The 72089-nt window shown below is 40.8% G+C and overlaps 4 protein-coding genes and 1 long non-coding RNA gene across 6 annotated transcripts in view; 4 read left to right on the top strand and 1 right to left on the bottom strand.

Annotated features, from left to right (window-relative positions):
- The first annotated feature begins 1367 nt into the window (after positions 1–1367).
- LOC134089341 (uncharacterized) lies at positions 1368–2424 on the top strand. The gene is made up of 3 exons (XR_009940046.1): positions 1368–1448; positions 1605–1701; positions 2266–2424. It is a non-coding gene; the product is annotated as an uncharacterized LOC134089341 (long non-coding RNA).
- A 25942-nt stretch (positions 2425–28366) lies between these two features.
- On the bottom strand, positions 28367–31565 carry LOC134089717 (uncharacterized). The gene is made up of 2 exons (XM_062544161.1): positions 30729–31565; positions 28367–30090 (listed from the first exon to the last, which is right to left on the bottom strand). Exons 1-2 carry the CDS (start codon positions 31563–31565, stop codon positions 28480–28482), a joined length of 2448 nt encoding a protein of 815 aa, XP_062400145.1. The 3' UTR covers positions 28367–28479.
- An 11138-nt stretch (positions 31566–42703) lies between these two features.
- On the top strand, positions 42704–46125 carry LOC134089716 (uncharacterized). Its single transcript, XM_062544159.1, has 4 exons — positions 42704–43524; positions 43682–43778; positions 44341–44463; positions 45875–46125. Exons 1-4 carry the CDS (start codon positions 42748–42750, stop codon positions 46123–46125), a joined length of 1248 nt encoding a protein of 415 aa, XP_062400143.1. The 5' UTR covers positions 42704–42747.
- Positions 46126–47232: 1107 nt separating this feature from the next.
- On the top strand, positions 47233–67286 carry LOC134089091 (uncharacterized). Of its 2 annotated transcripts, XM_062543400.1 has the most exons (9): positions 47233–47316; positions 53031–53120; positions 59211–59297; positions 61312–61398; positions 62709–62810; positions 63715–64153; positions 64317–64444; positions 65030–65188; positions 65335–67286. In XM_062543400.1, the coding sequence occupies exons 2-9, from the start codon at positions 53032–53034 to the stop codon at positions 65405–65407; spliced, it is 1164 nt and encodes a 387-aa protein (XP_062399384.1). In that variant the 5' UTR covers positions 47233–47316; position 53031; the 3' UTR covers positions 65408–67286. The 2 variants fall into 2 exon arrangements, 1 of the variants encoding a protein (XP_062399384.1); XR_009940020.1 differs by lacking the exons at positions 53031–53120; positions 59211–59297; positions 61312–61398; ... (3 more) ...; positions 65030–65188; positions 65335–67286 and adding exons at positions 48122–48192; positions 49182–49347; positions 49554–50088 and having other exon boundaries at positions 47261–47316.
- Positions 67287–67867: 581 nt separating this feature from the next.
- The window catches only part of LOC134089086 (disintegrin and metalloproteinase domain-containing protein 9-like), a 16302-nt gene continuing 12080 nt past the window's right edge, over positions 67868–72089 (top strand). The window contains exons 1-8 of the mRNA XM_062543397.1: positions 67868–67984; positions 68876–68979; positions 69177–69235; positions 70508–70586; positions 71126–71202; positions 71400–71622; positions 71767–71832; positions 72010–72078. Coding sequence (XP_062399381.1) covers positions 67915–67984; positions 68876–68979; positions 69177–69235; positions 70508–70586; positions 71126–71202; positions 71400–71622; positions 71767–71832; positions 72010–72078 — 747 coding nt within the window. The 5' untranslated portion in view covers positions 67868–67914. The remainder of the gene's footprint in view (positions 67985–68875; positions 68980–69176; positions 69236–70507; positions 70587–71125; positions 71203–71399; positions 71623–71766; positions 71833–72009; positions 72079–72089) is intronic.

Raw genomic sequence — 72089 nt, 5'->3', positions numbered from 1 at the left:
ACAGTATCCACTCCCAACTGGAAAGTACACTGAGCTCCAGCTCATCCTCATCATATTATGTGCCTGAAAAAACTCTGTGTGAACACATTCTTTGTGGGCGCAACTGTCATTCTAAACAGAGTAGTGAAAGTAGCTGGAGTTCTTCAGAGGCCTTTAGTCTGCCCTCAGAGAGCATTAAGAAGCTCTCCAGTGAGGAATTTCAAGTGAAAGCCAATGAACTGGTGAATGAGGTACTTCATGAAAGACTGGAACATTCTTCCATTGCATCTACCTCATCTCATTTGACCTCATCTTTGACCTCGTCTATGGACCAGACCACTAGTGTTACAATAACAGTCATTGATACACTAAAGACACTCCTGTGTTGCAAACCACCATTTCTAAGAAGAACTGGGACCGTGTCAGGAGTGAGTTTGGACCAGAGTGAAACCTCAGGTAGTGATGACCTCTCTGGGTATTATGCGGAAAATGAGCAAACTTGTGTGCCATCTTTGTTGAAGGAAGTACAAGGAAGGATAATGGAGTTTTTCGCTCTATACAAAAAGTCACCATTCATATCCGTGTCCAGTACATCAGAAGCGGATGGGGGATCTACCATTACTGGGACAGCAGAGCCTGGAGCAGGATATGATACATCCATATCAAAGCAGAGGTCCTCCAGCAAAAATGCAATGTCTGATGGTAGAGCATGTCAGTTATGTCAGGCCACAACCTTAGACTCTGCCTCAGATACAGAACAGATAGATGAAGTCCAAGCTGTGACACGTTTGGATAGGCTCATGTCTAGTGGTGAAGTAGAGACCTTCGCATGTGACCTCGCATATAAGTTGGTCCATCTGCTGAAAACGAACACTTGCCAGGGACTAAGCCTGCCTACTGATCTAGGTCCTCCATTATTGTGTCGAGAAAATGATGAGACAGACAAAAGTGTGTCTCTTAAGGATCCCTACACGTTTGTTGAGGAGTCTGTGAAGTGTTTCTTGCATCAGCTGCTGTTTCCATCATGCCCAAGCAAAGCGGTTGGACCAGAGGACTTCATCCAGGGAACACCAAGCTCCAGCGGCTGTATGGCGAAGACTGCATATGAAAGCTGCTCTGGAGACTCTACCTGTTCGTCTCAGACTCTGAGTGAAACAGTGGACTTGTTGAGAAACCGAGTGGTGAACCAGGTGATGGAAGCAGTTTCATCAGTTGCAGATGGTGAAAACCAAGTTGTAAAGACCACAAGGTCTTCAACTGCCGAGAGCATCCAAGCCGTTGGTGGATCCTCAGAGTATGGTGCGAATCGTTCTGTCAAGGATGTCGCCTGCTCCACCAGTTCTTTGGGGTTGATCATTGGCTTACACACTGATTCAGCAAATAGACTAGGAGAGCCAAAGAGCAAAGTAAAAACAGAAGTGAAGATCTGCATCAAACCCAAAATAAAGACTCTGAGGGTCAACAAGAAGGTACAGTGAAGTTACTGCAAAACTGTTTTCAACATTACTGAAAAAATAACAAGAAATGTGTATTTGTTTTGTTGGCCATTTCATTATGCTGCTATTGTGTAAAAGGAAGTTCTGTCTTGAATGAATCCAGTCAAAATGATCTGTTTGTGATTTCAGTATATATCTAAGACAAATGTAGTGGGTCCAGTGAAGTTTGAGGCCAATGCAAGTGCAAGGAAGCTGCAAGGAAATGATATACGGCAGGGGACAGCAGGTAAGGCCTCAGTCAACTAAATAGCTTGTTCCACGGAGCAGAGAATGCACAGTGCCATACCGACAGATATACAGTATGGCACCGTATGTACTTGGTATGATGCCAATCTATTTCCATTGCAAATATTCTAGACTGTATATGGAATATAGATTGTATTATATTGAAATTAAACAAATTAGATATTTGCTCATGTCAGAGACAGCTCAATAAGTTGTGTGTCTATATGGAGACAGTGATTAATTGTAAATGATTTCATTGAATTGATTAATTGTGTCCAGTTTAGAGAAATATCAATCGGTTTCCATAAACATATAGGGTTGTCTTCCACTAAGAATATTGCTTACACCTATGCCCCAATAGCTCACGAGTTTAAATGAAGAAAAAAAACATCTTTTCACCTGCAGGTGTGTCACACTTTTCAGGAAAAGAGGAAAACCTCTGATAGCAGCCTCTTGAGATTCCGATAATGCGTTTCAAGTATATAGTCACTGTAACTCTGTTGTGTATTATTTTCCATAAACATTGACAAGCTTTCATTTCGAAACACTTCCTGCTCCATTGTAGGTCAGAGCAGCGAGGCACAAACGTCCACATCCCAGACAGAAAAGGGCTCTGAGGGGAAATCCAAGAAACGGAACATTTTTGCCAGATTCTTTTCATCCATCTCCAAGTCTGTGCGGAAATGCTGTGTGTGCAGCAGAACCTAATTTTTCATTTTCTATTTTATTTGATTACATTTCATTTCACTTTATTATCATTATTATTTTAACATTTAATGAAACAAATAAACCATAATATGCTTTGGATGTTTTTTTTTTTTTTTTTTTTTAATGAAATGTAGCACAGATGCATTATAGAAAATGACCACATAGGGGCGCCATTTCACAATGAAAGGTTACATTCACACCCTCAGTCTTTCCTCCCAAAATCAAGTGACATAATCTATACATAAGCAGTTCTTATGACATAATATGGGTTCATGGGTTCTATTTTCATGCACATTTAAACATGTGAATTATTGATGCTAACCGGCATATTGGTAGGTATGGAATTACTACTAAGACCATGACAATACAGACCCATTTGGTTTTCTTTTCATCAATAGCATTTGATTTGTACATGTTACAGTTTTTTTCAATCGCTAACAAGTGTTTGTCCATTCATTTGACACATTTTCAAAACTCTAAACACAGACTCTCACCTACAAAACACAATTGGCCAAATTGATAATTTTCCTCTCAAAAGCACATCCCATGTTCTTACACCACATTTTGTTACATATACACTAACTCGTCATTTCTCTGCACACACTAACTTTACCAAAACACTGGAAACCTGACTCAAAATGAAGTTATTTTGTCAAAGAATGAAACTTATTTTCACTTCACAAGATACATGCAGTCAATCAGAGTACACTAGCTTTCAAAATACTGGCTACTGTTCACATGACAAAAACTGCATAGACTTTTATGTTTCAGTTTTACAGGTATTTGCATGCAAAACATGCAATCCAGTATTTTTACACATCATGTCTTGGTTGGGAACTGTATGTCTAGATGTAATGTTCACATTCAAATGCATTCCAGTAAAAAGCAATTTTTTTTTTTTTTTTTTTTACTGTTCACTAGGCCTACAGGAGGTGCAGTATAAATACTGTTTACAGTAGACTATGATAGAACAGAAAAAGTTTTACAGCATTGCAGTGAACAAAATATCCTTGAAACACAAGAGCATTCTGAACAAAGAAACAACAGCAAAAAGCCCAGATAAAAAGGGGGTGAACAAAAAAAAGCACAATATTACTGTGTCTAATCTCTGCACCTGCTCCTCTCAGTGCTCCTGCACCTCTCACTGCATCTCTCACTCGGCCTGCTCTTCTCCCTGGGCCCCTTACTCTTACTCTTCAGACATTACAGTATTTGTCTTTTTTTGTTTCTGCTTCCAAAAACATCACCTCCTCTTTTTACTGTGTAAGTTTCAATGTAATAGAGAGAAATAACCCCTGCCACTGAGTCTACGATAGACTGCATTAGCTGTGGCTGGCCCAATTTACCCAACATAAATCATCTGTGTGTCAATTATTCGATTGTTTGTTTATTATCAGCTGAGATATATTGCTTTGAATTGACAACATTGCAGAAGCAGAGGTTTTTATACTGTATCTAAGGTTTGGAATATTGTTTTAACTATTGTGGGATGTTGTGTGTTAACATTCGAAAATAATACAAAAACGATCCATTGTTTTGTTGGGAGGTATAGTTTGTCTGTTAAGAAAATGTAAGCATTGTGAAAATGTATTCACTGACTGCATACTGTGTGAAAACAACATGAAATGTGTGAATGGTATGGCCACAAAAGACCGATGCTGTGCTAACTGTGTTTAGAGTTTTGAAAATGTGTCAACTGAATGGACAAACGCTTGTTAGCGATTGAAAAAAACTGTAATATACTTCATAGCATTATGCTGATTATTATAAAAAAGTTCCTCAAAAGGACAACTGAATGGAAGGCCTTCAGCACAATTGGCCTTTGTGTAGGCCTACAGCCAGCCCAAATGTTATCCAGGCAGGCAGACTGACTGACAAATACACAGAATTCATTCATCCTGGAACAGTATTTTAGAGCATTTATGCATAATATAATCTATCAAATGTATTCTAGATGACAATGATGAAAGAAACAAAGACTGCTGGAATTGACACCTGCATGTTAAATGTGTGAGCAATGCCTGTGTCCTTGGTCTCGTGTTTCATACATGTGCAGACCCAAAACAATGGCTGTTCTGGTAGAGGAATCTGAACCAGTAATCACATAATTGGTAATTTAATTAAAATAAAAATCTAATTATATGTTATTGACTTACCAGACGAGTCATGTAGGCCTACAACCATGCTGTACCCATGTAGAGAACAGTTCAGCCAATTCATTATAAATCTTTCCATCATTTGTTCCCTAACTGTTTCCAAAGACACAACGCTCAGCCTGAGGCATATGGTTGGTTTGTTTTCCCTCCTTTCCGCCTGGTATAACTTGAGAGCCCATTAGGCCACGGTAGATAACAGTGACTGGCTGGAGCTGGGTACAGTAGCATGACTCATGGCGTTAGTTTAGGTTAAAAAGAAATTGAGGATCATGTCTGAAAATCCATTGTGCTGGCATGAACCATATAGAATATATACTTTTTTGATCCCGTGAGGGAAATTAGTTTCTCTGCATTTAACCCAATTTAACCGAATTAGTGAACACACACAGCACACACACAGTGAGGTGAATCACACACTAACCCAGAGCTGCCTGCCCAACCAGCGGCGCATACCATATAGTAGCATACAGACATTAACATGCTTGGTAACATGGTTCTTTAAATCTCTGGATGGTTCCACGGAGAGTCAAAACTTCTGTGTTGAACCATTACATCAGGTGAAAGGCTGCCTCGATGGTTCTTTCAAGCACTGAAAAAGGTTCTTCTGCTCTGAAGAACCGATACTGGCCCATTTACAGTATGAGTGTATGATTTCCCCTTTCTTGAGGACTCAACATTTGGAGGCAGATGAGTGAGGTTTTTTTTTTTTCCTTTTAACAGTTACTTTATTTAATTCATCTATACAAAGTAGAAAAAGTGTATCTCAATAATATAATAATGCACTTAAATTTACTTTCATGGCCCTGGGGAAACAATTTCATCAAAATGTCCTTTCATGTGGGCTGTTTGAATAGAACTAAAGGTGGGGAGAAATGCTCAGATATGTGTTTTGTTCAAGTAAGTGCACAGCACTTGTTGCACTCTATTTGTACCTAAGCATAGATAACAACAAAAGTAACACAATAGAGTGAGCCTGGAATTATTATTTTGTCATTAACACCCCTTTTAATTCCAGTGATCATCGTATAATGTCTCAAAAGATGTGAGAGGTAGGGAGGCACAGGCCAGGTGGCAGTCCACTCTTGTCCATGCTCGAGTGTGTTTGAAAGTAATCTTGGAAGTAGTTGCATCAGGTGTGTACTTGAACTCTGACAATGTATCTGCGCCAGCTGAGGTAAACCTTTTTGTCTTCCTCTAAACACAACTGCGAAGGCACCATGTCCGATCAAGTCTTTCCTGTTAAACTCGAACTTTCCAACAGTCTCCATGGTGTAGGACTCCAGACCGGGAATGAGTAAATAAATCCAGAGGAAAAATCAGGATGTGCATGCTTCCTTTGTAACAATTCGGTGCACGTCCACTTTCATAAAGAAGAAAACTTGCCCTCTTCCCTTGCGTTCCATGGGCTGACCCTCGCCAAAAGAGTACATTTTTATCATGATAAGTGCCGAGGTGTATATGGGGTTGTCCCCTTCAGTCTATTTTAAAAATTGAAAATGGCATTGTAATGCAATGAAGTTTAAGTTTTCTATGTAGTTGTTATCTGCGTTAGCAATCCCAAATGGCAGCCTGCCGGATTTCGATAATCTCAATCAAGTCCTATAAAACTGAGAAATGTATACTCTTTCATAAAGTTTGAAGACGCGATTAGTTAGGTAGCGGAGAGTCTTTAACCTGCGGAGGCATTCACTGTAAAGTATGGAAAGGTTGGGTAGACACTGTATGACCACAGTGTGCGCATGCGCGTTGCTTGTAATATCATGAGCGACTATGAGAACGGACATGTCACACACACCGAGTCATCAGGATAAAACTTCTTAGAATGCTTTATTGGGCTACTGAGTAGGCTATAGCTTCCATTCACAAGAATATTCTTACTGTCGGTAGACCATAATGGTCACACAACTTGGGAAAGACTTGAGCAATAGCGTTGCGCAGCTCAGAAAAAAAAAAAAACACCAATAACTTTATTGAGGCCAAAGTATTACCATAACCTACTCATATTAGGCTAAATACTCATAAGGATAGCCTGCTACAACAATGGGTTAAACATTTCCCATTTAATTTTTTTCCGTCGCCCAGGCTAACATGAAGTCTTTGTCAGTAGCTTTACCGGAGCCTATTTATGCAGGGACTGATCAACAGCGACATCTATTATAGCGGGCCACTAAACATGCACCACACAAGATAGCCTACTGACCATCAGGATAGAAGCAGATATTTGTAACCTATTGTCCAGCACCTGTCCAATTTGCATGGTGTCTTTCGTAAATCAATTTGCTTTTAGTAGCCTATAGGTCACCATTATGATTAAGATTTTCCCCACCTGACTTAACAACTGGAAAGGGCCATTCTTCATAGTGCACTATAGTAAAAGAGTTGGCAGGCTATAGGCTAAGCCTTGGATTTAGGCCAGCTGTTTTCTAAGTTGACCGTCCATGCGAGGCTTCATCAGTGATTTAAGCCTTTCTATTGAATTAACCTACGTTTTTAAACGAGTATTTACATTGAACCCTTGGGATTTTGCGATTATTGTACTGTGCATACGAAAATCAGAGAGGGTTAAAGCGGAGCTTCAGTAATGAAGGATCTTTGCTAAAATGTTTCTTGCAGGGAGAGCTTCCCAGTGCTGCTGATGTCGCGTGTAGGTATGGCGACGCCATTCATGACGTCCGTCGACAGGTCAGGATGCGCATACGTCATAAATGCAGAGCGCTCGACAGGGCTAGAATGATTCATTTACTTGTAGAGAGAGTTAAAGCGGATCGTTTCTTATACTAGGTTACTTTGAAAATGCAGAAAGGCAAGAACTTATCCCCGGATTGTCCAGCTGCCCGGCCCCTGCACAGAGGGCTAGTGAAGATCAAGAGGAGCAACTTGGTTCATCGCGATGTCATTGCTGTCATTGAGAACCTGAGTGATGGGTAGGCCTATGCTACGTTGTTTGTCTGTCTGCATAGTTCACCTTTTGTTATGTCTTTTCTTGTCAAAATTACTAACTGGTATTAATAATTAAACTGGTAGAATAATAATTTCATATCACCCAGTGGTTTCCAAATTTGACCTGTAGTTGGTTGTTTCTTGTTCTGTGTTTTCACCCGTGAATCTGCTACACCCTTGTTGTATACTGTACATAGTCCTACACCTTGGGAGCCACTGACAACATAGCCAATTTAATTTTTTTGTGTCATAAAAAATTGTAGAAGACACATTTATTCTTTCATGTCTGTTTTCTAACTAAACGATTCAATGTGTTGTTCTAGACAATGGGATGTCTTGACAGAGGGCATGCAAGATGTAAGTTGTAGCTGTTTACATGCATTTATTTACCCTCTGCAGTGCATAAACTCGGCTCTAACTGAAATCATTTTTCTGGTCCATATTAGATGACAAGACTGACATTTGTAGAAACATGCTTAGGCCTGATTCGTTACTTGTCGAGTCTACATTCAAGAGGTACTTCGGGATCGTTCAGATGTTCGATCAGAAGTCACCAGAGGCTCCTGTGTCACCTCAGGCCTCATCTAATAAGTAAGTGATGCAGTTTGAACAATTCTTGAACCGATACAACAATACAGAACAAAGTGCTTTACTGCTATTTGTTTTGTATTCAAATGATTAACTTTCCCTGGTTTTACAGGTCTCCTTTGGACACACCCTATAACCACTTCATCCTTGCTCAAATTATTGAAGAGGTGAAATTGTCCCTTTTTGTGGCTATTGAAAGGATCACTTCAAGCAAAGATTCAACTCAGTCTAGGAAAGGGACGATGCTAGAAATGGAAACGGTAAAGGCAATCTATGAAAGGTTAGACACATTGAACATTTTAGGCAATGTCCAAAACCATGAGGAAGTGATGCTAGATTCAGACGCAAGAGTCATGACTATGCAGACGGTGATATCGGTCTTAAATCTCATGGAGAGCTCCAATCTCAACAAGGAGCAGGCAGGAGAGATATCCAAAGTCTTTCATGACTTTGGTGCAAAGATCAAAATATTGGCCTCTCCAAAGACCTCAAAACAAAACTGTTCACCCGGTTCTCCTGCCAGCTGCCCTTTAAACAGGGAGCTGTACTTCAAGCTTTCCCCGGACTTTCCTGTTAAAGCTTCCCAGGCCGTCCTTGCGATGCTTCTCAGAGGTGAAAACAACTCAGAAGCAGTGGAGGACAGGACCTGCCACTCAAACTCCTTGCCGTCGACTACACCAAAGCATCGACCTGATTTATCCTACATTGTGACTGTTGATTCTATCGTATTCAACATAGTCATTACCATTCTTGCGAGCCTCGCTTTAATTCCTGGATTCAATGAAGAGATGATTTTGTCTTCTGCCACGGACATGTTCCATAAGATTCTAAATGAGGTCAAGCGGTTCATGACTTTATCAAAGCCCTCGGTAGGGAAAAGCAAAACCGATATGGCAAGTCCACAGTCATCCCAACATTCTTCAGAAGATGATGTCACCACTATGTACACTAAAAAGGTTGTCCTCAAGATTTACCAAGCATACCGGTCAAATTGGTCGAAAGTGGAACAGCACAAAACTGCACCAGGAAAGGAGTCAGAGGTTTCTGTTATTGACCATGTGATGATCCAGCTCAATAAGCTTGCTGACACTGGTAGATCATCTTCACAACAGCCCTTCCAGTGGTCTCCACAAAGTTTAGCTCTGCCTAACCTTGCTGGTTCTAATGAAAGCACCAAGAAAGAGTTGAGCCCAGATTTTCAGAGAATGGCTCACAGAATGGTGACTGAAGTGTTGTCTGAGTTGGATACCTTCAGAGAGGAGGCATCCTTAGGTCATGTTGATTCTTTTGCTGCGGAGATTGTGGATACAGTGATGGGATGTCTTCAAGATCTCTCACATATTATTGAAACTGTGAATTCTGCCTATGCTCATCACATCTACCAGAACATTGAGAGCAAGATCAGCGATTTCATTCCGAAACAAGGAAAGGATGCATATGCCCAGAAAACAACAGCGCCTGATCTACATCTCAAAGAACATACACCACAAGGAGTTGCTTGTTCATCACTTGCTTCAGTTGGAAAATTACACCCATTTGAATGTAACAGTGAAGCTACTGAGGCTGATGTCATCTCTTACACAGAAGAGGTCATAAGAGGGGTGGTAGCTCTCTTTGTCGTTGAGGAAATTAAAAGATTAAGATTAACATGGGTGGATCGAACTTTCACACCTTCAGAGATTGAAGGGGCCCTAGCTACAATTCTCTCCAACATTGAAGGCCCACAAGATGTAAACAGAATGCAGGGCTATATTAGGAGCGATGCTTCATTGTCAAAGAGTATGAAGATACTTACAAGTGAGGAGTTTGAACTTAAAGCCATCCGTGCCGTGAGCGATGTTCTTAGTGAGAGAGACAGGGCTGTCTCTGCAGAATCTGCCCAAACCTCTAATTTACCACCAACTATTGAAACCCATGTCTCTGGTATTGCAAAATCTGCAATCCGTCTCCTGCAGAAAATGGAGCTAAACCAAGGGGGCTATGCCAAGAATATTATACGTTATTCTTGTATGTTTCCAACTGTGCAAGATAAAGTGAAAGATTTTTTCATCTTGAAACAAGGACAGGTGTCCAAAGAGGAAAGCCACACAAAGCTTGGAAATCAGGTTGAACAACGAGCCGAGGTGCCTTCCTTTTCTGTCAAACCAGTACCACACCAAAGCTCGGATGATCTTGATTTGACCAATGAATTTGAAAGTAGACCTGCATCCCCACCAAGAGGTCTAAGTGAGAAGAATCCTCCTGATGAAGTTCAGGGTAACAAGATGGATGAGGATGAGGATGCTTGTTCATGTATGAAAGATGTGTTCAAGAAAGTGCTGACTTTGTACATACACGAGACAACGAAGAAGGAGAAGGAAGATGTACCGCCTGTGAATGATGACCTAATTGCTGAGTTTGTTAACAGTATCCACTCCCAACTGGAAAGTACACTGAGCTCCAGCTCATCCTCATCATATTATGTGCCTGAAAAAACTCTGTGTGAACACATTCTTTGTGGGCGCAACTGTCATTCTAAACAGAGTAGTGAAAGTAGCTGGAGTTCTTCAGAGGCCTTTAGTCTGCCCTCAGAGAGCATTAAGAAGCTCTCCAGTGAGGAATTTCAAGTGAAAGCCAATGAACTGGTGAATGAGGTACTTCATGAAAGACTGGAACATTCTTCCATTGCATCTACCTCATCTCATTTGACCTCATCTTTGACCTCGTCTATGGACCAGACCACTAGTGTTACAATAACAGTCATTGATACACTAAAGACACTCCTGTGTTGCAAACCACCATTTCTAAGAAGAACTGGGACCGTGTCAGGAGTGAGTTTGGACCAGAGTGAAACCTCAGGTAGTGATGACCTCTCTGGGTATTATGCGGAAAATGAGCAAACTTGTGTGCCATCTTTGTTGAAGGAAGTACAAGGAAGGATAATGGAGTTTTTCGCTCTATACAAAAAGTCACCATTCATATCCGTGTCTAGTACATCAGAAGCGGATGGGGGATCTACCATTACTGGGACAGCAGAGCCTGGAGCAGGATATGATACATCCATATCAAAGCAGAGGTCCTCCAGCAAAAATGCAATGTCTGATGGTAGAGCATGTCAGTTATGTCAGGCCACAACCTTAGACTCTGCCTCAGATACAGAACAGATAGATGAAGTCCAAGCTGTGACACGTTTGGATAGGCTCATGTCTAGTGGTGAAGTAGAGACCTTCGCATGTGACCTCGCATATAAGTTGGTCCATCTGCTGAAAACGAACACTTGCCAGGGACTAAGCCTGCCTACTGATCTAGGTCCTCCATTATTGTGTGGAGAAAATGATGAGACAGACAAAAGTGTGTCTCTTAAGGATCCCTACACGTTTGTTGAGGAGTCTGTGAAGTGTTTCTTGCATCAGCTGCTGTTTCCATCATGCCCAAGCAAAGCGGTTGGACCAGAGGACTTCATCCAGGGAACACCAAGCTCCAGCGGCTGTATGGCGAAGACTGCATATGAAAGCTGCTCTGGAGACTCTACCTGTTCGTCTCAGACTCTGAGTGAAACAGTGGACTTGTTGAGAAACCGAGTGGTGAACCAGGTGATGGAAGCAGTTTCATCAGTTGCAGATGGTGAAAACCAAGTTGTAAAGACCACAAGGTCTTCAACTGCCGAGAGCATCCAAGCCGTTGGTGTATCCTCAGAGTATGGTGCGAATCGTTCTGTCAAGGATGTCGCCTGCTCCACCAGTTCTTTGGGGTTGATCATTGGCTTACACACTGATTCAGCAAATAGACTAGGAGAGCCAAAGAGCAAAGTAAAAACAGAAGTGAAGATCTGCATCAAACCCAAAATAAAGACTCTGAGGGTCAACAAGAAGGTACAGTGAAGTTACTGCAAAACTGTTTTCAACATTACTGAAAAAATAACAAGAAATGTGTATTTGTTTTGTTGGCCATTTCATTATGCTGCTATTGTGTAAAAGGAAGTTCTGTCTTGAATGAATCCAGTCAAAATGATCTGTTTGTGATTTCAGTATATATCTAAGACAAATGTAGTGGGTCCAGTGAAGTTTGAGGCCAATGCAAGTGCAAGGAAGCTGCAAGGAAATGATATACGGCAGGGGACAGCAGGTAAGGCCTCAGTCAACTAAATAGCTTGTTCCACGGAGCAGAGAATGCACAGTGCCATACCGACAGATATACAGTATGGCACCGTATGTACTTGGTATGATGCCAATCTATTTCCATTGCAAATATTCTAGACTGTATATGGAATATAGATTGTATTATATTGAAATTAAACAAATTAGATATTTGCTCATGTCAGAGACAGCTCAATAAGTTGTGTGTCTATATGGAGACAGTGATTAATTGTAAATTACTTCATTGAATTGATTAATTGTGTCCAGTTTAGAGAAATATCAATCGGTTTCCATAAACATATAGGGTTGTCTTCCACTAAGAATATTGCTTACACCTATGCCCCAATAGCTCACGAGTTTAAATGAAGTAAAAAAACATCTTTTCACCTGCAGGTGTGTCACACTTTTCAGGAAAAGAGGAAAACCTCTGATAGCAGCCTCTTGAGATTCTGATAATGAGTTTCACGTATATAGTCACTGTAACTCTGTTGTGTATTATTTTCCATAAACATTGACAAGCTTTCATTTCGAAACACTTCCTGCTCCATTGTAGGTCAGAGCAGCGAGGCACAAACGTCCACATCCCAGACAGAAAAGGGCTCTGAGGGGAAATCCAAGAAACGGAACATTTTTGCCAGATTCTTTTCATCCGTCTCCAAGTCTGTGCGGAAATGCTGTGTGTGCAGCAGAACCTAATTTTTCATTTTCTATTTTATTTTATTACATTTCATTTCACTTTATTATCATTATTATTTTAACATTTAATAAAACAAATAAACCATAATATGCTTTGGATGTTTTTTTTTTTCTTTTTTAATGAAATGTAGCACAGATGCATTATAGAAAATGACCACATAGGGGCGCCATTTCACAATGAAAGGTTACATTCACACCCTCAGTCTTTCCTCCCAAAATCAAGTGACGTAATCTATACATAAGCAGTTCTTATGACATAATATGGGTTCATGGGTTCTATTTTCATGCACACTTAAACATGTGAATTATTGATGCTAACCGGCATATTGGTAGGTATGGAATTACTACTGAGACCATGACAATACAGACCCATTTGGTTTTCTTTTCATCAATAGCATTTGATTTGTACATGTTAATATACTTCATAGCATTATGCTGATTATTATAAAAAGTTCCTCAAAAGGACAACTGAATGGAAGGCCTTCAGCACAACTGGCCTTTGTGTAGGCCTACAGCCAGCCCAAATATTATCCAGGCAGGCAGACTGACTGACAAATACACAGAATTCATTCATCCTGGAACAGTATTTTAGAGCATTTATGCATAATATAATCTATCAAATGTATTCTAGATGACAATGATGAAAGGAACAAAGACTGCTGGAATTGACACCTGCATGTTAAATGTGTGAGAAATGCCTGTGTCCTTGGTCTCGTGTTTCATACATGTGCAGAACAGACAGACCCAAAACAATGGCTGTTCTGGTAGAGGAATCTGAACCAGTAGTCACATAATTGGTAATTTAATTAAAATAAAAATCTAATTATATGTTATTGACTTACCAGACGAGTCATGTAGGCCTACAACCATGCTGTACCCATGTAGAAAACAGTTCAGCCAATTCATTATAAATCTTTCCATCATTTGTTCCCTACCTGTTTCCAAAGACACAACGCTCAGCCTGAGGCATATGGTTGGTTTGTTTTCCCTCCTTTCCGCCTGGTATAACTTGAGAGCCCATTAGGCCACGGTAAATAACAGTGACTGGCTGGAGCTGGGTACAGTAGCATGACTCATGGCGTTAGTTTAGGTTAAAAAGAAATTGAGGATCATGTCTGAAAATCCATTGTGCTGGCATGAACCATATAGAATATATACTTTTTTGATCCCGTGAGGGAAATTTGTTTCTCTGCATTTAACCCAATTTAACCGAATTAGTGAACACACACAGCACACACACAGTGAGGTGAGTCACACACTAACCCAGAGCTGCCTGCCCAACCAGCGGCGCATACCATATAGTAGCATACAGACATTAACATGCTTGGTAACATGGTTCTTTAAATCTCTGGATGGTTCCACGGAGAGTCAAAACTTCTGTGTTGAACCATTACATCAGGTGAAAGGCATGCCTCGATGGTTCTTTCAAGCACTGAAAAAGGTTCTTCTGCTCTGAAGAACCGATACTGGCCCATTTACAGTATGAGTGTATGATTTCCCCTTTCTTGAGGACTCAACATTTGGAGGCAGATGAGTGAGGGTTTTTTTTCCCTTTTAACAGTTACTCTATTTAATTCATCTAAGTAGAAAAAGTGTATCTCAATAATATAATAATGCACTTAAATTTACTTTCATGGCCCTGAGGAAACAATTTCATCAAAATGTCCTTTCATGTGGGCTGTTTGAATAGAACTAAAGGTGGGGAGAGATGCTCAGATATGTGTTTTGTTCAAGTAAGTGCACAGCACTTGTTGCACTCTATTTGTACCTAAGCATAACAACAAAAGTAACATAATAGAGTGAGCCTGGAATTATTATTTTGTCATTAACACCCCTTTTAATTCCAGTGATCATCAGTATAATGTCTCAAAAGATGTGAGAGGTAGGGAGGCACAGGCCAGGTGGCAGTCCACTCTTGTCCATGTTCGAGTGTGTTTGAAAGTAATCTTGGAAGTAGTTGCATCAGGTTTGTACTTGAACTCTTTCCAACAGTCTCCATGGTGTAGGACTCCAGACCGGGAATAAGTAAATAAATCCAGAGGAAAAATCAGGATGTGCATGCTTCCTTTGTAACAATTGGGTGCACGTCCACTTTCATAAAGAAGAAAACTTGCCCTCTTCCCTTGCGTTCCATGGGCTGACCCTCGCCAAAAGAGTACATTTTTATCATGATAAGTGCCGAGGTGTATATGGGGTTGTCCCCTTCAGTCTATTTTAAAAATTGAAAATGACATTGTAATGCAATAAAGTTTAAGTTTTCTACAGTATGTAGTTCTTATCTGCGTTAGCAATCCCAAATGGCAACCTGCCGGATTTCGATAATCTCAATCAAGTCCTATAAAACTGAGAAATGTATACTCTTTCATTAAGTTTGTAGACGCGATTAGTTAGGTAGCGGAGAGTCTTTAACCTGCGGAGGCATTCACTGTAAAGTATGGAAAGGTTGGGTAGACACTGTATGACCACAGTGTGTGCATGCGCGTTGTTTGTAATATCATGAGCGACTATGAGAACGGACATTTCAACACACACTGAGTCATCAGGATAAAACTTCTTAGAATGCTTTATTGGGCTACTGAGTAGGCTATAGCTTCCATTCACAAGAATATTCTTACTGTCGGTAGATCATAATGGTCACACAACTTGGGAAAGCCTTGAGCAATAGCCTACCGTTGCGCAGCTCAGAAAAAAAAAAAAAAAAACACCAATAACTTTATTGAGGCCAAAGTATTACCATAACCTACTCATATTAGGCTAAATACTCATAAGCATAGCCTGCTAAAACAATGGGTTAAACATTTCCCATTTAATTTTTTTCCGTCGCCCAGGCTAACATGAAGTTTTGTCAGTAGCTTTACCGGAGCCTATTTATGCAGGGACTGATCAACAGCGACGACATCTATTATAGCGGGCCACCAAACATGCACCACACAAGCCTACTGACCATCAGGATAGGAGCAGATATTTGTAACCTATTGTCCAGCACCTGTCCAATTTGCATGGTGTCTTTCGTAAATCAATTTGCTTTTAGTAGCCTATAGGTCACCATTATGATTAAGATTTTCCCCACCTGACTTAACAACTGGAAAGGGACATTCTTCACAGTGCACTATAGTAAAAGAGTTGGCAGGCTATAGGCTAAGCCTTGGATTTAGGCCAGCTGTTTTCTAAGTTGACCATCCATGCGAGGCTTCATCAATGATTTAAGCCTTTCTATTGAATTAGCCTACGTTTTTAAACGAGTATTTACATTGAACCCTTGGAATTTTGCGATTATTGTACTGTGCATACTAAAATCAGAGAGGGTTAAAGCGGAGCTTCAGTAATGAAGGATCTTTGCTAAAATGTTTCTTGCAGGGAGAGCTTCCCAGTGCTGCTGATGTCGCGTGTAGGTATGGCGACGCCATTCATGACGTCTTCGTCGTCAGGTCAGGATGCGCATACGTCATAAATGCAGAGCGCTCGACAGGGCTAGAATGATTCATTTACTTGTAGAGAGAGTTAAAGCGGATCGTTTCTTATACTAGGTAGGTTACTTTGAAAATGCAGAAAGGCAAGAACTTATCCCCGGATTGTCCAGCTGCCCGGCCCCTGCACAGAGGGCTAGTGAAGATCAAGAGGAGCAACTTGGTTCATCGCGATGTCATTGCTGTCATTGAGAACCTGAGTGATGGGTAGGCCTATGCTACGTTGTTTGTCTGTCTGCATAATTCACCTTTTGTTATGTCTTTTCTTGTCAAAATTACTAACTGGTATTAATAATTAAACTGGTAGAATAATAATTTCATATCACCCAGTGGTTTCCAAATTTGACCTGTAGTTGGTTGTTTCTTGTTCTGTGTTTTCACCCGTGAATCTGCTACACCCTTGTTGTATGTACTGTACTTACATAGTCCTACACCTTGGGAGCCACTGACAACATAGCCAATTTAATTTTTTTGTTTCATAAAAAATTGTAGAAGACACATTTATTCTTTCATGTCTGTTTTCTAACTAAACGATTCAATGTGTTGTTCTAGACAATGGGATGTCTTGACAGAGGGCATGCAAGATGTAAGTTGTAGCTGTTTACATGCATTTATTTAGCCTCTGCAGTGCATAAACTCGGCTCTAACTGAAATCATTTTTCTGGTCCTTATTAGATGACAAGACTGACATTTGTAGAAACATGCTTAGGCCTGATTCGTTACTTGTCAGAGTCTACATTCAAGAGGTACTTCGGGATCGTTCAGATGTTCGATCAGAAGTCACCAGAGGCTCCTGTGTCACCTCAGGCCTCATCTAATAAGTAAGTGATGCAGTTTGAACAATTCTTGAACCGATACAACAATACAGAACAAAGTGCTTTACTGCTATTTGTTTTTTATTCAAATGATTAACTTTCCCTGCTTTTACAGGTCTCCTTTGGACACACCCTATAACCACTCCATCCTTGCTCAAATTATTGAAGAGGTGAAATTGTCCCTTTTTGTGGCTATTAAAAGGATCACTTCAAGCAAAGATTCAACTCAGTCTAGTAAAGGGACGATGCTAGAAATGGAAACGGTAAAGGCAATCTATGAAAGGTTAGACACATTGAACATTTTAGGCAATGTCCAAAACCATGAGGAAGTGGTGCTAGATTCAGACGCAAGAGTCATGACTATGCAGACGGTGATATCGGTCTTAAATCTCATGGAGAGCTCCAATCTCAACAAGGAGCAGGCAGGAGAGATATCCAAAGTCTTTCATGACTTTGCTGCAAAGATCAAAATATTGGCCTCTCCAAAGACCGCAAAACAAAACTGTTCACCCGGTTCTCCTGCCAGCTGCCCTTTAAACAGGGAGCTGTACTTCAAGCTTTCCCCGGACTTTTCTGTTAAAGCTTCCCAGGCCGTCCTTGCGATGCTTCTCAGAGGTGAAAACAACTCAGAAGCAGTGGAGGACAGGACCTGCCACTCAAACTCCTTGCCGTCGACTACATCAAAGCATCGACCTGATTTATCCTACATTGTGACTGTTGATTCTATCGTATTCAACATAGTCATTACCATTCTTGCGAGCCTCGCTTTAATTCCTGGATTCAATGAAGAGATGGTTTTGTCTTCTGCCACGGACATGTTCCATAAGATTCTAAATGAGGTCAAGCGGTTCATGACTTTATCAAAGCCCTCGGTAGGGAAAAGCAAAACCGATATGGCAAGTCCACAGTCATCCCAACATTCTTCAGAAGATGATGTCACCACTATGTACACTAAAAAGGTTGTCCTCAAGATTTACCAAGCATACCGGTCAAATTGGTCGAAAGTGGAACAGCACAAAACTGCACCAGGAAAGGAGTCAGAGGTTTCTGTTATTGACCATGTGATGATCCAGCTCAATAAGCTTGCTGACACTGGTAGATCATCTTCACAACAGCCCTTCCAGTGGTCTCCACAAAGTTTAGCTCTACCTAACCTTGCTGGTTCTAATGAAAGCACCAAGAATGAGTTAAGCCCAGAGTTTCAGAGAATGGCTCACAGAATGGTGACCGACGTGTTGTCTGAGTTGGATACCTTCAGAGAGGAGGCATCCTTAGGTCATGTTGATTCTTTTGCCACGGAGATTGTGGATACAGTGATGGGATGTCTTCAAGATCTCTCACATATTATTGAAACTGTGAATTCTGCCTATGCTCATCACATCTACCAGAACATTGAGAGCAAGATCAGCGATTTCATTCTGAAACAAGGAAAGGATGCATATGCCCAGAAAACAACAGCGCCTGATCTACATCTCAAAGAACATACACCACAAGGAGTTGCTTGTTCATCACTTGCTTCAGTTGGAAAATTACACCCATTTGAATCTAACAGTGAAGCTACTGAGGCTGATGTCATCTCTTACACCGAAGAGGTCATAAGAGGGGTGGTAGCTCTCTTTGTCGTTGAGGAAATTAAAAGATTAAGATTAACATGGGTGGATCGAACTTTCACACCTTCAGAGATTGAAGGGGCCCTAGCTACAATTCTCTCCAACATTGAAGGCCCACAAGATGTAAACAGAATGCAGGGCTATATTAGGAGCGATGCTTCATTGTCAAAGAGTATGAAGACACTTACAAGTGAGGAGTTTGAACTTAAAGCCATCCGTGCCGTGAGCGATGTTCTTAGTGAGAGAGACAGGGCTGTCTCTGCAGAATCTGGCCAAACCTCTAATTTACCACCAATTATTGAAACCCATGTCTCTGGTATTGCAAAATCTGCAATCTGTCTCCTGCAGAAAATGGAGCTAAACCAAGGGGGCTATGCCAAGAATATTATACGTTATTCTCGTATGTTTCCAACTGTGCAAGATAAAGTGAAAGATTTTTTCATCTTGAAACAAGGACAGGTGTCCAAAGAGGAAAGCCACACAAAGCTTGGAAATCAGGTTGAACAACGAGCCGAGGTGCCTTCCTTTTCTGTCAAACCAGTACCACACCAAAGCTTGGATGATCTTGATTTGACCAATGAATTTGAAAGTAGACTTGCATCCCCACCAAGAGGTCTAAGTGAGAAGCATCCTCCTGATGAAGTTCAGGGTAACAAGATGGATGAGGATGAGGATGCTGGTTCATGTATGAAAGATGTGTTCAAGAAAGTGCTGACTTTGTACATACACGAGACAGCGAAGAAGGAGAAGGAAGATGTACCGCCGGTGGATGATGACCTAATTGCTGAGTTTGTTAACAGTATCCACTCCCAACTGGAACGTACACTGAGCTCCAGCTCATCCTCATCATACAGTGGGTACGGGTTGAGAATGCACCTTCTCCCGCGGGACTCCCGAAGAGATCCCGCAGTGCGTCAAGCCGATTTTTTTCGAGGCTAAGGCAATGTACCCAAACAACCACCAGGTGGCAGAAAGTTTCAACTGCATTTAATGATGAAGACCGCATATCCGTCAATAGTCGACTCCTTAATCTCACTGAATCATTAAAATGAAGGTGATGACTGGCGAAATTATTCAAACGACACTTCAATGAACCATTGTTGAAATGAATGAAAATGGTTATAGAAATCGCCTACAGCCAGCGTTATAAGAAATATATAAGTAATAGTTAAAGTCTTCTTCCGTATTAAACAGATAGCCTACGGGACGCTCTTTGTTCCGTAGGCTATTTTAAGGAACTACTCAATGCACACACACTGGGTAAACTGGCGCGCTACAAACATTAAAATGTCAAATCATATTTATTTCTCTTTGTCGCCATGATATTGGGGGAAACGCGGAGAGGCGAGATGGTCAGTCCTCGTATTTGTTCTTCGCGTTTCGTTATAAGAAATATATAAGTAATAGTTAAAGTCTTCTTCTGTATTAAACAGATAGCCTACGGGACGCTCTTTGTTCCGTATTTTAAGGAACTACTCAATGCACACACACTGGGTAAACTGGCGCGCTACAAACATTAAAATGTCAAATCATATGTATTTCTCTTTGTCGCCATGATATTGGGGGAAACGCGGAGAGGCGAGATGGTCAGTCCTCGTATTTTTTCTTCGCGTTTCGTTATAAGAAATATATAAGTAATAGTTAAAGTCTTCTTCTGTATTGAACAGATAGCCTACGGGACGCTCTTTGTTCCGTATTTTAAGGAACTACTCAATGCACACACACTGGGTAAACTGGCGCGCTACAAACATTAAAATGTCAAATCATATTTATTTCTTTGTCGCCATGGTAGGCCTATTGGGGGAAACGCGGAGAGGCGAGATGGTCAGTCCTCATATTTTTTCTTCGCGTTTCGTCATAAGAATATATAAGTAATAGTTAAAGTCTTCTTCTGTATTCTCTGCCACATTCGACAACAGCATTCAAGTTCCTTCTCAGCACGATGACGTGACTTTGCTTGCTGTTGGCCCAGATTAGAACAACATGCTCGAATTCACCAACAGAGTCGCGGCAACGTTGGTAGATACCAGTGATGCGCGGGTACGTGTCTGAACGCCCCGCCCCGCCCCGCCGTTTACAACTAACCCGACCGCAACTCGGACCGCAAAAAAAAAATATTGAAATACAGGACCCGACCCGCTTCCCGACCCGCTTATTGCAAAAAGTAGCCTAGTCTGACTTAGTCGTAGCGTCATTGAGCTATGCAAAATTGGTATCTCATATGCATGTAAAACAATAATATAGCCTATATTGCCTAATTATATATAGCCTATAATTGCTCAGAATTTGGGAAACATGCATTTAGTCTACCTTTTTTTTGTTCCGTGTCAGCATTCATCCAAAAATGTGGCTGTTTGACTCAACATTGAACATAATTAGCCTAGGATTTTCCTATACAAATTCTGTTTCAGCCGTTCCTCACATGAATGCCTTGAAGCTCTCCCAAGCATGAAATGCAGGCATAGAATATTATTAAGAAACTCTTTATTAACGTCTTCATCAATGGACCAAAAGTCCATTGCTCCGCGATTATAAATTGCAGCGAGATGAAACCTTTATTGCAGGCGCGTAGGAACCGCGGGGGTCGGGGGGGTCGGGACACCCCCAATGTTGGACCCCCTCCCGAAAGAAAAACGATGTAAAGTACAGATGTTGTTGATTACTTAGCTCAATTATATCCTCCTGAGTTACGGCCCCATAACTATAGCCTAGCTATCGGTGCGCATCGGAGGTCTTTCACATTGTGTTTTAAGAATGTTTCCCGAAACGAAGCCCGTCTCAATAATGCAGCATGGAGCACTTCCTCACCTTGAGTGTCTGAAAGCTGCAACTCTCGCAGTCCAAATATTTAGTCTACGGCCTTCTTTCATTCTTTTCAAAATAGTTAAGAGGATAGCCTATTGTGGGTGAATACAGTAGTCTGGCCTAAATAAGTTAGTCTTACAGACGGCAGTCGATTTTTAAATGTAGGCATCACTTGCGAAATCGGACGTGCACATATAGCCTAATTATCTGGTTACCTGGATTTAGCAAGTCCATACACTTTGTTCATCCTATTATATGCTTTTAAAATGAAATGTGTAACAATTTGCCTCTTATTATAATCTACACACTGTCACGACGCACATAGCATAAGGTTATGGGCGGATATGAGAAACCGAAGGCCTCGGTTGACTTAAGATAAACGGGCAGAATGCCTGTTTACAAACTAGGCTACGTCAAACATGCAATAATCTAACAAATGAAAAAACACAAATGAAAGATGAATAGGCTACACACTGTATCTTGTCACAAATTAAGCAATTAGTTCGTTCGTGGCCACCTAGCGCGCAACTTACGCCGAGGTGAAGGCCCGACACATACTAATTAACACAAAGCTTCATAATGCACAAACAAACATCCCCTCAAAGTTCAGTGTCCATAAGTCCAAACAATAAACATAAGAGTCCGACAGTCCAAAACGACAACGAGATCTCCCAGACACGAAAAACAATGTTTATCTCACAGTTTGTTGAGTAGTCGTTCCAACATGATGCGCAACGCAATCTCAGCTTTCGCGTTCGTTAGCTGTATTCCAATGAGAAAAATCCACAAGGAAATGGTCACGGCAATGCAGCATACAGGAATCTTCTAACCACGTAACTTTGTTGAGCTGGCTGCATACAGGTAACAATAGCCACAGCGCACTCTCATGCATCTCCATTTAAACTATAAGGGCAAACCCATTCATTGCCCAAAACGCGTTAAAGTAAAATTTACTTAGATGGCATATGAAAAGTCAAGAAGAAGAAACTTTCATCTAAGCAACGTTTATGCAACCATGTAAAGGGAAGCATTGGGGGAGTCAGTTTACGTTTTCAGGGAAGAAATGTGTTCTGAATGGCCTATGTGCAGATGTTCTTCCCAGTTCCAAAAATAGGTTAAGAAAAAGACTGAAATACATATTTTCAAAGCGGCATCTTAGAGAGGGCCATTAAAACTTCAGCAATAGGTTTTTATCTCTTATGTGACGTATAATTCGCCCCCCTTTATTTATTAATATAAAAAAATTTCGGCGCGCGCTCTGCGCGCGCGACAGACCTCGTTCTTGTCCCCCCCAATGCTTACTACGTTCCTACGCGCCTGCTTTATTGCACGACGTGGGGAAGAGCAGACGTGGGGCTTTCCAACGAGCCACTAGGCCTATAAGTTGCGCAAGGACGCACATATTGCATGCTCATACCAATTGTAGGCTATATGCCTTGATGACATTAAATTAAGAAATATTTCCTGATTTGGGAAACTTTTAGTTTATTTTTCTTTCCATAATACCATTCGATCTTGCTGGAAATTATCAGACTTGAGAAACACGCATTGCATCGGCAACTTCGCTGCTCAGTAGACGATTCTGCCACTTTCTGTAGAGGCCAGCAGTTCGAGATAAAAGCTGCAGATCATAGACAGAGAAAGAATATGCTCTGAGAACAGAACACAACTGCATGTCAAGTGTAGCCGAGGGTCTGTCTACGCAGAAACAACAAGTGCATTTCTACATGTTCGTGACAAAATGTGGGGGATAGAATCGCGTTTCAGTGGGAATGCTGCAACTTATGTCTTTTTCTTCTAAAGACAATTATGTACGATATAAATGACAATTTATTTTTTTTACCGACCCGACCAAACATGACCCGCATATCATTAAAAATATTTTTTCTTGACCCATAACCGCGGGTGACCGCGGTCGCCCGCTCGATTTGGATCAGCCCGCGCATCACTGGTAGATACGGATGCCTGCTCTTCAGAGCCATCACCACAAAGGAGCACTAGAGCCTGGTGCAAAACCACCAACTGGGATGGATCGAAGGGCAAGCACGCACTGCCACACAACGTCAAGACCTTTGTCAACACTAAGCAGAAAGTTTCCTACGATGGGGAGAAGTGGCCGCAAGGACTGCATCGATAAGATCAACGAATGCCTTCGCAAGCCCCGAAACCCTGGCGATACATTTTCTTTCCTTTAATTCAATAAAACATTGTTTATCTGAAGAACTTTTCCGAGGTTGTCTTGTCTACCAAATCCTAAACTTAAATAGAGTAGCCTAAACATTTTATCTTATGAAAAACTCTTAGGGGGAACAGTTAGGCAGCCCTTCCTCCATTATCGTAGTAGGACTATAGGCAATTTATTAGAGGGGTCAAAAAAAACTAATAAAGTAGGCTAGACTAAATGTGTCACTTTAGTGATAGGCTCTTTCAAATGCAAATTAGGTGGATGGGCTTTTGAATGGGCCTGCTGCAGGTGAGAGGACAAATCCTACGAATTTATTGTTTTTAGAAAGTGGCATTATCATTGCCATATTCTCTTAAAACATAGGCTATATATTTGAAAACGAGTTGATTAAAGGCTTCTAAAGGTGTCTCTATAATATGATAAAAGCAGAGATTGAGATGTGTGTTTGGAACAGTTTTTCAAATCCCCCGGGGGTATTTAGACTCCAGGGTGTTAAGCACTCATTCACAACTGTCCCATCGCTAAATGCTCTCTTGTGTTGCGTGATCACACAAGTATACCTGTCGTAGTGTGCTTTTAATTTGATATGCCTAATTATTATCTCCGCCAAGGATATAGGATGAACAAAGTCTATGGATTTGCTATCCAGTAGCCTAATAATTAGGCTATGTGCCACGTCCGATTTCGCAAGTGGTGTAGTAGGCTACATTTAAAAACAGACAGCTGCCTGTGAGATCCATTTCATGAAGAGCATTATTGTCTTGTGCGATCATTCCCCCTCCCCCACACTCGTCTAACCAGGTCACTACATTATAGCCTATAGCCTATGCGGCACTGAGGACGACACTTGAGCCCGACACTATGTCAATGTAAAAATGTGTGTGAGTGCGCGCTGAACCACGAATTAACATATTAACTTTTCTTTTCAGCAGACATCGCAAACATAAAAAGAATCTCAAAACAGGAAATCTTTCATTTCTTTTAATAAATCGATTCATTTTGTTTTGACGGGTTCCGGAGAGGTTCTTCGACTGGGTTTCGAACCCCTGTAGCTGGCGTACGATACCTATGCTTCAACCACATGCGCCACAACTGGATATGAATTTCGGAAGGCTTTATTCGGCCTATGTACTTGAACGTCGCCGTAGCCTACTTGAACGTCGCCGGTTAAAATGAACAAGCCTCCGTTTTAAAATAGCTTAGGCCTACACATTTCTAAGTATTCCTAGCATGTAAATGTTGCCAAAATGTCCATCTTGTCCATCTCTTTCGTCTTCGCCTTGACGTTGACAATAATAGCCTATTCACGGAAATGCGGTCTTTAACCGTAGCCTAATGAATTCATGAATTAATCTAAGGTTGCCTTTCGAGTAGCCTATTTCAGGTTGAATTGAAGGAAATAGTCCTTCTGATAGGCCTATAGGTTTCTAAAACCATTTTCATTCATTTCAACAATGGTTTATTGAAACGTCGTTTGATTAATTTCGCCAGTCATCACTTTCATTTTAAGGATATAGGATGAACAAAGTCTATGGATTTGCTATCCAGTAGCCTAATAATTAGGCTATGTGCCACGTCCGATTTCGCAAGTGGTGTAGTAGCCTAGGCTACATTTAAAAACAGACAGCCGCCTGTGAGATCCATTTCATGAAGAGCATTATTGTCTTGTGCGATCATTCCCCCTCCCCCACACTCGTCTAACCAGGTCACTACATTATAGCCTATATGCGGCACTGAGGACGACACGACACTTGAGCCCGACACTATGTCAATGTAAAAATGTGTGTGAGTGCGCGCTGAACCACGAATTAACATATTAACTTTTCTTTTCAGCAGACATCGCAAACATAAAAAGAATCTCAAAACAGGAAGTCTTTCGTTTCTTTTAATAAATCGATGTAGGCTATTTTCTTTTGATGGGTTCCGCGACTAGGTTTCGAACCCCGGTCGCTGGCATGCGATACCTATGCATCAACCACTTGCGCCACAGCTGGATGTGAACTTCAATAGGCTTTATTCGCGAAATGTACTTGAAACGTCGCCGGTTAAAATGAACAAGCCTCCGTTTTAAAATAGCTTACACATTTCTAAGTAGCCTATTCCTAGCATGTAAATGTTGCCAAAATGTCCATCTTGTCCATCTCTTTCGTCTTCGCCTTGACGTTGACAATAATAGCCTATTCACGGAAATGCGGTCTTGTAACCGTAATGAATTCATGAATTAATCTAAGGTTGCCTTTCGAGTAGCCTATTTCAGGTTGAATTGAAGGAAATAGTCCTTCTGATAGGCCTATAGGTTTCTAAAACCATTTTCATTCATTTCAACAATGGTTTATTGAAACGTCGTTTGATTAATTTCGCCAATCACTTTCATTTTAATGATTAAATGAGACGGATATGCGGAGCATTTCTCTCCCTCTCCGTTGACCAAAACGTTGCTCTGGCATCTCTGCTGGACTGACTGAGTTATAGGCTACGTCGAGTGAGAGAGCTGTGAGGTAGGCTGTAACCATTCGAAAACTCGGGCGGTCTATGTTGCCCCCTTGCGGTTGCAGTTTTCCCGATGCTTCGGGAGTCCCGATGTGCGGGAATGAAAGGAGCATTCTCAACCCGTACCATCTGTATTATGTTCCTGAAAAAACTCTGTGTGAACACATTCTTTGTGGGCGCAACTGTCATTCTAAACAGAGTAGCGAAAGTAGCTTGAGTTCTTCAGAGGCCTTTAGTCTGAGGTCAGAGAGCATTAAGAAGCTCTCCAGTGAGGAATTTCAAGTGAAAGCCAATGAACTGGTGAATGAGGTACTTCATGAAAGACTGGAACACTCTTCCATTGCATCTACCTCATCTCATTTGACCTCATCTTTGACCTCATCTATCGACCAGACCACTAGTGTTACAATAACAGTCATTGATACACTAAAGACACTCCTGTGTTGCAAACCACCATTTCTAAGAAGAACTGGGACCATGTCAGAAATGAGTTTGGACCAGAGTGAAACCTCAGGTAGTGATGACCTCTCTGGGTATTATGCGGAAAATGAGCAAACTTGTGTGCCATCTTTGTTGAAGGAAGTACAAGGAAGGATAATGGAGTTTTTCGCTCTATACAAAAAGTCATCATTCATATCCGTGTCCAGTACATCAGAAGCGGATGGGGGATCTACCATTACTGGGACAGCAGAGCCTGGAGCAGGATATGATACATCCATATCAAAGCAGAGGTCCTCCAGCAAAAATGCAATGTCTGATGGTAGAGCATGGCAGTTATGTCAGGCCACAACCTTAGACTCTGCCTTAGATACAGAACAGATTGCAGATGAAGTCCAAGCTCTGACACATTTGGATAGGCTCATGTCTAGTGGGGAAATAGAAACCTTCTCATGTGACCTCGCATATAAGTTGGTCCATCTGCTGAGAACGAACACTTGCCAGGGACTAAGCCTGCCTTCTGATCTAGGTCCTCCATTATTGTGTGGAGAAAATGATGAGACAGACAAAAGTGCTTCTCTTAAGGATCCCTACACGTTTGTTGAGGAGTTTGTGAAGTGTTTCTTGCATCAGCTGCTGTTTCCATCATGCCCAAGCAAAGCGGTTGGCCCAGAGGACTTCATCCAGGGAACACCAAGCTCCAGCGGCTGTATGGCGAAGACTGCATATGAAAGCTGCTCTGGAGACTCTACCTGTTCGTCTCATACTCTGAGTGAGACAGTGGACTTGTTGAGAGACCGAGTGGTGAACCAGGTGATGGAAGCAGTTTCATCAGTTGCAGATGGTGAAAACCAAGTTGTAAAGACCACAAGGTCTTCAACTGCCGAGAGCATCCAAGCCGTTGGTGTATCCTCAGAGTATGGTGCGAATCGTTCTGTCAAGGATGTCGCCTGCTCCACCAGTTCTTTGGGGTTGATCATTGGCTTACACACTGATTCAGCAAATAGACTAGGAGAGCCAAAGAGCAAAGTAAAAACAGAAGTGAAGATCTGCATCAAACCCAAAATAAAGACTCTGAGGGTCAACAAGAAGGTACAGTGAAGTTACTGCAAAACTATTTTCAACATTACTGAAAAAAATAACAAGAAATGTGTATTTGTTTTGTTGGCCATTCCATTATGCTGCTATTGTGTAAAAGGAAGTTCTGTCTTGAATGAATCCAGTCAAAATGATCTGTTTGTGATTTCAGTATATATCTAAGACAAATGTAGTGGGTCCAGTGAAGTTTGAGGCCAATGCAAGTGCAAGGAAGCTGCAAGGAAATGATATACGGCAGGGGACAGCAGGTAAGGCCTCAGTCAACTAAATAGCTTGTTCCACGGAGCAGAGAATGCACAGTGCCATACCGACAGATATATGGCACCGTATGTACTTGGTATGATGCCAATCTATTTCCTTTGCAAATATTCTAGACTGTATATGGAATATAGATTGTATTATATTGAAATTTAACAAATTAGATCTTTGCTCATGTCAGAGACAGCTCATTAAGTTGTGTGGCTATATGGAGACAGTGATTAATTACAGTGCATGAAAATGCACTGTACTGTTCTTCCTAGGTTTCTTATTATTCCAACTTAATAATAATAATAATAATAATAATACATTTTATTTAAAGCGCCTTTCAAGACACCCAAGGTCACTTTACAGGGTTGCAAAATCATCACATAGAAATAAAAAGAAAAGAAAAATGTTAAATGTTAAAGTCAGTTAGCCAGTCCATAAGCTTTTTTGAAGAAAAATGTTTTCAGTCTACTTTTAAAGACAGTGATTGAGTCAGAGTGTCTGATGTAGTCTGACAATGAATTCCATAGCTTGGGGGCAATGTAGCTGAAAGCCCTCTCTCCCAGAGTGCAGAGGTTCACATCAGGGACACGTAGCAGGCCTGCTGAGGAGGATCTCAGAGGGCGGGCAGGAGTGTACACTTCCAGTAGGTCAGTGAGGTAGGTAGGGGCGCTGTTGTTTAGGGACTTGTATGCCAGGAGCAGGACCTTGAAATTTATTCTGAAGGCAACTGGAAGCCAGTGCAGCTGCATGAGCGATGGTGTTATATGGCTGGTGGATTTGGAGCATGTTATAATCCGCGCTGCAGAGTTCTGGATGAGTTGGAGCCGGTGAAGTAGCTTATTTGGAATTCCAGACAAGATTGAGTTGCAGTAGTCCAGGCGGGAAGTCACATACGCATTGACTAGGACTTCTGCACTCTGCTGGGTGAGTGTTGGGCGGAGCCGTGCAATGTTCCTTAGATGGAAAAAGGCATTTCTTGATATGGTGTTAATGTGTGCATTGAACGAGATGGTATTGTCCAGTATGACACCAAGGCTCTTGACCTGTTTGGAACAAGGGATGGTGCTGCCATCTACACAGATGGTGATAGGTTCCATCTTAGTAAGAGCTGATTTGGAGCCAACCAGTAGCAACTCAGTCTTACTGCTATTCAGCTTCAGGTAATTTTGTGTCATCCACACGTTGATGTCATGGAGGCAGGCAGTAAGTGCAGCTGGCGGAAGGGTGGCAGTAGGTTTCACTGAAAAGTAAAGCTGGGTGTCATCAGCATAGCAGTGAAATTGAACATCATGTTTCCTGAGGATAGTGCCAAGTGGAAGAAGGTAGATAATGAACAACAGAGGGCCCAACACAGATCCCTGGGGCACCCCTCTTGTCACAGCAGTACTCTCAGACTTGCAGCTCATCATTTGTACGCACTGTGTCCTACCAGAGAGATAGGAGGTGAACCACTGGTGAGCACTGCCACGCACTCCGATATTAGCTAAACGTTCCAGTAGAACATGGTGAGAGATGGTATCAAAGGCTGCGCTGAGATCAAGGAGAATCAGAATGGAAATAAGTCCATCATCAGCTGCACAGAGGAGATCATTAGTAATCTTAACCATGGCCGTTTCAGTACTGTGCATAGGACGAAATCCAGATTGGAATGGCTCAAAGAGATCATTGTCCTTCAGGTGATCCTGGAGTTGAGTCGCCACTATTTTCTCAAGCACTTTGGAGAGAAAGGGCAAGTTAGATATAGGCCTGTAGTTGTTGAAGTTGTTAGAATCCAATCCAGGTTTTTTCAGCGTTGGTCTGACAATAGCTGTTTTAAAGGCAGATGGTACAGTGCCAGAGAGAAGAGAGGTGGTCAGAATTGATGTAATCATCGGAGCAATAGATGGCAGGCAACTCTTAACCAGGCTTGTTGGAAGAGGGTCCAGCTGACAGGTGGAGGAATTGCACTTTTTGATGAGGCCACAGATGGCACTTTCAGTAGGGAGACTGAATTCACAGAGTTCATTGTTGTAAGATGAGCCCAGGGTGCACTGTGAGTATGGATGGTTCAGCTGATTAATTGAACATTCTAATTGCTGATGGATTGCCTCAATTTTGGTATTAAAAAAGTTCAAGAAGGCTGAGCAGCGTTCATCAGAGAGTTCTTGATGGGTGATGTTATCAGGTGGCTTAAGAAGACCAGTAACAGTGGAAAAGAGGGTCCTGGTGTTTCCTTGACTGATTATCTTTGCATAGTATGATCTTTTTGCAGCACAGAGAGCATTTTTATACTCATGTACGTGTTCAGAGTACATGTCTTTATGCACAGTAAGACCAGTCTTTTTTGACAGCCGCTCCAAGCGTCGGCCCAAGGATTTCATATGCCGAAGTTCTGGCGTAAACCAAGGAGCGGAGTGCACAAATGAAACAGTGCGCGTCTTCATAGGAGCAACTTTGTCAAGTGCTGTATACAAACATTCATTATAGTGGTCAACTAAATCCCCTAATGAACTATTCAGAGCAGGTGAGGGATAAGTGGCAATTAGAGAAGTGAGTTCCTCAGGTTCCACCTTTTTGATGTTGCGATATGACATCACACGCTGAACCTTGGACTTCATGACAGGAAGATAGATGTCAAACAGTACAGCTTTGTGATCAGAGATGGGTAGTTCAGCAGTAGCCTACTGACATTGCCAGGCTTGATACCAGAGCAACAGACCAGATCTAAAATATGTCCTTTGCTGTGGGTTGGACAGTTAACATGTTGTGTGATGCCAAAGGAGTCAAGCATAAAATCTTTTGTGAATGCATTAGAACAATTGTCCATGTGTATATTAAAATCCCCCATCAGGATGACATTAGGAGACATTGCATTCAAAGCAGTAAGAACAGTTGAAAGTTCAGGAATAAATGTGTTTGATAGTTTAGGAGGTCTGTACAATACCGCAATGATGGTGGGTGTAGGTCCTTTGATCTGAACAGCCAGCAGTTCAAAAGAGGTGTGATCAGGCACAGAGAGTGGTGTCAGTTTCATATTCTCGCGATAGAGCAGTGCGAGACCACCTCCCCTCCCGGATGAGCGGGATTTACAGATGTAAACAAATCCATGCGGGACTGCTTGGTTCAGGTGGAAGAAATCATTGCTCTGCTGCCAGGTTTCCGTGAGACATAGAAAGTCCAGTTTATGATCCATAATGAAGTCGCTGACAAGAGAAGCTTTGTTGGTGAGCGATCGTATGTTGAATAGCCCAGCTTTCAGTCGGTTTGACGGACTGTGCACATCCGATCTGGGCAGACGGGCAAGCACAGTATGGTCAACTCGTCTATCAGGCTTCAAACGACCACGATCAGCAGTCCAGAGACATGGGATTGATTTGCCTCCCTTAGCCGTGTAGATTTTGTTGCGACGAGATCCTCGGTGGACATACTTCGGACGTCGGAGAATGTCGCGTTGACACAGAAGCTCCGCAGAAGGCGCATAATTCCCCCATAGCCGGTAAAGTTCACTTATCGAATATTTCCTCATCCTTGCTCCAGCAGCTGTTGCTTATGCATGAAGAAGTGTGTAAGAAGTGGGCTGTACTGTAGGTCTACTGGAACTTCAGTTGCATTTTCCGGTCAAGCGTAGGATGTCAGACTCCAACTCCGCAAAAATAAACTAATTACGGCGGAGATATTATGAAATGCGTAGATACATACAACTATTGGACTTAACTACTGAACTGAGTATGGAAATCAAATAACACTAGAGATGTAATTCCAAGGAAATTACGAGTGCATGAAAATGCAAAAATGGTGAGGATTTTTATTTTGAAACAGTTGTGGGTAGAGGAAACAGTTGAACAGGATATGTACTCTTTAAGAGAGCCAGAAAGCCTGAGACAGAGAGTTGCTGCCAGGTGGCTTTGAACACCTGGCTTAAGATTCTAATTGCTTAACGACTTCATTGTGATGTCATAATCCAATGTTAAGTCTATGGGAGAAAAAATGTTTTTAAAAATTCATATAAAATAAACGATAAAGTTTTCAAAGATGAAATTTACATAGCTGAAGTCACCTAAGTAAGACCTACGCAGCGCAGTTTGAATGAAGTCTCTACGTCGAACGGTTGAAGCTGAATTGAACGCACAAAAAGTGTGGAAGAAGAATAATATCGATAATAAGAATAAACAGTATAACAGTAGAGTGCATTTTCATGCACTCTAATTATTAATATAATAATGAGAAATAGTAAAAATACTGAAAGTAAACAAGCCAGCCAGAGCGGCGTCAAACTCGCCAGCATTCCCGTTACTAGGCAACTTCTTCTAACGCTCGCAATTCAGCTTGAACCGTTTAACGTAGAAACTTGATTCAAACTTTGTTACGTAGGTCTTACTAAGGAGACCTGTGCAATATATTTTTCAACTTTGTAACTTTTATACTTTTTAAACTGTAAATTAAAAACTATTAAACATTTCCCCATAGACTTAACATTGCTCATTATGACATCACGGCAGCAATTAGAATGTTACGCCAGGTGGCCAGTCCAGGTGCAGCAGCTCTCTCTCTCTCTCTCAGGCTTTAAACTGGCTCTCTTGAGACTACATTTTCTGTTCCCCTGTATCAACGGTATCAACATAAGTCTTCCTAATTCCATCCAACTTTCTATCCATTCATCTTCTTCAAACCATTCACTCATCCACCCATTCTAAACAGTCTGCCTATCAACATCAATTAGACGATCTACATTCAACTTTGAAACAATCTACTCTGTCTCAGGCCTGGCTCTCTTAAGACTAGCCAGTTAAATTGATTACACCTGTATCTGTATCCACTACTCTCTCAGTAGAGAGCTGTGTCTCTCCATTCTACAAGAATATAAGGCACATTCCATCCAACTTTCTATCCATTCATCTTCTTCAGACCATTCACTCATCCACCCATTAAACTGTTTATCAACATCCATTAAATTCTCTGTCTATCAACATTAATTAGACTAGCTACATTCAACTTTTAAATGATTTACTCTGTCTCAGGCTTTAAGCGTACACTCTGGCTCTCTTAAGACTAGCCAGTTAAATTGATTACACCTGTATCAACAACTCTCAGAGAGCTGTATCAGTGTCTCTCTTAACAAGAATATAAGGCACATTCCATCCAACCTTCTATCCATTCATCTTCTTCAGACCATTCACTCATCCACCCATTAAACTCTCAATCAATATCTATTAAACAATCTGCCTATCAACATCCATTAAACATTCTATCTATCAACATCAATTAGACTATCTACATACAACTTTTAAAGTATTTACTGTGGGTGCCTCTCAAGCAACGTTTATATGCCCTCCCTCGCTCCTCGATCCTCAATGATCTACATAAAGAAAGATCAGTGAGGATCGAGGAGCGAGAGAGGACGCGTAAACACTATATGAGAGGCACCTTCTGTCTCAGGCTTTAAGCATACAATCTCATTAAGACTACAGATCCTGTTTCACTACTTCCTTTGTCCACAACTGTTTCAAAATAAAGGTCCTCACTGCAATAATACACTATTAAATCATTTAACCATTGTAACTACTCAACTATTTAACTGTTCAACCATTCCAACTGTCAGTTATCAACTAGAACTATGCCTCCAGTCAACTACACGAAAACTCCATGTACCTAGCAACCAATATATCAACCATTAAAATTAAGTGTTTATGACCGTTTCCATAGCAACCAACATGATTATACTGCAGTAACTTCTTGTTTCCTGATAGTGGCCACCATGGATACCCTAGCAACAAATGTTTCAAAATAAAAGTCCTCACTAGCAAGTTAGCATGGTTAGCATAGTTAACATAGTTAGCATTTTTAGCATAACTGCAAAAAACATCAACTAAGTTAGCTAATCAACCTGGTTAGCATTGTTAGCAATTTTAGCATTGTTAGCATAGTTAGCATTTTTAGCATTATTGCTAGAAATCATCAGTTAAGTTAGCTAATCAACCTGGTTAGCATTGTTAGTTTAAGTTAGCATTGTTACCATAGTTAGCATTGCTAGCATAGTTAGCATGTTTAGCATAACTGCTAGAAATCATTAGCTAAGTTAGCTAATCAACCTGGTTAACACTGTGAGCATAGTTAGCATAGTTAACATTTTTACCGTTACTGCATGAAATCAGTAGCCTGACGACGTCATACTCAATTCTTATCAGAATATGAGTCTGAAACTGCTCCATTCAGCTGCGATTATGGGGCGTGATTCAACCGATACAGTGCGGGGGGGATAGCTCTGCACTCATTGGATAGACCAAACCAAACAGAACAAGTTATTGGCTGTCAGTATCTGCGAATCTAAGACAGCAATATGTAGCAGGGTAGGCTATGGAAAACACCCTCCTTCGTTTTTAAAAATAATTCCTTCAAACTGTATGCAATGAACAGCTGGGGAAGTGTGTCGTTAACCCAACGAGCAAACAGACATTTTTAAACAAACGGGAACAACATCACCCAAACATGCTGTTTTAACTGGGTGAAAGTGAAACTGAAGTTTTCCCACATATCCTCGTTGGTCTAAGTGTTCAGAAATAGTTGTGCGAATCCGTGATAAAACCTCCGTTTCAATAGCTAAGATAAACGAAAGGCCAAACTGCATGAACAAATTATGCATTCATAGCCATAGCGTTTCTGTTGCAATCAAAATCAACCTAAGCGAACATGGTCTCACACCCAACTTGTTGAACGAGGACACATGCAGCCGTGAACGTCACTGCTGTTCATATGTCAATCATCACGTAAAGCCCGCCCTGTGAAATGTGATTGGTCCGAGCCGAAGTGTATCTCGAATAGTAGCAGCTGAACGGAGCAATGCCAGACCGAAGTTCCCTGCAGAAAAAGAATGGAGGCGGGGCTAAACTTCGGTCTGGCATCCAGGCTATGAAATCAGTAGCTAAGTTAACCAATCAACCTGGTTATCATTGTTACCATAGTTAACATTTTAACATGAATAGTAATCATTAGTTAAGTTAGAACTGGGAATGTTTCAGCTTTAAACTGTCTACCTTCACACTATCAACTCTCTGTAAACTATGCAACCACCATGTTTACCCTAGCTACACCTTAGTAACCATATCTACATTATCTATCAATTTTTGCATTTTCATGCACTGGTAATTCCTTGGAATTGCATTTCTAGTTGTAAATTACTTCATTGAATTGATTAATTGTGTCCAGTTTAGAGAAATATCAATCGGTTTCCATAAACATATAGGGTTGTCTTCCACTAAGAATATTGCTTACACCTATGCCCCAATAGCTCACGAGTTTAAATGAAGAAAAAAAACATCTTTTCACCTGCAGGTGTGTCACACTTTTCAGGAAAAGAGGAAAACCTCTGATAGCAGCCTCTTGAGATTCTGATTATGAGTTTCACGTATATAGTCACTGTAACTCTGTTGTGTATTATTTTCCATAAACATTGACAAGCTTTCATTTCGAAACACTTCCTGCTCCATTGTAGGTCAGAGCAGCGAGGCACAAACGTCCACATCCCAGACAGAAAAGGGCTCTGAGGGGAAATCCAAGAAACGGAACATTTTTGCCAGATTCTTTTCATCCGTCTCCAAGTCTGTGCGGAAATGCTGTGTGTGCAGCAGAACCTAATTTTTCATTTTCTATTTTATTTTATTACATTTCATTTCACTTTATTATCATTATTATTTTAACATTTAATAAAACAAATAAACCATAATATGCTTTGGATGTTTTTTTTTTTTTTTTTAATGAAATGTAGCACAGATGCATTATAGAAAATGACCACATAGGGGCGCCATTTCACAATGAAAGGTTACATTCACACCCTCAGTCTTTCCTCCCAAAATCAAGTGACATAATCTATACATAAGCAGTTCTTATGACATAATATGGGTTCATGGGTTCTATTTTCATGCACATTTAAACATGTGAATTATTGATGCTAACCGGCATATTGGTAGGTATGGAATTACTACTAAGACCATGACAATACAGACCCATTTGGTTTTCTTTTCATCAATAGCATTTGATTTGTACATGTTAATATACTTCATAGCATTATGCTGATTATTATAAAAAGTTCCTCAAAAGGACAACTGAATGGAAGGCCTTCAGCACAACTGGCCTTTGTGTAGGCCTACAGCCAGCCCAAATATTATCCAGGCAGGCAGACTGACTGACAAATACACAGAATTCATTCATCCTGGAACAGTATTTTAGAGCATTTATGCATAATATAATCTATCAAATGTATTCTAGATGACAATGATGAAAGAAACAAAGACTGCTGGAATTGACACCTGCATGTTAAATGTGTGAGCGATGCCTGTGTCCTTGGTCTCGTGTTTCATACATGTGCAGAACAGACAGACCCAAAACAATGGCTGTTCTGGTAGAGGAATCTGAACCAGTAGTCACATAATTGGTAATTTAATTAAAATAAAAATCTAATTATATGTTATTGACTTACCAGACGAGTCATGTAGGCCTACAACCATGCTGTACCCATGTAGAGAACAGTTCAGCCAATTCATTATAAATCTTTCCATCATTTGTTCCCTACCTGTTTCCAAAGACACAACGCTCAGCCTGAAGCATATGGTTGGTTTGTTTTCCCTCCTTTCCGCCTGGTATAACTTGAGAGCCCATTAGGCCACGGTAGATAACAGTGACTGGCTGGAGCTGGGTACAGTAGCATGACTCATGGCGTTAGTTTAGGTTAAAAAGAAATTGAGGATCATGTCTGAAAATCCATTGTGCTGGCATGAACCATATAGAATATATACTTTTTTGATCCCGTGAGGGAAATTCGTTTCTCTGCATTTAACCCAATTTAACAGAATTAGTGAACACACACAGCACACACACAGTGAGGTGAGTCACACACTAACCCAGAGCTGCCTGCCCAACCAGCGGCGCATACCATATAGTAGCATACAGACATTAACATGCTTGGTAACATGGTTCTTTAAATCTCTGGATGGTTCCACGGAGAGTCAAAACTTCTGTGTTGAACCATTACATCAGGTGAAAGGCATGCCTCGATGGTTCTTTCAAGCACTGAAAAAGGTTATTCTGCTCTGAAGAACCGATACTGGCCCATTTACAGTATGAGTGTATGATTTCCCCTTTCTTGAGGACTCAACATTTGGAGGCAGATGAGTGAGGTTTTTTTTTCCTTTTAACAGTTACTTTATTTAATTCATCAATTCATAATTCATCAGTATAATGTCTCAAAAGATGTGAGAGGTAGGGAGGCACAGGCCAGGTGGCAGTCCACTCTTGTCCATGTTCGAGTGTGTTTGAAAGTAATCTTGGAAGTAGTTGCATCAGGTTTGTACTTGAACTCTTTCCAACAGTCTCCATGGTGTAGGACTCCAGACCGGGAATAAGTAAATAAATCCAGAGGAAAAATCACATCCTTTGTAACAATTCGGTGCACGTCCACTTTCATAAAGAAGAAAACTTGCCCTCTTCCCTTGCGTTCCATGGGCTGACCCTCGCCAAAAGAGTACATTTTTATCATGATAAGTGCCGAGGTGTATATGGGGTTGTCCCCTTCAGTCTATTTTAAAAATTGAAAATGACATTGTAATGCAATAAAGTTCAAGTTTTCTATGTAGTTGTTATCTGCGTTAGCAATCCCAAATGGCAACCTGCCGGATTTCGATAATCTCAATCAAGTCCTATAAAACTGAGAAATGTATAGCCTACTCTTTCATTAAGTTTGTAGACGCGATTAGTTAGGTAGCGGAGAGTCTTTAACCTGCGGAGGCATTCACTGTAAAGTATGGAAAGGTTGGGTAGACACTGTATGACCACAGTGTGTGCATGCGCGTTGCTTGTAATATCATGAGCGACTATGAGAACGGACATTTCAACACACACTGAGTCATCAGGATAAAACTTCTTAGAATGCTTTATTGGGCTACTGAGTAGGCTATAGCTTCCATTCACAAGAATATTCTTACTGTCGGTAGACCATAATGGTCACACAACTTGGGAAATACTTGAGCAATAGCCTACCGTTGCGCAGCTCAGAAAAAAAAGAAAAAAAAAACACCAATAACTTTATTGAGGCAAAAGTATTACCATAACCTACTCATATTAGGCTAAATACTCATAAGCATAGCCTGCTACAACAATGGGTTAAACATTTCCCATTTAATTTTTTTCCGTCGCCCAGGCTAACATGAAGTTTTGTCAGTAGCTTTACCGGAGCCTATTTATGCAGGGACTGATCAACAGCGACATCTATTATAGCGGGCCACTAAACATGCACCACACAAGATAGCCTACTGACCATCAGGATAGGAGCAGATATTTGTAACCTATTGTCCAGCACCTGAACAATTTGCATGGTGTCTTTCGTAAATCAATTTGCTTTTAGTAGCCTATAGGTCACCATTATGATTAAGATTTTCCCCACCTGACTTAACAACTGGAAAGGGACATTCTTCATAGTGCACTATAGTAAAAGAGTTGGCAGGCTATAGGCTAAGCCTTGGATTTAGGCCAGCTGTTTTCTAAGTTGACCGTCCATGCGAGGCTTCATCAATGATTTAAGCCTTTCTATTGAATTAGCCTACGTTTTTAAACGAGTATTTACATTGAACCCTTGGAATTTTGCGATTATTGTACTGTGCATACTAAAATCAGAGAGGGTTAAAGCGGAGCTTCAGTAATGAAGGATCTTTGCTAAAATGTTTCTTGCAGGGAGAGCTTCCCAGTGCTGCTGATGTCGCGTGTAGGTATGGCGACGCCATTCATGACGTCTTCGTCGTCAGGTCAGGATGCGCATACGTCATAAATGCAGAGCGCTCGACAGGGCTAGAATGATTAATTTACTTGTAGAGAGAGTTAAAGCGGATCGTTTCTTATACTAGGTAGGTTACTTTGAAAATGCAGAAAGGCAAGAACTTATCCCCGGATTGTCCAGCTGCCCGGCCCCTGCACAGAGGGCTAGTGAAGATCAAGAGGAGCAACTTGGTTCATCGCGATGTCATTGCTGTCATTGAGAACCTGAGTGATGGGTAGGCCTATGCTACGTTGTTTGTCTGTCTGCATAATTCACCTTTTGTTATGTCTTTTCTTGTCAAAATTACTAACTGGTATTAATAATTAAACTGGTAGAATAATAATTTCATATCACCCAGTGGTTTCCAAATTTGACCTGTAGTTGGTTGTTTCTTGTTCTGTGTTTTCACCCGTGAATCTGCTACACCCTTGTTGTATGTACTGTACTTAGTCCTACACCTTGGGAGCCACTGACAACATAGCCAATTTAATTTTTTTGTTTCATAAAAAATTGTAGAAGACACATTTATTCTTTCATGTCTGTTTTCTAACTAAACGATTCAATGTGTTGTCCTAGACAATGGGATGTCTTGACAGAGGGCATGCAAGATGTAAGTTGTAGCTGTTTACATGCATTTATTTAGCCTCTGCAGTGCATAAACTCGGCTCTAACTGAAATCATTTTTCTGGTCCTTATTAGATGACAAGACTGACATTTGTAGAAACATGCTTAGGCCTGATTCGTTACTTGTCAGAGTCTACATTCAAGAGGTACTTCGGGATCATTCAGATGTTCGATCAGAAGTCACCAGAGGCTCCTGTGTCACCTCAGGCCTCATGTAATAAGTAAGTGATGCAGTTTGAACAATTCTTGAACCGATGCAACAATACAGAACAAAGTGCTTTACTGCTATTTGTTTTTTATTCAAATGATTAACTTTCCCTGCTTTTACAGGTCTCCTTTGGACACACCCTATAACCACTCCATCCTTGCTCAAATTATTGAAGAGGTGAAATTGTCCCTTTTTGTGGCTATTAAAAGGATCACTTCAAGCAAAGATTCAACTCAGTCTAGTAAAGGGACGATGCTAGAAATGGAAACGGTAAAGGCAATCTATGAAAGGTTAGACACATTGAACATTTTAGGCAATGTCCAAAACCATGAGGAAGTGGTGCTAGATTCAGACGCAAGAGTCATGACTATGCAGACGGTGATATCGGTCTTAAATCTCATGGAGAGCTCCAATCTCAACAAGGAGCAGGCAGGAGAGATATCCAAAGTCTTTCATGACTTTGCTGCAAAGATCAAAATATTGGCCTCTCCAAAGACCGCAAAACAAAACTGTTCACCCGGTTCTCCTGCCAGCTGCCCTTTAAACAGGGAGCTGTACTTCAAGCTTTCCCCGGACTTTTCTGTTAAAGCTTCCCAGGCCGTCCTTGCGATGCTTCTCAGAGGTGAAAACAACTCAGAAGCAGTGGAGGACAGGACCTGCCACTCAAACTCCTTGCCGTCGACTACATCAAAGCATCGACCTGATTTATCCTACATTGTGACTGTTGATTCTATCGTATTCAACATAGTCATTACCATTCTTGCGAGCCTCGCTTTAATTCCTGGATTCAATGAAGAGATGATTTTGTCTTCTGCCACGGACATGTTCCATAAGATTCTAAATGAGGTCAAGCGGTTCATGACTTTATCAAAGCCCTCGGTAGGGAAAAGCAAAACCGATATGGCAAGTCCACAGTCATCCCAACATTCTTCAGAAGATGATGTCACCACTATGTACACTAAAAAGGTTGTCCTCAAGATTTACCAAGCATACCGGTCAAATTGGTCGAAAGTGGAACAGCACAAAACTGCAGAGTCAGAGGTTTCTGTTATTGACCATGTGATGATCCAGCTCAATAAGCTTGCTGACACTGGTAGATCATCCTCACAACAGCCCTTCCAGTGGTCTCCACAAAGTTTAGCTCTGCCTAACCTTGCTGGTTCTAATGAAAGCACCAAGAAAGAGTTGAGCCCAGAGTTTCAGAGAATGGCACACAGAATGGTGACTAAAGTGTTATCTGAGTTGGATACCTTCAGAGAGGAGGCATCCTTAGGTCATGTTGATTCTTTTGCTGCGGAGATTGTGGATACAGTGATGGGATGTCTTCAAGATCTCTCACATATTATTGAAACTGTGAATTCTGCCTATGCTCATCACATCTACCAGAACATTGAGAGCAAGATCAGCGATTTCATTCTGAAACAAGGAAAGGATGCATATGCCCAGAAAACAACAGCGCCTGATCTACATCTCAAAGAACATACACCACAAGGAGTTGCTTGTTCATCACTTGCTTCAGTTGGAAAATTACACCCATTTGAATCTAATGGTGAAGCTACTGAGGCTGATGTCATCTCTTACACAGAAGAGGTCATAAGAGGGGTGGTAGCTCTCTTTGTCGTTGAGGAAATTAAAAGATTAAGATTAACATGGGTGGATCGAACTTTCACACCTTCAGAGATTGAAGGGGCCCTAGCTACAATTCTCTCCAACATTGAAGGCCCACAAGATGTAAACAGAATGCAGGGCTATATTAGGAGCGATGCTTCATTGTCAAAGAGTATGAAGACACTTACAAGTGAGGAGTTTGAACTTAAAGCCATCCGTGCCGTGAGCGATGTTCTTAGTGAGAGAGACAGGGCTGTCTCTGCAGAATCTGGCCAAACCTCTAATTTACCACCAACTATTGAAACCCATGTCTCTGGTATTGCAAAATCTGCAATCCGTCTCCTGCAGAAAATGGAGCTAAACCAAGGGGGCTATGCCAAGAATATTATACGTTATTCTCGTATGTTTCCAACTGTGCAAGATAAAGTGAAAGATTTTTTCATCTTGAAACAAGGACAGGTGCCCAAAGAGGAAAGCCACACAAAGCTTGGAAATCAGGTTGAACAACGAGCCGAGGTGCCTTCCTTTTCTGTCAAACCAGTACCACACCAAAGCTTGGATGATCTTGATTTGACCAATGAATTTGAAAGTAGACCTGCATCCCCACCAAGAGGTCTAAGTGAGAAGCATCCTCCTGATGAAGTTCACGGTAACAAGATGGATGAGGATGAGGATGCTGGTTCATGTATGAAAGATGTGTTCAAGAAAGTGCTGACTTTGTACATACACGAGACAACGAAGAAGGAGAAGGAAGATGTACCGCCGGTGGATGATGACCTAATTGCTGAGTTTGTTAACAGTATCCACTCCCAACTGGAAAGTACACTGAGCTCCAGCTCATCCTCATCATATTATGTGCCTGAAAAAACTCTGTGTGAACACATTCTTTGTGGGCGCAACTGTCATTCTAAACAGAGTAGTGAAAGTAGCTGGAGTTCTTCAGAGGCCTTTAGTCTGCCCTCAGAGAGCATTAAGAAGCTCTCCAGTGAGGAATTTCAAGTGAAAGCCAATGAACTGGTGAATGAGGTACTTCATGAAAGACTGGAACATTCTTCCATTGCATCTACCTCATCTCATTTGACCTCATCTTTGACCTCGTCTATGGACCAGACCACTAGTGTTACAATAACAGTCATTGATACACTAAAGACACTCCTGTGTTGCAAACCACCATTTCTAAGAAGAACTGGGACCGTGTCAGGAGTGAGTTTGGACCAGAGTGAAACCTCAGGTAGTGATGACCTCTCTGGGTATTATGCGGAAAATGAGCAAACTTGTGTGCCATCTTTGTTGAAGGAAGTACAAGGAAGGATAATGGAGTTTTTCGCTCTATACAAAAAGTCACCATTCATATCCGTGTCTAGTACATCAGAAGCGGATGGGGGATCTACCATTACTGGGACAGCAGAGCCTGGAGCAGGATATGATACATCCATATCAAAGCAGAGGTCCTCCAGCAAAAATGCAATGTCTGATGGTAGAGCATGTCAGTTATGTCAGGCCACAACCTTAGACTCTGCCTCAGATACAGAACAGATAGATGAAGTCCAAGCTGTGACACGTTTGGATAGGCTCATGTCTAGTGGTGAAGTAGAGACCTTCGCATGTGACCTCGCATATAAGTTGGTCCATCTGCTGAAAACGAACACTTGCCAGGGACTAAGCCTGCCTACTGATCTAGGTCCTCCATTATTGTGTGGAGAAAATGATGAGACAGACAAAAGTGTGTCTCTTAAGGATCCCTACACGTTTGTTGAGGAGTCTGTGAAGTGTTTCTTGCATCAGCTGCTGTTTCCATCATGCCCAAGCAAAGCGGTTGGACCAGAGGACTTCATCCAGGGAACACCAAGCTCCAGCGGCTGTATGGCGAAGACTGCATATGAAAGCTGCTCTGGAGACTCTACCTGTTCGTCTCAGACTCTGAGTGAAACAGTGGACTTGTTGAGAAACCGAGTGGTGAACCAGGTGATGGAAGCAGTTTCATCAGTTGCAGATGGTGAAAACCAAGTTGTAAAGACCACAAGGTCTTCAACTGCCGAGAGCATCCAAGCCGTTGGTGTATCCTCAGAGTATGGTGCGAATCGTTCTGTCAAGGATGTCGCCTGCTCCACCAGTTCTTTGGGGTTGATCATTGGCTTACACACTGATTCAGCAAATAGACTAGGAGAGCCAAAGAGCAAAGTAAAAACAGAAGTGAAGATCTGCATCAAACCCAAAATAAAGACTCTGAGGGTCAACAAGAAGGTACAGTGAAGTTACTGCAAAACTGTTTTCAACATTACTGAAAAAAATAACAAGAAATGTGTATTTGTTTTGTTGGCGATTTCATTATGCTGCTATTGTGTAAAAGGAAGTTCTGTCTTGAATGAATCCAGTCAAAATGATCTGTTTGTGATTTCAGTATATATCTAAGACAAATGTAGTGGGTCCAGTGAAGTTTGAGGCCAATGCAAGTGCAAGGAAGCTGCAAGGAAATGATATACGGCAGGGGACAGCAGGTAAGGCCTCAGTCAACTAAATAGCTTGTTCCACGGAGCAGAGAATGCACAGTGCCATACCGACAGATATACAGTATGGCACCGTATGTACTTGGTATGATGCCAATCTATTTCCATTGCAAATATTCTAGACTGTATATGGAATATAGATTGTATTATATTGAAATTAAACAAATTAGATATTTGCTCATGTCAGAGACAGCTCAATAAGTTGTGTGTCTATATGGAGACAGTGATTAATTGTAAATTACTTCATTGAATTGATTAATTGTGTCCAGTTTAGAGAAATATCAATCGGTTTCCATAAACATATAGGGTTGTCTTCCACTAAGAATATTGCTTACACCTATGCCCCAATAGCTCACGAGTTTAAATGAAGTAAAAAAACATCTTTTCACCTGCAGGTGTGTCACACTTTTCAGGAAAAGAGGAAAACCTGATAGCAGCCTCTTGAGATTCTGATAATGAGTTTCACGTATATAGTCACTGTAACTCTGTTGTGTATTATTTTCCATAAACATTGACAAGCTTTCATTTCGAAACACTTCCTGCTCCATTGTAGGTCAGAGCAGCGAGGCACAAACGTCCACATCCCAGACAGAAAAGGGCTCTGAGGGGAAATCCAAGAAACGGAACATTTTTGCCAGATTCTTTTCATCCATCTCCAAGTCTGTGCGGAAATGCTGTGTGTGCAGCAGAACCTAATTTTTCATTTTCTATTTTATTTTATTACATTTCATTTTACTAACTATTATTATTATTATTATTATTGTAACATTTAATAAAACAAATAAACCATAATATGCTTTTGATGGGTTTTTTTTTAATGAAATGCAGCACAGATGCACTATACAAAATGACCACATAGGGGAGCCATTTCACATTGAAAGGTTACATTCACACCCTCAGTCTTTCCTCCCAAAATCAAGTGACATAATCTATACATTAGCATTTCTTATGACATATGACAGCAATGCCTGTGTCCTTGGTCTCGTGTTTCATACATGTTCAGAACAGACAGACCCAAAACAATGGCTGTTTTGGTAGAGGAATCTGGTCCAGTAATCACATAATTGGCCATTTAATTAAAATAAAAATTAAATCAATTATATGTTATTGACCTACCAGAGGAGTCATGTATAGGCCTGACTGTTCTACAACCATTATGTACCCATGTAGTGAACAGTTCAGCCAATTCATTATAAATCTTTCCATCATTTGTTTCCAGACTGTTTCTAAAGACACAAAGCTCAGCCTGAGGGCTAAGCATGATGGGTAATGTGATGTATGGCACTGTTTCGAGATAAGACCTCAACACTGGAATATGCTACAACACTCAGAATACACTAGTCTAGAACAACCTTGAAAGCAACAGACAAGGAGAGAAAGACGAGTGTGGTCTCAAAAGAGAAATGTAGGACCTCAGACGGCCATCCTGGAGTGCATTCAATAATACTATACATACAGAGAAGAACAAAAACAACATACCGAGGCAACAGAAAATAATGCGCTTACGTTATTATCATTATAATATACTGTATATATTTATATAGTTATAAAAATGCAACTTTTGAACATAGCAAAAATAACCAAAAAAAAAAAAAAAGGATTTCACACAACCTGAAATCTTACAACATCTTTACGAGTTTTGGTGGCCTAAGGTTTGCTTGTCATACGTTCAAAGGTTTACAACGATGTTCCCGAACGTGACCGACTAGTAGCTGAGCTTCTGAAGAAGCTTGTCCTCGCGCAGGCCAAACAGCACGCTGACCGACATCTCGGCGATGAAGCGCTCGCAAGTTGGTAAGTGGCTTGGGACAGTGTGGCGAGGGACAATATACGAGTTGCATATTATGCCACCAACAACATATAGTACAGTTTTTGCCCCAACTGCTACTACATACTGTATTTGTTTGCCTATTTTCTGATATAGTCTATACAAACATAATGCAGAAAACTAAAACAAGGATATGGGTATGTTTCCTTCCTGCACGTTTGTATGTTGCAAAAAATATGTTTACTGCAAAGTAGGGCAAACCTTTAACTTACGTATGAATGCCATCTACCTGGTTGTGACATATTTGATCAATATTCAGATTCTGTGCAGAAAGCACCAAAGTGGAACTTCTGGAAGTTTCTGGTGGGTCCTGATGGGCAGGTGGTGAAGTTCTGGAAAGCGGAGGAGCCTTTTGATCAGATACGGCAGGAGGTCGCAGCACAAGTGCGCCAGATCATTCTGAAGAAGAGGCAGGAGCTGTTACAAGTGCTGCAGTTACTCAACCATGCACTCACTCTGGCCTGGTGTGCACATGAAGGACCACTGCTTTGCAAACTCAGCGAGGAATAGAGCAGGGGTGTCAAACTCATGTTCACCGGGGGCCACATCAGCACAATGGTTGCCCTCAAAGGGCCAGATGTAACCAGAAAAGCATCGGTATACAACTTGATCATCAACTTGGCATCAGCATGACATGTTTTTTTTTTTTTTGGTTGTTATGTTTTGTAAAAACAAAACAAAAACCACTGTCAGTTCCATACAGTTTGACTTTTCAATGAGGATCAGCCAGGAAGAGGTCATGCCATGTATTTTTTTTTTTTCCATATTTTTGAGTTTTTAAATTTGAGTATATTCAACTTTACTGTTATTGCACACGTGAAATACCAGTAACGAAATGCAGTTTTACATCTAGCCAGTGATGCAAACGAGTAGCCTAGGCTAACTGACAAGTCAAAAAGTGCATCCATGAAATGCGTCACGTTCCATAGGCTACACAAACAAGCGGTCCCGGTGGACTTTGTCTTGGACGTTTTAGAGTTGAAAGGTGGTGTGTGGATTCTATTCTTCTAAGAATTCTAAGTTGTTCGTTTTAAATTGAAAGGAAGATGCAAAGCAACAGGGCGATTACCACACCTAAGCATGCCTGATCTGAATGCACGTCTTCTCGGTGGGGGGTGGGCAGATTTACTTTCGCTTTTGGCCAAACAATCACTTGCTCGATTCGCAAGGATTTAGAGTTGGATTTTTTTTTTTTATTATACACAATTATACATGCTTTTTAAAATCATGTAGCCTAGTTTACAAATAGCCTACCAATTGAAATCTGAGTAGCTTACATCGATTCCCCTCTAAAAGAAGCACGCACTTAAAACAATCATGCGTTTCAGCGCAGCGGGAGGCTAGACCGAGCGCGTAATTTAGGCTCTCCGTTCGCGACATGCAAAAATAGTTTAGAATACTGGTCTATTTTGTTTTCATAGGCCTATCACATCTGATGTAGCCAGTTATGTAGCCAGGCTACCAATCGCAAAAACAGTATCAGACCTTTTAAACTCTCGCGGGCCACACACACACCATTACTCACGGAGCCCTCTACGGGGGCGTGTCTGCCATGCCCCCTTGGTAGATCCTATGACTTCTTTGGTTTCGATTTGTAACGCGGGAAAAGTATTCGCGCGAAAAGTATAGCCGGTCACTCCCTCAATATGATTTTGCCACCAGGTCGTGATGCAGACGACAGACATTCGGTCGATATTTTATGTAAGTGTAACACTTCTTTACATCGTTTGTGGTTGGCTTTTTGTGCGGTGCATGGTTTGGGTAAAAGTTATTAGCAATCATTTCGCAAATCACTAAAGAAGGAAAGAACTTTTTAACATTTGATAGCCTACCTTTGGCTGAGGGCTTACTTTTGACATTAGGGCCTAGGCTAATGAAGGCTAGACTCTAGGCTAGACAACTAGCCTGTTGTTTGTGTAGTCAGAGCCCAGAGACATTCTCTGATAGCCTAGTCCTTAGCTGACTAAAGCGACTTACAAATGACGTCAATAAACATTACATCAGCGCTAAAGTTAGGATGCAAAGTAGGTACTAGGCTACACATATTGACCATTCTGACCAAATGTGTTCAGTATCAGTAGCTTATTATCGAATCAACACTGCAGCAGCTGTCCATTTTTGAGGCATCTTCCATAGGCCTACTTTTGAGTGTTATGACTATCAGGTGGAATAATAGCTGTCCTGGACTGTGTGAAAAAGACAGTTGTCTGTAGGCCTAGTCTGTAATATAGTCTCTGTTCAGTTTAAATGTAGCAGAATCACAACATTAATGTCATTACTAACACCTGGGCCTGCCATAGCCTATTTCATGTTAAAATGGCTGCCGTGAAAAGGTCCACTCAGTGAGGAGGGTCGGTCTGCGGCATGGGCGTTACATATGTTGCAAGAAACTCCCCAATTAGGCGTTCCTGTCGTGAATAGTCAACCAATCAGAAGGAGCTTTCCACTGCAATCTGGGAAATGTTTAATTTCCGGAGTTTGACTTCCTTTTGTCTGTTTGTAAAAGTCCTATGAAGTCCTCGTCGAAGCCACGCAGAAGCTACGATAGCAGAGAAACTGAAGCTAAACCGATGAGACGTAAGTAACTTCTATATCTATAACTATGTCTTATACCACTATTTTAAGCAATTCCAGCGTTATATTAGAATATGGGTAGCAAGGCGAAAGTAAGCAGAACGGAGGAATAGATTGTTTGCTTGTGATATGTTGTTTGTTTGTATGAAAATATGTAGGCTTACTTAAAATGGTACGTGATAAAAATTAGTCATCGTGTTTATGTGGTAACGTTAAAAGCATGCCAGCAACGCACATTGTTCTCAACTAAACCCATATAAAGTGAAGACGTAACGTAGGCCTAACTAAATTCGGTACTTTGGGGTTAACTGTAATTATTTTCTGAGACTGTTGAGTGGTGAACAGGTGGCCTGTTGATTTGGTGCGTTTTAAACGGCCTCAAATGGTTAGCCTACAGTTAACACCAAATTACCCTAAATTCTGATTAGAGTGACTGTAGTGGAGCTGAATTTGTTTTGGCTATGCCGAAGATCCTTGCAATGATGTGATGCATTTGCTACATGAGTGATGCCATAATTAAAAACCAAAAGGTTAATTTGTTATGTTCCTATTGACATTAAAGAATTATTGAGAGTTGTCATGTAAAACAAAGACATCTAGGAGTTCTACAACGTTTGACCAGTACAATTACTAATACTGTGTTCATGGGTTTCATCAGGTCCCTTTACACAGGTGTAGCCTATACAATCAAGCACCTTGATTATGAATGCAGACTGCATGGTGCTTGATTAATAGTACACCTGTGGAAATGGACTTGAATTCATGGGTTTCATCAGGTCCCTTTGCACAGGTGTATTAATCAAGCACCATGCAGTCTGCATTGATAATCAAGGTGCTTGATTGTATACACCTGTGGAAAGGGACCTGATGAAATCCATGAATAGTCAGTTTGACTTTAGAGGCCTGTTAGTTGATCACTACTAGAATCTTAGCAGAAGTTGGATAATGTTCTCTAATAAGTTAATGTTCTCCATGTCTTCCTATCACTGCAGTTACATTCTTCCATACTGTCTAGCGGTCAGAAGCCACAATTACGAAGTTGTTCAGACCCAGGATGCACGCTGCTCCACTGCCCTTTCTGCCCAGAGTACAAGGGTGACTATGCCAGGGTGGAAACGCACATGCAGAGCCATTTGAAAACGGTGGTACATTATGGAGGTATGTTTGAGATTGATAGTTAAGCCCTTAGCCCTGTATCATGGTCTTCTATGAAACTGTATGGATTGGTTCTGAAATTACAAAAGGTTCTGAAAGTAATGTTATTAGTAATGAAGTGAAGTTGCCATTCAATTGTTTCATGTAACGTTAGCAGGCTATTTGATGTTTATATCTATTTCTTATTTCATTATTCTTTTGTTGTTCAGAATATGTGATCTACAAATGCAATTTGGGCTGCAGAAAGGGCAGTCACCACCACTGCGGTTGTGGCCTCACCTTTCCCAGGAAGAGTAGCTTTGAAATCTACAGGATTGCACATTTGTTCTCTGCGAAACAAAAGTTGGAAAATGCATGCTTGGTGCTTAAACACAGGCTATGGGAGGTACTTGGTACAAGATGTACAATTTCCAAAGTAGCTCCCATGGCACACGCGCACACACCAACACACACACGCACACACCAACACACGCACGCACGCACACACACACCAACACACACACAGGCCAAGATTTTGTTTTACTTTTATTTATTTTATCTTGCATGGCCTGCAGAAGTTTCTCTTCTGTGTTTGTTCTACAACAAAGTATTGGTGAAATCTACAGGATTGCGCATTTGCACATTTGTTCTCTAACAAAAGTTGGGAAAATGCATGCTTGGTGCTTAAACTGTTATGAAACATGAAAAAAGTTGATCTCTTCTGGGTTTGTCCTATAATAAAGTTTAGGCTACTTTGCAAATAAATGATTGTTGTGTCTTTATTGAACAATCCATATTGAGTATGAACTTGAGCTATGCTGTCTGATTACATAATGCTCCATATACCTTAAACACATTTGCTCAATGACCAGGATATTAATCAATATTTTTAATTTGTTGGGATACACAGCCTGGGAATAGTGAAAGACATTTGACTGTAGTCAGCCTATGGACTACTTCATCGGAGAGGGTGCTGCAGGGATGGAGGATCAATGGAGAGGGGGGAATGATGTGTTAGGTTTGTGTATTGTTGAGCTAAATCCTTGTAAATGCAAAGCAATATTATGGGACTGTAATGCTTTGCCAGCTGATTTGTGACTCACAAAGGAGTGAAGGGAAAACACTACTGCAGCATTTTTGTGTCCAAAATATTGTATTGTACAGTAGGCCTATCCTACAATCCACTGTCTGGTACAGAAACACCCCACAGGCTGAGAGAAGGGCTCTACAACATGTTATAAAGTCTGCAGAGAGGATCATAAGAACAAAACTTCCCTCTATGGAAAACATGTATGCACAGCGCTGCCAGAAGAGAGCAGAGAGAATCATCAAAGACTCCTTTCACCCAGCTCACTCTGTTCAGACACAAACACTGCACATACAACTTGTGACAAACCTGTAAACATGTGGAATATGGGAAAGGTGCAATACTACAAAGGGGAATAAGGGCAATATGCAATATCTTATACTGTACTGTATATGGGACTACATGCAAGGCTAACAAGGGGATAATGTGCAATACTTTGTCAGTGTAATGTGGAGATTATGTGCAATACTAGGGACAATGCGCAATATCTTGTGCGATACTATTAATGGGACAATGTGCAATATGAATCAGGTGCAATATTATTAGTGGGACAACTGTGCAGCAACAATGTGACTGAGTAATATTCTAACAGTGGAATGTGGGGATCATGTGCAATATCAATATTATTATGGGAAAATGTTTATCTTGCAATATGGAAATCCGGTGCAATATCAATGGGACAACTGTGCAATATCTAAACTGCAATATGAGAAGTATGCACTTGTATCCACATGGGACAGGGTGCAATATCTTGGATGTGTGACACTTGCGCACGCACACACACACACACAGTCTCAGGGACGCAGGATTTACACTGTAGGCTACTGTAGCACTTAAACTACTCTGCCTCTGTGGGACTGTAGGCTATTCTTAGACTGGGTACACAGTATAATTTGACGTCAATGTTTGCCTGATGTCTTGTATGAATCATGTTTTTGTCATGTATGCTTTTAAATATTTGTCATGTCTGCTTTTAAATATTTGACTTGAAGGGCCAGCACAAGAATTCCAATTTGTCTATGGTTTATACACAAATGGCCAATAAAGAACTGACTTTTGACAATTCAGTAGCATGGTGCTTATGCAGCGGTAACTTTATGAATATCGTTTTTTTCGTATCCAAATAATTGCATTAACTGTAGGCGTTGATGTGCAGTAATTCTGTAATTATTATAGGAAATACTGTCGTGATACTGCAGTACAATACATTTTTTTCGTAACGGATAATCTATTTAACAAGTAGGCCTACAACAATGCACTGCACAACCATTTTCAACTTCTTCTGCTGGATTGCGTTTAAACTTAGTTCTGCTTTACTAAGTTTGGTTCAATGCTAATGGAAAGCGGGCTGTGCCCTTACTTTGACATACATGTTAGACCGGATGTTAATAGTTCCTTGAAGAAGGAGAAGAAGAAAAGGGGGTGTTTCCGACTTAGATAGAAACGCCTATTTATGTTTCCGCAGACCGACGATATTCCACTCAGTGGGGGCAAAACTCTGGGGAGCAGCTTGAGTAAACCGTGCCCTGTTGTGCTACATGTTGTTGGTGGTTAGAGAGGTTCTCCCTCACTGGGAAGCCCTTTGAGTTTCTAAAAAAGCGCTATGTAAATGTATTGTGTTGCTTCACATTACGGTAGGCATGGCTATTGGCCGCTGGACCTTGACCTTTCCCGATTATACTGGTCTCACTCTGTCCCTACAAGACTGTGTGAGAGATGGGTGACGCAATACAATTGGACCAAAATGCCTAAGAAATCACCTAAAGGCGTAAAAATCAACATGTTAAAATGTAAATCAAACAGGCAGATAAATGTTGTGTCGAGCATTATGACCGCTGAACACATGCACATTTCCCGCGAAAACAGCTGTGACGTAGTGACTAGGACAACTGGGAAAACCTCAAGCATTTACAAGAAAGCTAAAATGAATGAATAAACAGAAATATACAAAAGCAAATGGAGATTCAGTAATTCTGATAGTTTAGTACATTACGGTTCTAGGGTGCGGTGTTTGCCTGTTTCACAACAGCACAGTCCGACCGCGTACTTCCTGGATCAGACATTAGAGCACGGCAGAGCATCCTGACATTTCCCGCCAAAAGAGATATGACACGTGACTGCAAGAATTTCTCTGCTCGGGTTGCCAGGTTCTTCTGTTTTGTTGTAATCATTATTATCGCGAATTTGCAAACAGATTACACTACTGCCATCATCTGGACTGAAGTGTAATTTAAATGGGAGTTTCTGTCAGAGTACCATAACAGCCTTTATTATGGATTGCATTCCAGGCAGACTCAGTAAGTTTTGTTGCCAGGTCTTTTAAAAAATATGTAACAATATGAGCTGGTGGGGAATTGGCATAACAGTGCCAACACTTCAATAACAATGATTAAATTGAAATTAATTAAATTGGTAATCATTCTCATAATGGCATGCACATTACTTTGCGGGTCCCTGTCAGTCAAGAAGCTATTTACCATTTAAACCATAATCTGCTCCTGTTCACTCTGTACCTTGGCTCAGGGAGTGGACACTGGCCCCCTCCTTTATTTCCCTGCTGTTACCCATCTCCTACTTTTGTTAATTCATCAGTGACCTTTTTTGCCTGATGTCCTTTTAGAATGACAGAACAAGTACAAACAGAACAAGAACCATCACCTTCCCGTGGCCACAATCTTGAGGAGACTATGATGGACCTGGAACCAAAGAGGTGAGATGACATGTCCTGAAGTCTCTCTCAATGCTGTGCTGTCCATGAGATAAAAAGTGCATTCAGCCTTTTACAAAGTGAAGCACAGGAGACGATTCAGTTTGCATCAGTTTTATTTTATATGTACAAAAGAATATGCCATCATAATTTTTTGTTGACACTATGCTAACGTGTTTTTGTTTGACCAAAACCCATCACACACTATTACATATACACTAACTGCCTTCTGGATGTTGTATAAGTGTCTTCCTTTTTTGGCACTGATAAAAGCTTGCAAACATGCAAATGTGTTATAATTGTTGATTTTGTTACTGTGAAAGCTTTCAGTTTCTCTGTCTGTAAAACTACACAATTCATAGCCTGAGCATCTTGTAGAATTGATTGATGTATTGCCCTGTGCTTCATATTAAAGGGATAGTTCGGGTTTTAAGACACGAAGTTATATGGGTTCCCTGTCAGCAACGTTGTGCATCAGCACTGACTTACCCCGCAACAGCGTCCTGTGAGCCGAGATCCAGCCGGTTTTTGATGCTGAAGAAAGTAGTCCGGCAAGTTTCTGGGGTCACGAAAGTAAAGTGTTTTTCTTCTCAAAACCATATGCGTTCAAAAGAGTGATATATTTGCACCACAAAAACGTTGTCCAGGAAAAATTCAAACCTCGTTATCACTTACTTATTTTTCGCGATTCCTATCACTGCGCGCTACTGACAGCTGGACAACGTTTTTGTGGTGCAAATATATCACTCTGTTGAACGCATATGGTTTTGAGAAGAAAAACACTTTACTTTCGTGACCCCAGAAACTTGCCGGACTACTTTCTTCAGCATCAAAAACGATCAAAAACCGGCTGGATCTCGGCTCACAGGACGCTGTCGGGAGGTAAGTCAGTGCTGATGCACAACGTTGCTGACAGGGAACCCATATAACTTCGTGTCTTAAAACCCGAACTATCCCTTTAATGGGTAGAATTGCTTAGGGTTAATGTAGAATTAAGGGTAGAGATGGTAGTGGTATTTACAGTAACAATCATGTTGTAACAGGAAGGGGTCATGCATGTTGGAACAGGAAGGGGTCATCCCCGAACTGGACGTGGCCCCTTAGTTCCAGTGAAAGGAACTCTGAATGCTTCAGCATTAACCAAGAGATTTTGGACAATTCCATGCTCCCAACTTTGGGAACAGTTTGGGGATAGTCTCTTCCTGTTCCAACATGACTGTGCACCAGTGCACAAAGCAAGGTCCACAAAGACATGGATGACAGAGTTTGGTGTGGATGAACTTGACTGGCCTACACAGACTACCTCAACCCAACAGAACACCTTTGGGATGAATGAGAGTGGAGACTGAGAGCCAATCTCCTCACCCAAAATGAGTGTGTGTTCTCACAAAGAATGGTAAAAAAAATCCCATAAACACACTTGTAAACTTTGTGGAAAGCCTTGCCAGAAGAGTTGAAGCTGTAATAGCTGCAAAGGGTGGACCAATGTCATATTAAACCCTATATGGAGTAAGAATGGGATGTCACTAAGTTCATATTCTGTATAGAGTGTAAATTTTCCAACATTTTGAACATACAGGGATGCAAACAGCTCGCTTTTAGGCGCCTCCCTCTTTTTTCGCGTTGCTTTGGGTGACTTGTGTGAATCGTGCAAATCCGAATCTTTCTACTTCAAAGTTGTCCAACCGTTGAATTGCATGTGACAAGGGGCACCATCTAATGACATCAAAGAATTCACTGAGGGCAGCGACGGGGAACGGTAGAAGGCTACTTTGCCTATGGATAACCAGTTTACGCACCTTTACGGATGTCCTCCGCTTGCCATTTGGATAAAGTTTAGTTCATCATGCTAGGGCTGGGCGATTATACGATCTCGATTTGTGATCGCGATCAAATTAAGTTCGATCACGGTGATCAGCTGTGGGTATACTTTCTCGATCACGTGCATAACATGCTGCAGCAAAGTGCACGACAACCATCACAACCCGCTTTCCTGGCACCGCACTGTCTGCATGCACCCAATATTTTCAACAGTGCGCCTGAAAAAAATTCTAGGTCGCACTGGTGCGCCTGACGCTGCTCGGGTGAAAGCATATATTTCTTTCACAAGTTGCCATGTAAACGTGGCTAGACTATGCGTGCAACTCCAAACTGTATAGAAGTAAACCCTCTCTCCTAGGACCGCTTTCTCTCGCTCTCCCTCTCTCTCTCTCTCTCTCTCTCTCTCTCTCTATCTCTCGTGCGTGGCGCGCTTAATGAACACCCCCCCTCGACATGTATATAGGGAGGGAAAGTAATCTCATCGCCATCTAGTGGTTGCGTTCCTAGAGGCTAGCGGGAGGGGATGGGATTTTCTTTTAGAAAAAATATATCTCGGCCAATTATGGGAAGTTAGTTAAATGCCTTCAGTATGCTATGCATTTAGGTCAGCTCTATTGCTTCTAGTGGTCATACTTTATTTTTTAGGATCAGTTTAATTGTTTTGAGTTTGTCTGTAACATGGTGATAACAAACTACAGTACTAGCTACAGTAGCATTTGACGTCACCAGTTTGGGCGCTTCATCTCCAACTGATCAAAACGGCAATTTGCTGAACTGGCTTTACATATTTTTGTAATAACAGAGAGCGATGTAAACCGCGTGGTAATTACCTTTATGTTGGGACAACTTGTGTTGTGCTCCTACTCACACAAGAGCTGGCAGTAAGTCTGATTGTCTACTAACTAACCAACTAGCTAACAGGCTAATAAACAAACGATGCTAGGCGAGTAACGTCGTGGAAGGGTGTCACGTCACTTGAAGTTGTAGTCCATTTATGAAATGAAACGAGCAATTACGGTTTTTTTAATTAAGGCGAAATAGGGTCTGATATTTTCACAGTTAGTAGATTATTACAGTATGAAGACTGAAAAATATTTTTGGTGGATAAGATCGCTGGAATAGCTGCGTAGTATTTTTTTGAAAAGTCGGTCTATGGGACTTAACATTGCAGCTGCTCTTCGATAGGAACGCAACCACTTGGGGCGCTGGTTTTCACTTTCCCTCCCTATATTCACAATCGTGAAATCAATGACGTAGGCCTACAGAAGACGACTAGCGCAATCATAATTAAAATCCGGTTAGCATCATAGCATACTGCACAAATTTTAATAAAACTCTTGCATTCAAGTTGACTGATCATCTCAATGTTTTCCAGCTCCAAGACTCAAAAGGTCCTGTCCCAAGGAGAAAAAGTATTGGCCTACCTTGAAACTTAAACACACGTGGGGAAACTGAACAGTCCAACCAGTAGACTAATAAGCTAGCCAACTAATGCTATGCTACTTTGTTTACAATATTTTGAGGCTTCAAGCCGACAGCTGAATTAAAGAGGCGGAGTTGTAATATGAATAGTCATGAATGTCATGAATATCCGAAATTTCAGTAGGCCTATGTAGAAAGCATTATACAGTGTATATACGTATATATATATATATATATATATATATATATATATATGTATGTATGTATGTATGTATGTAGGGGAGAACCGGCACAATCGTAACACTTTTTTACTGTCTCAGTTCAAACTAGCTTTACACAAAGACGATAGACTTGAGAGCTATGAAACTTGACCAGCACAGAGTCATACATCTATACTCCATGAAAGTTGAAACAGAATTTAAAAAATATTTTATAGTTTGTTTATAATTTAACTGAACAGTGTCATGTACCTTTGTTACAACCTAGACGCAGCCATAAAAAGTGCGGTACAGTTGTAACGGTATAGTGTCATGGTTGTAACAGTGCTAAAATCGTCTTAAAATCGTGAATCCTATAACATATTTTAACACAAAACACTGCTGGCTTAAACAAAGAACATCTGTTTTCATAGATAATCAACAAAAAAAGTCAAATTGTATGACTGTTAAAGCTAATTTATTGTATGAGTGATTAGCCATTGCAGACCGTATGATACGATGTTATGCTAGCTCAGAACAACCTTTAAATATGCTTATTTTGGTCATATCGGCTTGATAAAACCTGTTAATATAGTTGATAAACTGCTTATCTCTTACATGTCTGAAGCATTTGGTCCAACACTGATATTTGAAGTTGCTGTGTTAACTTTAATTGGGGGTGATCGCGGCACAAAAATCATAACCCATAACTCGCAATGTAACTGCTCACGCATGCGCGATAAAATCAGTTCATTTTGCCATAGAGACGGGTGTTACAACTAACCCGCACAGGTCATGTTTTTATTTTCATTTAATTGCATTTGCTATGACTATATAAATCAAATGGCACTCATGTTAACTTGAAACAGAGGGACTGACGATATGAATGGCGTTTGATTGAAGTCTACACATTAAAATTTCGCGACGCAAACTTAAACAAACAGTTGTGGTTTAAAATAAAATAAAAATCGCGATGCTTGAATTTGGCTCTTTTTTGCTTAATATCTCTGGTTGTATGTACAGTAGACCATTCATATTTGGATGGCTATACGATTGTAGATAATTACTTGATATCAGTCTATTTGCGTTTCTGTAGCTTCACCATGTCTTGAGAAATAAACACTGTTACATTTGTACCGCTGTTACAATTGTCCCAGTTCTCCCCTATATATATAATTCTTTATAAAGAATATGCATATTCCTTATATATTGTGTTTCAAATAAAGACAAGCTTTTTCTACGCCTTATTGTTAAAAAATCATTCACATTATATATATATGAAAGGAGTGCGATAAAAGGTGTCTTTTTGGCGTTAAAGGCGATGCAATGAAAAATGTGGGTGCACCTACATTTTGTGCTGGTGCACCTAAAAAAAAAGCTAGGCGCACCGGTGCAACCAACGCAAAAAGTTAGTCTGGAGGCCTGACCCTATGAGCCCGACGGATGCAAAGTGCGTCTGATAAAAAAAATTGTGATTAAAAATCGAGATCGTTCAATATGGGAAAAATAATCGTGATCAATTTTTTTGCCATATCGCCCAGCCCTACATCATGCACACCTCTGGATGGGTTATAAAAGATGACTGCTGGCCCCGGCAGTGGCGCAACTGGCTGGGGCACCTGCACCGTACGCTGGCGACCCGGGTTCGATTCCCGCCCCGTGGTCCTTTCCAGATCCCACCCCGACTCTCTCTCCCACTCACTTCCTGTCATTCTCTCTACTGTCCTGTCCAAATAAAGGCATAAAAAGCCCAAAAAATAATCTTTAAAAAAAAAAGATGACTGCTGATATCATCAATAATAAAATCAGGATTAAGGTCAGTTCAAACAGCTCTATGTCTCCCGTAACATGTCCAAAAATAGCCTGGTCTTTTAAAGGAATATTTTGGTATTTTACACTTTAAGCCCGTTTTTTGTTTTTTGGAATTTGGCAGCTTTAGAATGAAGCTCTGTATGGCTTTAACATTGCTCGCTTTGTGCATGGACTATTCTGTCCTTAAAACACCCCTAAACGTTCGATTTTAAAAATGTGCAGCTTACCGAGTGGTTACTGGTCTTCAACGATCTTCTATAGCAAGTTTAGCAGCCAAATACAGCTTCTGTCATCTTTTATCATGATTTTCGAAATCCCGGAAGTACTTTTTCAGATACCTCACAACCATGTGTGCCTAATATAACACAACAGAATTTGAATTTCACTGCGAAACTAATGATAATAATATTCCCAGCATTTTGTTTGTACCTGGCAGTAGTCATTGTTCTGTCTATATTATAAGTGGTATGCCAATATTTCACTGAAACCTTAGAATGCATAGGCATGGGCTACTAGGCTATGTAGGCCTAAACAACAGGTTTAGGGGGAATGTGCAAAAATGAATTATTTTGGACAAAAAGAAGGTTGCACTGGGTGTCCTTTCAAGATTTCAGTGCTCAGATATTACTACAATGGCTATTTTCAGCATACACTGCATACTCTGACACAGAGTAAAAGTACTGTACATCATGACCCCCCTACATTCACCGTAGTGACCACATATATCGCCTATTCCTCCAAGATGCTCGATACCCATAATACACCACCCCACAGCCACCGGCACCACACTGCGCACCTACGCATACCTAACCCCAGATTATTTATATTTTGTATCTGACAGGAGCAGTTCACCGAGTGTCAGCCAGATCTCTGCGAGGACTGATCATTCAATGGACCATCCAGCGCACTTTAAAGGAGAACCATTAAGGTTTGAGAGATTTCTTATTCTAGAAAGCTTCCCGATAGTTGCACTTATGATTTATGAGCTTCAGGAATGTGGTGCTTCTCATGCACTAAGCATGCTCACCAATCAGAGGTGGCACAACCTTTGGAATATTAACATTTGGAATATTGAACTGAACTATTGAGCTGACTTGACAATGAGTACATTTACATGGACATTCGTATTCTGCGTATTGACCTTATTCAGAATATGACAAAGTTCTAAACATCCCTTCTGTGAATGTTTCCATAATACCTTTATCACTGCCTAATTTATACGGCCACTTCTGTCGCTACTATGCTGTCTATGTGTTTCTTACTCATCCCGAAAGTGTTTCTACCTTCTTCATTCTCAACATCTTTTCTGAAGCTCCATATAGCTCTGCTCAAAAATAATATTCCCAGCATTTGTTTGTACTTGGCAGTAGTCATTGTTTTGTCTATATTATTAGTGGTATGCCAATATTTCACTGAAGCCTTAGAATGCATAGGCATGGGCTACTAGGCTACCGTAAAACTTCAAACAATAGCCGAGTCCCAAATAGACGCATGTTTCTTTTAAACGCCCGGTGTGGCTACAGATTTGGGGTAAAGGCCGGTCTCCAACAGAAGCCTGGTCTGTTTTTTTAGTTTCGGGTTGTATTTATTCTTCTTATACCCGTCAGATCGCCAGCATGGTGCAGATTGCGCACACTAAATTTATAATTGTATGACTGCGGAAGTGAAAGGCAGAGTTCCAAATGCTTAACTTTTTTCGACATTGGCCTATGTCCTGCATTACTTAATTAATGCCATTTTTTTTAATTTGCGCACTAGACAACATATTTTATCACGAACTTTCTTTGTTTAGTTTCACTTTCTCTCGTTTCTCCGCATTTCTCCGCATTTCTCTCAATACCGTGGCGGAAAAGAAAAAGACTTGATTTAAATGACATTTAAGCTGATAGTTGTCAAATGTGCCTAACAAAATTCGGGAGAAGCAGCGGCAAGATATTTCTCGGTTGATCCAAAGAGGGTGCGTAAAGGCTGAGCTGTAACGTCTGTCTCGAAAGAGGGAGAGACCTGCGCATCGGGAGCTACGCAAGCAAGGCAGGGAAATGGAGGAGAGCGACGAGGAGGAGGAATTCGCAAATCAACTTGTAGTAGCCTAGTTGAGGATCACGGTGATAGCGATTAATAGGATCATTTTTAATCACACGATTGCAGTTGTTTTACAGGGTAGCATTCAGTCTTTATTGTTGATGTGTTATCAGGGGCAACAAGTTCACAGGCTCGATGGTAACTTGAATTGTTCAGCCCGCTGTCACATCGTTTCGTTATTTTAAGCTGCCAATAATTTAAGACATATCTAATATAGTAGGCTAATTCTAATGTGATCTGATTTGTGAAACACATTCGAATTATAGGCTAAATAAAGTAGCCTACCGTAATATAATGTGGTAGCCTAACCTCCTGTTGTCATGCTTTCCGTCTGCTTATGCTATTGGGTAGTTATTTCTAATCCTACAATAAACCTACACTCAACTAACAACACTAAATTAAACGCCTGTCTCATATAGACGCCTGTCTCAAATACACGCCAGTGCATTTTGGCGATTTGGCAAAATAAAAGCCCGGGCTATTGTTTGGAGTTTTACGGTATGTAGGCCTAAACAACAGGTTTAGGGGGAATTTGCAAAAATGAATTATTTTGGACAAAAAGAAGGTTGCACTGGGTGTCCTTTCAAGATTTCAGTTCCCAGATATTACTACAATGGCCATTTTTGGGATACAATGCATGCTCAAGGTACAATAGTTTGCCAAGATGACGATGGTACAGCAACTTTGACACAGAGTAAAAGTACTGTACATCATGACCCCCCTACATTCTAGTGACCACATATATCGCCTATTCCTCCAAGATGCTCGATACCCATAATACACCACCCCACAGCCACCGGCCCCACACTGCGCACCTACGCATACCTAACCCCAGATTATTTATATTTTATATCTGACAGGAGCAGTTCACCGAGTGTCAGTCAGATTTCTGTGAGGACTGACCACTCAATGGACCATCCAGCGAACTTTAAAGGAGAACCATTAAGGTTTGAGAGATTTCTTATTCTAGAAAGCTTCCAGATAGTTGCACTTCTGATTCATGAGCTTCAGGAGTGTGGTGATTCTCATGCACTAAGCATGCTCACCAATCAGAGGTGGCACATTTAGAGACATTTGGAATATTGATCTGAATGTTGACAATGAGTAGTACATTTACATGGACATCATATTCTGAGTAATGACCTCTTTCAGAATAAGTGAATATGTGTCTCAACCACAAAAATCATAATTAGATATTTGTGTTTACGTTACCTGTATAAGTTGTGCAGACCTACAGAATCGTGCCACTGTGTTATGTAGACTTGACATTTGAACCCAATTCTGTTTTGAGAATGCTTTTTCCATCGAAGACCTGTCATTTGCAGGGTGATTCTTAACCCTCTAACCGCCCAAGGCGCCATACGGCGACAAGCAACATCACTGATTAAAACAGACGGTATATCCGAGTAAGGTGACAAATCTCCTTTGTACTCTCCACCACTAGTTGGCAGACATCCAGAGCTTCGGTATTCGCTAAGTATTGTTCATTCAACTTTCGACCTATAACCCATATTGAGCTTGCAGAAACTAAAATCCAATCTTCGATTTTTTAATGACAATCAGGTGAAACTGAAATTTAGCCGTCTAGCCCCATAGACCCCCATTGTTTGATCACTTGCTCGTGATCGCCCCTAGTGGAACTGCAACGGTAACTGCAGGTACAATGGAGTTAATAGCGAGTGGACCGGCTCTCCATAAATGGGCTGTATTTGTCTGTAATTGACATGGTGCAGACAGCAGGGCTAGTAAAAATAGGGGTCTGGAGAACTTCAAAGTCACCCGCGATAGGAACTGATTTGACCAGGCTACTTTATTGTATGGTAACATAGGGATTGTGGTAATACTAATAGTTTACTATTGTTGGTTTACATGTGACTGTGACATGTGACCTGTTCGTTTGTTATGTCGGAGAAATTACAAAAATCAAAGTAAAACTGCTAAAATGTGTTCAACAACCAGTATTACTGAAAGGTGCATAATTTGATGTTATTGCCATCCTGTGACGTCATAATATGCAAATTAGATGAGTAAATGTACCCCCTCCATAAACTTTAGTTCATACTCAATGATTTTCACATTTACAGTAGGACTTTATCTCTGACCACTTTCAAGCCATGGCCTTTTGAAATTTTTATGCAAAAAAAAAAAAAAAAAAACCTGGGCAGTTTGAGGGTTAAATGTAAACATCTTATGCAACTTACTATCTGCAAATACTTTCTCCACAGCAAATTTCTAAATGTGTTTGTTTCTATTTCAGTGGGAAATCTGACAGGAGCAGCTTGCCATGTCCTAGCCAGGACTCTGAAGAGTCAAAGGGTCAAATAGAGAACTCTAACAGAGAACCTGACCTATCTAAAAGGTTTGAGAGATTTCTGGATGTTCCCTCATTAGTGTGGCTCCCTGATTGTTGTAGCCAATTTGGTACACAACCTGCTTTTCAGGTCATCTTGGCGCTGTTGGTCATTTTTATTAAGATATGCACATTACTAGTGCTGCAAATAATTATTTCCATTGTTGAGTAATTGAGAGTATAATGGGATGTTTTCTGGAAACACTAGGGTTATGGTTTTCCAAAGCCCAAGATATACAGTTGTGTACATGCTCCAAATATGTACTGTGATAGAAGAATAAAGAAACCAGTGTATGTATGTATGTAGCTGGAATCAGAGAAGTTTGATTTTTAAAAATGAAGGCCTACGCGCACGGCTGGTGACGGCGATTTATGGCAAAATTGAATAGAATCAATCGAAGTGAATGAGGCAACGCATGCATTAAGTGGAACAATGGCCATTGCATCACTCTAATCGGCCCCTTTCTAATTTTGAGGGCAATACATCATAATAGAAAACACCTGTCTTGTCAGCGTATTTCCACTGAATTGATGGGTGATCGCGTCGCCAGTAAAGAGATTAACAGAATTCCACTGTTGCGTTTGACTGTCGCATCATTGGCTGTGTGGTAGGATTTAGGCAAGTAAATATGCATTAGTCAATAAATCAATGAATTGCTGCAGCTCATGCCACACATGGCCCAAGTCTTTCCCGGTCACAAGCATACGTCAAATGAATTGCAAGCATAGATATATCTATGATTACAAGGATATTTAAACAATTCATACCATTTTAAGAAGCAGTATACTTAATTCTTTTACAACGTTTTTATATATCTGTAGATAGTTTTTCTTCACAAAAGCAAAGGCATGTCTGTTGCTAGGCAACCCTAAACAAATGTTGTTGGTTTTTTTTTTGTCTTTTTCAATACAGTGAGCTGGCAATAAGACTGCTGACTGACGATGAATTTAAGTGTTCAATCTGTAACGAAGTGTTTAATAATCCAGTCAACACCCCCTGTGGACACAGCTTCTGCAGTGTGTGCATCAACTCTTACTGGCAGCAGCCTGACCAGGAGGGACTCTATAAGTGTCCGCAATCGCAGTGCTCAAAGGAATACAGTACATGTCCAGAACTTTACATCAGTGGAGCGTTGGTCCAGCTGCTCAAGTGGGCTAGATACAGTCCGGTTCTTCCTGCTCCCAGCTGTGTCAAACCTGGAGAAGTGGCCTGTGATATATGCAGAATGAGAAAGTTGAGGGCTGTGAAGTTCTGTCTGACCTGCAATGTCAAGTATTGTGAAGTCCACATCAAAGATCACTACACTGTCCCTGCACTTCAGAAGCATCAATGTGTAGAGGCTACAAAAGAGGTTTGATTGAAAAAATTATCTCTGTAATATTGCTAGTTGCTCTGTAATATTGCTGGCTAGATTATAGTGATCTTCTGGAAAGCAAATACACAATTTACCATACATAGTGTATAATTGTAAGCCTACATACCATGTACTTATCAGTTTGCTTTTTGTTCCTCAGCCCCCCACATCATCATCAAATCCTGAACCAATCCTAACTGATAAAGCTGATGCCCTGCAATCAAATAATTTTGATAGATCACCTCTTGCAGGCTCTATATGTCCAGAGATGATGACCCCACCAACTGGGTTAGTGTGCTTCAAAATACTTAACATGCTGTGTTTAGTGTTCTATTGGTAGCCTACATAATCATGTTGTTGAAGCAGTCATTAGAATAAAACAAACATGGCAGTAATAGAACTTAACAACTATTTTCAAAGTTACATGAGCATGACAATATAAAATATTACCATTAGGCTATGCTTACAAATCATCAAGGTCACTCAGGTTTCTTGTCTTGTCATTTACATTTCAATCAACTGTTATTTTGACAAACAATATGGTTATGGTTATTGCTATTTGGCAGACGCCTTTGTCCAAAGCGACATACAAATAAAAACAATACAATAATTTATTTAACTGTGAACAATATCAAAACGTTGGTCAGACTACAATAGCAATATAGCAATAAACAATATCAATTCAAGCAATAACCTAATGAATATAGTATATAGGAGAATAGTAAATAAACAATAAAGTCATTCAATTTATCATATAATGACAATTATATGATATAATCATAAAATCATACTAGGAAAGCTGTAAGTCTGTAAGTGAATTATATTTCCAAATGCGTAACTTTTTCAAATTGCTCTTTTTTCTCTCAATTACAGAACGTCAGGAAAGTCCCAGTGTGGCTCCTTTGATTCCGACCCTAACAGGTCTGTGCAAAGAGGACATGATGAAAGCCCTCCCTATCCATCAATGCATATGAAAACAACAGTCAGGAAACTTCAGTTTACGAATGACCAAGAGGACACAGTGGCAGAAAGGTATTGGATCACCAAATAGCTCAAAGAGAATGTGTTTTCAGTGCTCATATGTAATCTCAATTACAATAGCACCCTGGTTGTTTTACTTCAGTTGTCACCTTTTACTTATACATTTTTAACAAAAGGTATTCCTAACCCCCTAACAGATCCAGCAAGCCGTCCATGCTGCAGGAGATGCTGATGAAGATGAAATGTGACATCATACCTGCCAACACTTAGCTTTCAAAAAACGGGCAATTTTTAAAAAACAAATGTTAATCTTCATCAACACTCAATAACAGTTTATGTGATGTGTTAAGGCCAGTTCAAACCGAAGATTCGCGACGGTCTGAGACTGTTGCGGAGAGCAGTTGCGGCGGTGTGAATCAAAAGTTGCAAGCAGTTGCAAGCAGTTTCAAGCCGTCGCTAAACATTCAACATGTCAAATCTTAGTTGCAGAGTTTTAGAACACTTTTGCGCGGAGCTATTGTGACGTTGGCTAAAAACTTCTATCTTGTCCTCACGCCTAGACTGTTGTTATGGTAACATTGTTGCCGTTTTAATGTCGTTGCAGTGGTCTGAACGCCCCAGTTTTAGAACACATTGTTGCAGAAAGTTGCTGGTTTTTAGAAGGTTGCAGCTCGTCTCGTTGCGGATCTTGTGTTTGAACTGGCCTTTAATCATTACATTTGACAACAACTAGTTCTTGAGTAGGCTTTTCAACTAGTCCGCTTGCTCGCAACACTAAGTGGCTGTGTAGTGTGTACCCACTTTCTTATCTGGTTTTGGGTTGCCAGGTTTTATGACAAAAGTGACTAAGTGGCTGTGAATGTGTAGGGTGTATTTCATATTTCATACACAATCTGCCAACCTGGGATATATCAGACTAACAGAAAATTAAGTTTGATGGTCATGCAAATAATGGGAGTTTTTCCGGGAGAAATAACAAAACGGGAGGGCACTGGAAGATGATCTTGAAATATAGAAGAAACCCGGGAAAAACAATAGTTTTGGCAGGTATGCACCTTTATTGACAAAAGCCAATGCTCAGTGGCAACGTTAACGTCTATGGATTTGATGCTCAAGAGATAAAGGCATTTTCTAAACTGCTGTCAACGCGCATTAGATGCTGCCAGTGGGCTTTGTCCTGTTAAAAGTAATGGAGTTCTAATGTCTGCCATCATTTGATGCGTGTCAGACGCCACCAGTGGGCATTGCTCTTTAAAGCTGATTTGGATCTCTCATCCTGGAACAGTTGACCTTTTATATCATATAAAAGGTCAATATTTATATTTATATTTATATATAGTCATGCTTTTATATCAAAGCAACACCAGTGTGCAGTAGTGTGTTCAGCAATCAAACCCTGGCTGACTGATCACTAGGTGGCGACACTTCCGCTGTTCCAACAAGCTTGCATGGATTTTATCAAAGCCAAAACAACTTGTGCTTTATGTGCATGGTGGAGTAGCAGTAATATCACCATTTGATATCACCATTTTGGCCCGGGTTTTATTCCCGAACCTGCAGTTGAGACTTGCGAGTCTGCTACTTTAGATTTAAAAAAAAGTGTGTTGAATGTTAGGCAACAACAACCCAGGATTATCAAATCATGCCACTGTTTGACAGCCGTTATCACATGTCTTATCTGATGTCAAGATGTGTCATTTGTTTGTTAAATGTGTTGTGTTGTATTTTCAATGTGTCGGGTCTTTTTAATATGAATAATATGTGCAATATGCTGTAATTTCTTTGTAAATTCTAAAACTGAGAGAACTATGACTGTAACGTGTAGCCTAAATACTTGTTCATTTCTTGAAGAGTTATATATTTCAGACAGTATATTAACATAAGATATGAATGTTTCCTTGGCACCTCATATGAATTAATGATGGCAGAATTAGACTGTTTGATACTGTAAAAAAAAAAACACAGTGGGGCGATAGTCAGTATTTATAGCTATAGGGCGCTAAGTGAGGAAAGGTTCTGTTTCTGTTTTTCTTTCATGTGTAGAATATAGAATACGACATGATATACAGACTTTTTTTTATTATTTCACACAGACACGCAATGTTAATATCCTGGCCTTCTGTGGAAAAAAAATAAAATACTCCGAGATCCTGAATTTATTTACCTTTTTTTCCCTCTGGTGACTGAAGCCTTGGCTATTTCCATTCTGAAACTGAAAGTATGTTTTGTTTGAACACAAGTGTGGCTTTTGTTTACATGTTTGTAACCTATGTAGGCCATCAAAAGTGAAAGTTAAGTGTAGCCTAGGCCTAATCCAACTGAATGAATAAGTCCGAAATTACTAAAGCCCATACTGTGAATTAAGAAACATGTAACTAATTGTATAGGTATAAGCTACATCTACACCCAAGAAATCATTTGTCTCTTTCATTCTTGTTGTTACACGGCGTTTCGCCCATTATGAGAATGGTCACTAAATGTAACAGAAAATGCCACAGTTAACGCTCCACCCGAAATAGTGAACGTAGGAGTCTTTCGTGCACCTATAGTCCACTGGTTTGCTGTAGTTGCATAGTCAGCCTATTAGTCAGTGTGACTTCCCTTTACCCTGGTAATGATGTCACAACTTTGAACAACTCACTGGCTACTTAAAGATACAATCTGCAGTCAAAACAGTGTCCATGTGGCATTCATGTAGTGAGCACGTTCTCTTTGAGCTATTTGGTGATTTGTATGTGATTTTGCTGTATTAAGCAAGGCATTTCATTTAGGCTGACATGGGAAAAAATCATTCTGTTTGGATCTTCATCATTGCTTTAGCCTTTGACCTTCTCAACTGTATTAAAGGTAAGTAGCCTAAAGTGAATTATGTTATAGCCTAGTCTTACTGAAAGAACATTCAAATAAAATATACAATTGTTTTACTAAATGACTATTGCAGTTGGTCTATAATAGAGTAGCCTAGTCTATATCCTCACAATTTAAGGACAGTAGCCTACTCGTGTAGAGAATGACAGTTCAAGCGAAGTTAAGTCAATGCAAGAAGGATAAGCGCAGCTAGAAGGGCAGAATTGTGGGTCTTCGGGAGATTTTTGAAGATAAAGAGGGACGCCCCTGCTCTGGTGGGAACTGATAACAAATATATTGTAGTTCGGCATAGTCCATGTCTATGGGCGCAAAATGGGGACCTAGTCCTGTGACTGTCTGCGTTAATAAGCGTGTCGTTTATGAGCAACCGGCCAACAGCAGTAGGCTAGGATACTGTAAATAACAGGCGCATGCACACCTATAAGATTTATTTTCTCCAGACTGGAATGCTAAAAATGTACCTGAATGGTCAGAAGGGCTTAAGGATGATGAAAACTTGCCCAAAATTCACATCCCTAAATCCATAGAACCAATACCTTGGCATATGTGGTGAAATTCTGAGTTAATATGGCCTGGAATGTCTTAAAATCTGTATTTTTCTACCACTGGGGAGCCTACCGGTCAGAGAGTGGTCTACTCCAGGGTAGGCTAGGCCTAATGATGAGTAGGCTACATTTTTTGTTTACATGATTTTGAGAAACTCTGGGACCAGATCTACAAGAAAATAAAAATTATATCTCCCCTGCTTCCTGTCCACAGCCTGTCTCAAGCTTATCCAAAAGATGAGCCAGGCATATAATGGTCTACTACACTATAGACCCACTCACATTTTACTGTCATGAAGTCAATAGTCCTGTCACCGTTCCATAGGGTCAGCTTCCCAGCAGACCTCCCGCTTCTCTGCTTATGAGGTGACCGTACCAAAACGCATAGCAAGACAGAGGAGAGACCTGGATACCCAAGACACAGGGGAGGTAAAATACAAATCCTCATCTTGTGCCCTCACTGACATGCAGACAGGTGGTCTGTCACTCACTGATCACTCATTTGTTGATTTAATATAGACATAATTATTATTACCAATATCAAGTTTTGTGCATTAGGTTATGGTTATGCCTTTTTTTGGCCACAGTGACTTAACATTGACCAGAGCCCTTTTTGTCTTCCAAAGGTGGTTTACACCATCCAAGCCCAGGGCAAGGAGCATGTTGTTATTCTGGAGAGGAACAAGTAAGTGTTTATATGAATCCCCTTCATAATCCTCAACTCCATAATATTGTAGGCTATCTTGTTTCTCTGGTGATCAATAGCCATCAATAGCATGTTTCTGTACATGCACACGGAAACCATACACACTTGTCGCTGAGCAGTGATATATCCAAATGCATTCTTGCATGCAGATTCTTGGACATCACTAGTAACCAGTAAGACAGCCAGAGACAGACATCCGTTCCAGAAAGTAAAAATCCTGCAGTTTATCATTTGGTGATATCACTAATTATCTGATCTACCTGGTTGCTAATTAAGATGAGCTGCATGGTTAAAATGGTTGGTGGGACTTTTACTTTCTGAACCCGGGATGTCCGCCTCTGAAGACAAACATACCAGAATTGTTGTCATAAATATATCTAATCATAAAAGATGGAGATGGTCACTTTCTTCCTGTTTTTGATGCAGCACCTGAACAAAACCCTTTCTCTTGGCTCTACTGTAGGTTCATGCAAGTGTAAGCAACATGAACCAATTTGCTATCTCAGTGACTGCTTCCATTTTACTCAGAAACAGAAACTATTGGAAGGGTACACAATTAGATCAGAGAGGGTTTGGTTATTAAGTTTTACGTCACCTAGGTTTGAAGTGGCAGAGCATTTGCTTGAGAAAGTCCAATGACATTTGTTTGTTTGTGTGTTTGTTTTAATTTCATAAAGGCGCAAATTTAAACCAATATAAAACCTCACAGTTTACATTAATAAGTGTATGCCAGATTGCATCATGCATCAGCATACCATTAAACAGAAATTCCTTGACAGGAGAACTACAGTATGTCTTCATTCCGTCTCTGACATCAGTAGTTGTTATGCCAGCTTTTATGGTTTCTAATTATTTTGGGAACAGATTGTGAAAGATGAATGACCACATTGTCATGGATCACTCCTACACTCCAAGTGTGGTCTATGCTGATGCAAACGTGTGGTTGAAGCTTAGTCAGGTCCTGTCAGATTAAACTTAACTTTAAATTGGGCCGGTCTCTGTTACATAACTTATTTCTGATTTTCTAATAAACTGATTCATATGTGTGTCACTTCCCATGTTACTATTTATGAAAATGTCCTGAGTAGGAATCTCTCTCTCACTGTGTTCGTTTATGGCCTACACTGTGTTTGTTCATCACTACTCTCACATATACACGTACAGACGCAGACATGCATGTGCAAATATTCATATTGATATGTAATGAAATCACATTGTTGACGTCTTTATCTCCATGTGTTCTGTTCATAGGGTCCTACTTCCCAGGGATTTCACTGTTTACACATATGATACAGATGGCTCACTCATCACTAAGAGACCTGACATGCAGGTAAGAATCACATGCACACATACTGTACATGGATTCACATAGACACACATATACATAAACACATACATAGAGATTCATAGGCACATATTTACACTCATACACAGAGATTGACATAAACACACAGACACATATATAACCTGTATTTATTTACTAAGCTAAGACTTCACAACATCTAGTTTTTAACAGCATTTGCACAGTGCTGTTATCGTCACTCAAATCTTGACCGCACACACTTCATCACACACTTCATGAAAAAACGGGAACTAACTCTTAAGAAATCATTTCCCAAAACAGAGTAGATGATGACAAATATGTGGGGGCACCACTTTCGGGAAGGAAAGACACACTGCATAAATTTTTTTTAAAACCATGCTGTTGACCTCTTAAGTTATACAAATTAAGAGAACTTCAGTAATCCACATGAAGCAAACATGTTCTCATTTGTGAACTGAAAACATAGACCTGTGTTGTTGTATGATGTAAAGAGCACTTCTTTTCCCTTTTTTAAAAATTATTATTCACCCTGCACTCCTACACAGAATCACTGCCACTACAGAGGCCATGTGGAGGGCGTTGAGTTTTCATCTGCGTCTGTCAGCCTCTGTTCTGGGCTCAGGTACAATCCCTTTAACTCCCTGGGTTGTTCTATGAAGTATAGTGCCTTTCAGCATTTTGTTTTTATACATAAAAAAAAACTGACTTAAATACTAACCATGTGTTCAAAACACAACACAAAAGACAAAAAAAGAATCTTCAGAGTATATTCAAAAGCTCACTGATAGTAATTGTCTGTATTTATGTATATGTCGTCAGTGGGTTTTTGACGGTAGGGAACGCTACATTAGGGATTGAGCCTCTGGAGGGCTCCTCTGGCTTTGAGCACGTGGTCTACCACTTGGAGGATGAGGAGACGGAACCTGCCACCTGTGGAACCCCCCACACCCATCACCCTAGCGACAGTGACATCTCCTTCAAAGCCCAGACCATTCACTCTCACGGTGGTGTATCTGGGGACCCTGTCAGTCATTTACTCAGAGTAAGTGTGTCTGTCTGTGCATGTCTCCCCTTGTATAGCGGCATCATTTTTTTTTTTTGCGCATACTGTATACTTACTGTGTGTGTGTGTGTGTGTGTGTGTGTGTGTGTGTGTGTGTTTGTGTGTGTGTGTGTCTTTCACCAGAGGAGGCGAGCTGTTATGCTGCAGACTCACTATGTGGAGTTGATAATAGTGGTGGATTACAATGGAGTGAGTAAGATTTACATTGACCGACGAGTGATATGAATTCGATAGATAGATAGATAGATACTTTATTGATCCCCAAGGGGAAATTCAAGAATTCAGTGTCATATGGTAATGTCAGACAGGTGCTGGGTGGTTTCCTCACGATTTTCTTGCTCCTCTCCTCTCTTTTCTCACCAACAGTTCAAAGTCATGAATAATGAAACCCGGGTTCAAGACCAGATGATACAAGTTGCAAATCGTCTAGACAGTGTAAGTCGTCA

This window comes from Sardina pilchardus, chromosome 8 (assembly GCF_963854185.1).
Source record: "Sardina pilchardus chromosome 8, fSarPil1.1, whole genome shotgun sequence".
In the NCBI taxonomy this organism is placed as follows: domain Eukaryota; kingdom Metazoa; phylum Chordata; class Actinopteri; order Clupeiformes; family Clupeidae; genus Sardina; species Sardina pilchardus.
The sequence above is the reverse complement of the archived record's forward strand: the minus strand, read 5'-3'. Positions and strand labels throughout refer to the sequence as shown.

Excerpts from the sequence above, each read along its gene's own strand:
- LOC134089717 (XM_062544161.1), bottom strand. The coding sequence starts at position 31,565 with ATGAGGAAATATTCGATAAGTGAACTTTACCGGCTATGGGGGAATTAT. Across the intron at positions 30,091-30,728 it reads CTGGTATCAAGCCTGGCAAT|TGCACCCTGGGCTCATCTTA; the intron begins GTCAGTAGGCTA and ends CCATACTCACAG.
- LOC134089716 (XM_062544159.1), top strand. The coding sequence starts at position 42,748 with ATGTCTGATGGTAGAGCATGTCAGTTATGTCAGGCCACAACCTTAGAC. Across the intron at positions 43,525-43,681 it reads CTCTGAGGGTCAACAAGAAG|TATATATCTAAGACAAATGT; the intron begins GTACAGTGAAGT and ends TTGTGATTTCAG. Across the intron at positions 44,464-45,874 it reads CAAGTCTGTGCGGAAATGCT|ATTCTGTGCAGAAAGCACCA; the intron begins GTGTGTGCAGCA and ends ATCAATATTCAG.
- LOC134089091 (XM_062543400.1), top strand. The coding sequence starts at position 53,032 with ATGACAGAACAAGTACAAACAGAACAAGAACCATCACCTTCCCGTGGC. Across the intron at positions 61,399-62,708 it reads TTTAAAGGAGAACCATTAAG|TGGGAAATCTGACAGGAGCA; the intron begins GTTTGAGAGATT and ends TTTCTATTTCAG. Across the intron at positions 62,811-63,714 it reads GAACCTGACCTATCTAAAAG|TGAGCTGGCAATAAGACTGC; the intron begins GTTTGAGAGATT and ends TTTTCAATACAG.